The following is a 72,089-nucleotide window of genomic DNA, read 5'->3' as shown; positions in this document are numbered from 1 at the left end:
TTCCCAACAGGGAGCATGCTAAAAAAGGATAGCATATTCTTCTGTCAGCTCTGTGCTCCTCAGAGGTTTCTTTCCATACATCTCACAGATTTTTCACACAAAACGGAGAAGAAGAAAAGACAATGAGCATCTGGATTAGATTAATTATGGTAGGCCCAGAAAACGATTTGTCAGGTGTGAACATGTCTGAAGAGATCTTCTTACAAGTTTTTCTATCAAGAACATGCTTTGACCATGGCTTTGAAGAGCATGTCTTTGAACAGATCTTCACTGAGTTGAGCTGACACAAAGTTTAACTCATTCCAACTGCATGTCAGCAGAGAATGCCGCACTTTTCCCTGCATTTCTATGTGTTTTGGTCTATGACTTAATACAAATATATTTATGTAAAATTTATAGAGAATATGGAAATTAAGAATAGAATAGAATAGAATAGAACAGAACAGAACAGAACAGAAATGTTACTCCATCCGAGGTGCAAGCATTTGGACTTGTTAAATTTCATCCCATTAATCATTGCCCAATGCTCCAATCTATCTCAATCCCTCTGCAAGGCCTTTTGTCCCTCAAGAGAGTCAACAGCACCTCCCAGTTTGGTATCATCATCAAACACCCTAATGGTGCATTCAACTTCTGCATCCAAATAATTGATAAAAACATTGAGAAGATATTGTTATTGTTATCATTATAATTGTATATTTCTAATTCAGTAAGTGCGTTGTCTATTAGAAATTGTTTTTTCACTGACTGGCTCTTTCCATTTACCACTGTTTGGTGGCTCTACTGACTCTTAATGATCTTTTCACCTACAGAAGAGCCACTAGCAAAAGGCACTTTGATAGATTTTCCAACCCAGCAAACACCCATGTTTGTCTGTAACTAAGCACAAGTGTGTTTGCTTAACCTTAGACAGTGGTTTGACAATGCACTAAATCTGACTCTGGACTCCTAGGAAGGATTAAAAATACTGCAGCCACGTGATAAAAATTCTATTTACTCACTAGCAATATTTCTTGAACAGCATGAACCCGTAGAGGAAATTTTATGCCAGATAAATTTTTGCCTGTCGGCTACACTACACTTCACAATGGATCAGATATTGTCTGTCTTTCTGTGGCATAAAACTTTCAAATCATCTGGGAAAAGCAAACATACCAATGTCTGATACAGATCACAGTTTTACTGCTGGGCGACTCAGTCACATATGGATCTGGTATGGAGGACTGTGGCTTCAGATGGTACTTTACAACCATTCCCACTAGCAGGCAGTAGTTGTAGAAGGACTCATCATTCCCAAGGAGGCATTCAGTATGGCTGGCACTGTAACAGGGAATCATCCTTCTTGTTCAGCCATCTCCATGGTTGTTAAAATGAAGTAGATGATCTTGCCATTTGGCTATTGATACGAAAATAAATAAGGCTGGCATTTAAATGGCATCTGCAGCATGAAACCCTGTCCTGCCACGTGCCCAACCTACTGCAAATCCTTACCCTGAATCCTTGTAGACAGATGCATCAACTGCACTAAATCTGGTGCTGGAGGGAGCAGTGACATTTCTGGGAGCCACAAGCCTGATTCAGTGCAGTGCTTTGAACTTTGGGATATGTCCTTCTCGGTCCTGCTGTTCCTACTTACATCACAATAAGAAACCAAGTTTTCTGATGTCTTATTCGACTGGCTGAGACGGTAGAAGTAATTTTTTTCTTTCAGCATTTTCCTTTTTCTGTTTACAAGCTTATGCAACAGTCAATCATTTCCCTTTCACCTCCTTACACTGTCACCTAAGACACAAGTTCAGTGTGAGTATAAGACAAATTGACTTTATAAATTTATTTTTATTACACAAATGACTTGAAGGCTCAGGAAATGTAAAACTTGCTGTGTAAATGCTGTAGGTATACATAGTATCACAGTCACTGTCTCTAAAAACTTATAAACTCAACATAATGAAAAGTGTAATAAAATATTTTTATGTAGGACCATCTCATTGAAACTGTGATTTTTTTTAAAAAAATAGTACTCCAGTTCAGGAAGCAGTGAAATCTGAAGTTAAAGCTAATTAGATTGTTCAAGTAAAATTGAAAACATGAGCAATGAAAATACTCGTATCACATTTTACTTTTTATACAAGTCAAATATGTCTCAGAAATCTCCCAGATGTAATAAAAGGGGATAAAGCCAGAAAGGAACTTTAGGAGCAAAATTCAATTGTTGAGATGAACCCATTTGTTCTCTAGGATTTTCTTTGTTTTTCCTATTTTTTTCGTTAAACCTCACCTCACTATTGCATGAATTTTCATTTTAGCCAATGAACCAAAACAATCAATCAGCTTTACTGTCCTTCTAAAATCTTTGGAGTCTCAGAAAACTCCAGCCAGATAAATTGAGCAACTTGCCCAAGGTCACAGAAGAAACTAGGAAATTATCTGAGTCACAGTCCAATGGCTTAGACATCCTCCCTCAATAGACCTCATTAATAAAAACTGGCTGAATTATATTAATAGAAATTAATTTTGTCCACGCTGGAGTTGAAGATGATAGGAATATAATACAACTGTTACAGATGGTTCTCTATGGCATTTCTAATGCTTAACTATAATATGTATGCGTAAGTCTGTGACACTATGACAAGTGAAAGGTCTCACATAAGCATCGTTACAAGAGAAAAATGAAATATGTAGCTTAATAGGCACTCAAATACAAACTAGTTTTCATGTGTATTTGGACCATGCAGTAGAAGTTTGAGTATTGTTTTATTTGTTTTGCCATGGCAGGGGCATTTATACAGGCTCTCTCTCATGTCTAATAATTGACAAGTTTTTGTTGTCATATTCCATGGTATAACAGATGCAAATCACTTACCATCCTTTTACATAGTTTGAAACTCTTATTTCAAAGCATCAGGGTGTATGTTGCTAGCCTGTGAACTTTGTACGTGTACTAGGCACATGTGGGGTTTTGGACCAGATTCTGTCTAGGTATGTTTTCCACAGAGTTTTATTATACAAGACACAAGGATAAAAGATTTTTAAAACAAGAGATGCTGGTGGTGGCAATGCAGATTTTGCACTATTGCTAAATAAACTGTCCCTTTTTAATGATTGCTGTTTGAGAAATGTTAGAGCAGTAGCTTTGAATGTTACCAGGTAACATTGGAGAGCTGTAATTAACATATTCATACTCTGCTCAAGAGTCTCAGCTTTTGTCCTTTGTTTGTGTCTTCCACATACAGACTGTTTTCTTTTTAATAATCCATTCCCATTGGTTTCAGGGCTTGGTTTGACAAGGTTTTCCCACCTCAGCTCTGTACTGAGGAGAGTCTACAAAGTATACTTTTTCAAACCATCAACTGAAGTGAGGTATTGTCTATTCCCTCTTCAGTTTCTATGCTCCTTTATCTGTCAGACAATGACTTTTCTACTCAGCAAATATCCATTTTGTACCAATAATAAGCAAATTAACACAGCAACAAAGGCTGGTCGGCTTTAGTTTAGACCTTCTTGATTTCTCTTATGGATTTCATTTACCTGGATTATTACCTGTATAATCACTATTAGCTGATGACAACCCTTATAAGAGTTATTACTTTTGTCAATCAGTATATTATGAGCATTCATTTGAGACAAGAGCTACCTACCAAAGCAAACGTGAATTTGCATGTAAACAACTTGCCTAATTTCTACTGATAGAGATTGTCTGGAAATACTGATTCATTAGACTTGAGATTACAGAACTGAGGCCTGTTTTCATCCAAAATGTTGTAATTCCACACATTTCCCATACTTCTCCCCACCATTAATGCAAAATCCCAGAAGAGCTAATAACTTGCTGGCCATAGATTTTGCGTAATATGTGTCTATAACTGGCATAATGCGTCTTTAAATACTGCACAATGAGTCGTTTTCTAAACTTTCCACAAAGTCAAACTGAGTTTTCTTAAAAGTATTTAAGAAAACCAGCATAGAACACCCCGAAATCTAAACCAAGCAAAAATAAAGGATCAACTACAGTAGTCAACTGCACATGACTAAAGTAACAGGGCTACTAAAGGTGTCCAAAATCAAGTTAAATCAGATCCTCCAAGATTACCACTCTACAACCTTTAGATGAAAGCTTGCATTTCCAAACAGTTTCCTACTCTAACGATGTGATGTGCGTCATAACCACAACTCAAACAAAATATGCAGGCTACAGTTAACCACTACTAGTCATTACTAATCACAAATTTAAGTATCCAAACTTTCCAGAGTGACAGAAGAAAAAGAGGATGCTGAAAATAAGTTAATCTTTTCATAATTCTCCAAGCCCCGTAACTAAACTTCTTCAGTAGTACCCACAAACTGTAAATCTATAACCATTGACACCTTTAATACCCTGAATAATTCCCAAAACATTAAGACTCTCACATGGACGACAATATAATAATGCCTTAGGATTTTTCCAGTTAATTTAACACAACACAAGATTTATTACCAAAACACTCAAAACTTTGAGAAAATTCTTATTTGCTACTACCCATTTCAAATACTTGTAAATTCAAATCCCTCTGCCCATATATATCCATTATCATAGCTGTTTGCTTATATATGCTGTGAGTCACTGCTGTACACCGAGTTTGTGACACATAGATAAATGGTATCAGAAACAGAAAATCTGCTCAAGTTTTCTTTAAATGTATGACAATATGAGGCCTAATCCTGAAGCTCTTATTTAGTTGCATAAAAAAGAAAGTAATTATTTTCAGTTTATGCACTCTGTAGCAGTGATTCTGCCCCAAAAACATGGTTCTCATGTCATTATTTCAGCCCTAAAGTAATTCATGTTCTGCAGTAACATAACAATTTCTCATTTCTATCTCTGCAGCCAAGTTTCTTCGGTAAGAATGGAGATTTTGAGACAGGCTTGCTTATAGTGATGAAATAATTTCCCGTACGTCTTCTGTCTCAGGCGTGAGTTACTCATTTCTTCCCATAGCAAGACTTTAGCCTATTACATTAGTACATTCTAGCCTGCAGCTCAGCTATAACAGAATAGCAAGCAAAGTGCGTTCACTTTAACTCAGTGCATGATCCTGAACTCACCCTTGCCACAAGCTCTGAGTGAGTAAGGAGTGCTCAGTCCTGTGAGCAGGCATAAAATATGGGATTCAACATGGTTTTCAAAATTAATTATTTTTTTTAATTTAAAAAGGTTCTCCTAGAAGTTCTTCTAAAAATGAAAGGGTTTCTTTTAGAAAAAAAGTGCTTTTTTCCTTTTGTTCCAACTCTACCTAATCATTTAATTCCGATATTTATTTCGCCATCAACTCCCTGTTTGGAATGATTTAGCTATTAACAACAATAAAAACTAGATGTCCCTGTTTTCATATAAATATGTATCCAATGTGCAGGTAGCATGGAAGAAACTTTCTTGGCAACTGCCATGTCAATTTCTTCCTCCCAAAGTAATTCATTATTGGAGTCATTACCTGAAAGGCCTTCTTTACCTTGCCCTACATCAGAGCAGGGCTCTATTTCCTCTTGGAAATCAGTGATTTGGTTAACTTTTATCTTAAACATGCTAAATTGTGATAACAATTAGGTTGATTTCCTTCCCTCTGCAAGTACTATACAAAAAACCATCAATCAAGGTGTATCTAATTATGAAACTAAGTTAAGAGGTGTTTGAACAAGATGGCTAAGATTCTCAAGGGACCAGAGAATTGAATTGGTACTTCAGACATATCAAATTAGTTAATGATTTGGGGACCTTTATTCTGCAAGAGCATGTAAATTAAAAAAGAATAATGAAATTCATTAAAGCTTGGTAACGTGGAGAAAGGAGGACATTTGGGCCTCACTGCACGTAGTTTTTACAACCTGCTTTATCTTAGTAGAATGACAAGCAGCTTGGTGAGGGGAGCACTTTTTTTCAGAATCCACATTACAGATGACCACAGTTTGCATTGTTTATCTAATTATCAAATGGAACTCATCCCCCGAACTATTTCAAGCACTTACAAAGTAGAATCATAGAACGGTTAGAGTTGAAAGGGACCTTAAAGATCATCTAGTTCCAACCCCCCTGCCCTGGGCAGGGACACCTCCCACCAGACCAGGTTGCTCCAAGCCCCATCAACCTGGCCTTGAACGCCTCCAGGGATGGGGCCGCCACAGCTTCTCTGGGCAACCTCTTCCAGTGCCTCACCACCCTCACAGCAAAGAATTTTTTCCTAATATCTAATCTAAATCTCCCCTCTTTCAGTTTGAAACCATTACCCCTCATCCTATCGCTCCACTCCCTGATAAAGAGTCCCTCTTTGCCTTTCCTGTACACCCCCTTTAGTACTATAGCTCAGACTTGCTCTAGACCCTTTATTGGGTGCGTGGACTTAGTCCTTGCACATCCAACATGCAGGCAGCTTGCGGGGGCCTTTCCCAGCCAACAAGTCAACGCTTTTTGGAGGAACAAGAAACAAGCGTGCTGAAAGACACCCTGTTACTGTGAATACAGAGAGACTGTCAGGATACACGAGTAGTGTAGGAACCTGCCCTTACAGCAGCTGTAGGACACTACACCTGAGGAGAAGTTTATTTAAGTCAGATGGTTAGAAACAATGCTTATGCTAATCTTGCATTCATCACTTCTATATTATGATTCTGTTTTCTAAAGGGAGCTTACTGCTTATTCTTGTGCGTTCATTTTCTGGCAATGAGTGCTTATGGTCTGTAAAGTCTATCCTGAATCAATAAATGGAGAGCAGCTGGACCTTTGCATTAAGGAGCGAATAGCGTGACCACTACAGTGTTGAACAGGGTTGGAAATGTCTACGTACATTCTGCTTCAAGTGACAGGCAGTTTGGTAGAACATTCTAGCTCACACCCTGCACTGAGTCCTTTTAAAACATCAAATTATCTTCCAATTTCTAACTAAGCTTCACTTTGGGAATCTACCATACTTTTGTGAAGTACCTGATCAGCACCTATTTTATCAATATTGAAGTGTATTATTATAAAGATGGATAAAAGAAAGAATGCCCTATTGCTGCATTTGAGAAATTTATCTTTTTTTTTTTACAAAAAAAAGGAAGTTGGAAATACAGTGCTGAGATTTCAGTAGGCACACAGATGATGCATTTAGACAAGGAAAAAGCAACCAGGTAAATTCCTTGCATAGTCATACATGCTTTAATATAGTTCCTCAGTAACACTGTTCGTATCAGTTTATATCGTTCCTCTGAGTAAAGGTTTTTATAATCTACTGGCCTAAACCTGAAGGTTTAGGAGGTTTTTGAGAAGGTTGTGTTGTTACCCTGAAAAGACGAGACAAATTTTGCAGAATTCAATGGTGTAGTATAACTCAAATTTTGCTTCCATTTATGTATCTGCCATCTTTTTATTCCTGTCCACGCTGCTGATCACCTACAAGATTTTGGGGATCATTCACTTCAGTCAGAATCATTTGCAATACACAGTTGCCTAGGGTTACCAGCTAACATAACAAGATATATTTCCAAATTATTTTTCTTGTGAAAATTAAAAGCAATTATTTAAGTGCCTATTAGGAACACATTTCACCCAGGTATTTCATATACAGGGATTTAGAGCATAAGCAGGAAACCACTCACACAACTAAACATTCACTGTAGAGACTGCCTGAAAAATAATGATTAGAGAACCAGCAAAAAATAACCATAATAATTGAACCCATTAAAAACATGAGAAAATTCAGTCAGTCTACAAAATTAACTTGCACACAGGGTTTTTTATGATTGATGAAGTATTTATTGGAAGTGGCTTGAATGGTTTTAGCCAATGAAAGTAGTTTTGGGTTCGTGGCAGCTTCAGTTTTAAACATCTGCTATTTTGTTAATTAAATATATTTAAGAAAATTATTACAAAAGCCCATTTCTGGTACCTTTGGAACTCACCCAGTAAATGACTGCTGAGTAAACAAGCTGTTAATCTATAATATATGAAAAGTAGATTTCAGTCCCTAAGCATGCTGCAGCACTGTTCTGTAGTCCACTACCTTGCCTTACCTAGGGAAACCAAGATACTTCGGACTTGAAAATTACTTTTCAAACCACAAACGGGCAGTCAAACCTGGTGCAAGGATGGTAAAGATTAGCCTAATATCACCAAGGGATCAGTAAGAAAATTAATTTATATCATTCCACTAGGAGTGCATGTCATATTCCACTATATTATTTGTTATTAATTTATGAAAATGCTTTTAACTCCCTTGGTACACAAAGACTATGACTTGACCTAGTCTGTTTCCTTACACTGTGCTTTCCTAGTTGTTTCCTCATCTTTAATGTCATCTTCTAATTTCATGGGCTTTTTTTTTTTTTTATTTTTAAGATGACATGATAATAAGTAGCTTACTGAAGATGAATGTTCCTAGCACTAAGCTGCATTAAGACATTATGCGTCAAAATTCTGCCATATTTCTTGCTATTTATCTAGTTGTGCAAAATTCTTGAAAGAGGGGTTCTTTTTTTCTAAGACATTCCAACAGTATTGCATTCACAGAAGTATCAAGTAAGTCACAGCACAATTATTTTTGAGAAACACTGTTTTGCAATCTAGACTGCCATTGACTGAAACCTTTTTGTGTTGCTCCACAGTTTGCGGAATCAAATTGAAGCATTCCTACTGATTTCAGGGGGTTTGGAACACACCTTTGTTAAATGAAATTTTATTTCTTCAGGGTTCCAATGGACATGTTTCCTCATCTTCAAAATCCAGTTTGCAGAAAGCGATGCCTCAAGCCTTTGTTAGTGCAGATATGCCCTGAACAGACATTCTGAAAGGAAGAAAGACTCACAAAGGCACATAATCCTATAACAGAACCGCTGAAGCCAGTGTGAGTTATTCCATTTTCTTTCAGTAAAGAACTTGAGAACAGAGACACGTATTCTCACTGGCATTAGTCAGACGCCTCAAATAAAAATTTCAGTAAGATGAAACTTTGTCTTTTCCCCACTTTTTGATATTTTGTCCTTTCTTTCTATGTAGTCAAATCATACCCAGGAAAAAAAATGAATTATATTACAGTAACTGGTCTGATAACAGTCTAACGGGGTAAAGATACCTCACGTTTGTTTTTATCGTAACTGATCTCTTTAGACTAAAGGGGTATCACGCCTGTATCTTTGAGATAATTTGCTTTGAGCCTTAGAGGAATTTTGAAAAGAATGTTAGAGTATATGAGTAGAAACTAACATTCCTACTAAGTTTTATTAAAAATCCTGTTCTTTCATGGTTTTGTAAACTTCTGTCTAAAATGCATTCTGACAAAATGGTTTAATAATGCTGTATTGCAGATCTTTCCTAGACCCAATTTATTAATAATTTTTTTTAGGGTGAAGCAAATCATTGGACTTGCTGTACCTATGGAGATGTACTAAATATTCACTAGCATTTAAAGCAGTTTCATAAAATGTATCTTTATAATAAGCATAATTCTTTTTCATTCACACGTTGATAGTCATCAAGACTCCAAAGTGAATTTGTATGGTAAAGGTCTTACTAGTTGAAATACCTACAAAGTTTTAGATATCTATACATAAAATAAATACCTATTTTAACAAGACTTCATGTCCTGGCACTGGTGCTGCTGAGGCACCCGACTCCAATTTGAGGAAGGGAGCGCTGCCAAAGGACAGCCCTGCTGTGAAATTTAAGAATGCAACTTGTCATGGGGTGCAGCTTCTGGCAAAGCCTACAAATATGAGTTCTAGCCAATATTTCACACGGTGAAAGATAAAAACAAATAATGCATTTTTAAGGGATATTGCCAAGGCTGGCAAAAGTAACGTGTGGTGCCAGAAAGGCCTAATTCCCATTAATTCTATTTTACTCTAACATGCTAGGCACTTCATAGGGTAGAGGCTTCCTTAAACTTCACGGCTAGTGTAAAGTGAGTGTATTGCAAATTAAAAGGAGGGCACTGGTGTTTCTCTACGAGAAAAAGATGGATTTTTTTAGTTCTTTTTTTCTTTAAATACAGTACTGCCATGCAATACAATTTCTTCCTAACAGTAAATTTCGGAGACAGCTGAGCAAGTCTTTCAGTCACTGCCTGAAAAGCAATGACAATATGGCCCTGAATCTAGGCATGCTGCTGTTTCTGGAGAAGAAATGGAAATAGGAAGAAGAAAGGAAGTTGCAGTTAACAAGCACCATAACAAAAGCTGGCTGCGTACCTTAGCAACCGGAGTGGCCCTAGAAGATGCTTTTTAGAATTAGAAGTGATTTGTCTATGCACTGATTCACATATGAAAAGTTCTGGGTAAAAAGCATATACATAATTTAAAAGCTTATGTCTTTTATTCACAAAGCATCCAAGTCAACCATCCTGGCTTGTATTAGAAATAGTGTGACCAGCAGAAGTAGGGAGGTGACTGTCCCCCTGTACTCAGCACTGGTGAGGGCACACCTTGAGTATTGTGTCCAGTTCTGGGCACCTTAATATAAGAGAGATATCGAGATGCTGGAGGGAGTGCAGAGGAGGGCAACAAAGCTGGTGAAGGGCCTGGAGAATAAATCTTATGAGGAGCGACTGAAGGAGCTGGGACTGTTTACTTTGAGGAAAAGGAGGCTGAGGGGAGACCTCATCACTCTCTACAACTACTTGAAAGGACATTGGAGAGAGGTTGGTGCTGTCTCTTCTCACAGGTAATTAGCGATAGAACAAGAGGGAATGGCTTCAAGCTGCAGCCGGGTAGGTTTAGGCTGGACATTAGGAAAAAATTCTTCACAGAAAGAGTGGTTAGACACTGGAATAGGCTGCCCAGGGAGGTGGTGGAGTCACCATCCCTGAATGTGTTTAAGACTCGTTTAGATGTGGTGTTAAGGGATATGGTGTAAGGGAGAACTTTGTAGAGTGGAGTTGATGGTTGGACTCGATGATCCCAAGGGTCTTTTCCAACCTAAATGATTCTGATTCTGTGATTCTATGATCTAGAAAAGACAACCTCATGATTTTTATTTGTTCTTTTTTATGAACTTACTGTTTTTAAACAGTAAGAGAACAGACCTAGTTTATGTACTGGTTCGTCATGATAACACTTCAATGAAGTGTTCAGAGGTGAAAAAGAATCTGCGTTTTGAGTTCAATAAAAAGATACATTATTTGATGAGTAAGATTAAAATCAGTAGAGCTGTTGAAAATAGTTTGACAAAGAAAATCCTTCCTCAGTTTGTTTTGAAAAGTGCATTTTTTTTTTCATTACAAATCCAAAAGGGGCAGAATGAAATGGGAAACTGCAATTCCAGAAAAAGAAATCAATTTTCATATGCAAACATAAGCAGTAAAAGATCCCATTTTGCTTCATTTTCTTGGATACTTATCACTCAAAGGTTTTTTGTTTGTTTTTCCTTTTCAGTACAGCCTTCTGCACGCTTGAAAAGCAAAAAGTTTTATACTGGGACATTTGACAGATGTGAAGGATTTCTTGCTTCCTATGCTGTGTATAAAGAATATTGTATCAAAATTTGTTTTGCCAAGGGCAAATGTTACCTCTGGAAAGAATTCAGTTTTCATGAGGAAGAAAGTAGTATTTCAGGAACTATCTACAGAATTTCCATTATTTGAAGGTACATTACGCAGATCTCCAAGGCTACATGCTCTCCAAGGCACATTACTGCATATGTGCAAGGTTTCCATTTTCCTGACAGGAACAATTACAAATGCCATGCAAGAATAATTTCATACAAAAGCACCAGAAATTCTCTTTGGTAGCAGTTAGAAATGCTTATGCTGATACTACAGTTGCAAAACAAAAATACTGACTAGGAAACAGATAAGTATTAATAGCTATCTTAAAACCTAATTATATGATTTTATAACAGGGCACTAAATAGGTAATATTTGACATGATAATAGTTACCTTCAAGGTTTTAGCATACCTTTTAAACTAAATTGTTCAGATACTAGAACTCTCCATCCTGTGTCTGTAACACTAGCAGGAACTGCCAAGCGTCCTGTTAAGACGGGCACACATCATACTAGCACGCCTTATTAAAAAACAGAAGCATGTGGAAAAGAGAAGCTTGCTTTGATCCTCCGACAGCTGCAAAGCCGAAGAGTCAATGCAGGTTCACTATATAGGATTGGATTCCTGCTTTTTTTGCTGAGTCGGTATTTGGTTTGTAATTCTTAATGAAGTGATAGTGCATGCAGAATGCTCAAGTGCTGTCTTTTATAGGAATATTCAAAATATATATAGTCTAAAATATACTTTGAGGTACAGCACTATGAATAAAACACACTGTTTTCAACAGCCATTTTGTTTCAACCAGAGTCTATGCTAACGCCATGGATTCATTTTTAATTTTGCTCTGAACAGCTCCAGGATATTTTGGCACTTTTTTCACCTTTTTTTTTCCCCTCAGCTTCTGTGTCTGTGGAGTGAGGCATAACCAGGCAGAACACTTCTTAACACTCCCACCACCTATTTGTTTCACTGGACTTTAGTCTATTTTCTGTCATGTTCTGCTGGATTTTGTATTCTTTAAGGTTAACCTCTCAATATTATGTCCTCCCTCCCCCCTTCTTGGTGCAAAAATTTTCCCCCAAACAGTACTGGTTTTTAGAAGCAGCACAATATACCAGCAACAAAGTCAACAGGAAGCCTCCGTGGGTTCAGAATGGAGTTTGTGATTCATACAGGGGAGAGAAACTTGACACCACTATAGCTGGAAAGTGAGAGATCCCATTTCAACTCTAACTTCTGCTTGACTCTGGAGAGGGCCTTGAAGCTACACAGCCTACATGAACCCCTTAGCTAATGGCTACTGCGGGCTATGGTAGAGCATGCAAATTCTTTCCAAATGCAAAACAACACTGAGTTTTCTAAACAGAGCTATTCTTTCCTGTGCACTGTGCTGAGCAGGTGCCTTCAACTTCATCAGCTTAAAATTAGGCAGGTCTTTAACTACCTGAGAAGGTAACTGCATGCTGCTTCCATGTTTCAAGCTTATGTATGCTTAGGCATTTTAGGAGAACTACTACAACCACTGCTTTCTTGTAGTAAAAATATTTCATAACGCTGGACATGGTCTCCCTCCCAGCCACAATAACAACAGTCTCCCTATGCCGAGTGACAAGGGGCGATCGAAGCTACCATGACTTTTTGGGCAGAAGTAGAAGTAAACCCTCCTGGATATGGGTTTTTTCCTTTTTTTGTCATTACCTACCTCTTCTCTAGCCACTCTTCCCCCTTACTCATCTCCAGGCAAGTGCATAGGGTGTTTATATTTTCAAAGTGTTCTTCGGTTTTGGGCTCTCTATTCTTTTGTGAAGCAGCTTATGTGTGAAGTCTCCCACACATTGGCTATAAAAGCTTCTGAAATATAATGCAGTATTCCTCAAACATTGTATTAAAATCATAGCACTATTCAGAAGGACATAATAGTAACACTGCTATCTCAGGATAATAAACCTGTGTCAATTTTATTTTCTTAAGAAATCAACATTCTGCAATAAAGCGTTTAGTAGATTGTGAGTCAGCCACTGTGAAGTTAAAGCCAGCAGCTGTCTTGAGCTGCAGCATTTCCTAGCTACTTAAAGTCTCCCCTGGAGCCATTTTTAAGCCTCAAAATATTTTCTTCTTGTGCCATTTTACACATCAATATGTATTAGTTTCCACACTTAAATATAGCAATATAACCTTTATACACATTTAAATGTATAAAATATTAAGAAACCCATTTCAAAAGGTAATGCACCCCAAATCTAATGTAAACGGAACTTATGTAAATACAGAATCATGAAAACAGAATTATGGAGGTAGGAAGACACATGTCAAGCGCTTCTGTCCAACCTCCTGCTCAAAGCAGGTCCATTTGCCACAGGTTCTCAGGGCTGTGCCTGGTTAAGTTTTGGATATCTCCAAGGATAGAGGTTCCACAGCCTGAGAAACTTGTGCCAATGTTTGAGCGCATCGTGGCAATTTTTTTCCACATTCTTGCATTACTGGAGTTTCCTGTGTTCTGACTTATGTCCAGTGCCTTTCATCCTACTGCTGTGCAGAGACAGAGTGAGATTCATAGCCTTTTAAACTCTTTTTCGGTGTACCCCTTTGATTGGACTCCACCTCCACCCATCTGGACAGAATCATGCAACTTAATCATTTTGGAACTGTGTTTCTGACCAATAGCCCCAATTATCTGTGTTGAGAACAGGCCTAGTTTAATTTGACACCCATAAATCCATTTATTGCAGGGATTTTTGAAGGGCAAGCTAATTGAAATAATTCAAACATCACCTTCAAAGCTTTATTCTTCCATCTACAGTTGAAAAGCACACAGAAAAAAAGGGTAAAAAAAAAATCACTAAAGATTAATAAATATATTCTTGACCTAACCTTTAATCCCTCTTCACACAGCTGGCCAGTTAGCTGCCTATTTACATTGGAGGAAGCAGGCTGGTCTGTTGCTGTTTATACAAGTCTTGAATTTCTGTCAATACCCTGTGCCAGTGCACAGGCAGCCGTTTCCCAATGAACTCCCTCTTGTTTCAAGTTTTGGAAACTAATAGTTTAGTATCTTCCTTATTTTTCCCAAGAATAATCTTGGCATGAATAAACCTTTCTAGCCCAGACTGAACCAAATAGATAGCTCCATTTCAAATAGTAAGCCTTTTGAGCCTTTTCTTCTCAGGAGCATTACGGAAGCCATTATTTAGGTTCTTTCTGCACTTTCTCCAATACTATTCATTCAAGCAGGATACTGTCACAGAGAGTTTGAACTGTATGTACAGGAACAATTACCTCCTGCTATCTCCACCAAAAAAAAAGAAAAAAAAACCCCAACAACCAAAAAACAGCTGATTTGGTTTCATAGTTTGGTTACAGAGCTTTGACATCTAAATGGAATTTTTTTATACTAATTAAGTAGTTGGAATAAATTACATTTCAGATAAAGGCAACCTGTTGTAATTACGTGTAGCCAAAAGAGACATTCCAATGCTAGACAAAAGCTTCTAAAGCTTGCCTCACTTATGAATTTGGGATTATCATATACTTTTAGGCCTTGAGTATAGCAAGTAATCTGCTGATGTTCATCAGATACTGATAGAGCATTGCTTTTGAACACTTCACAAGTTGCAACAATCTGATCTGTGAATCTTCCATGAAAGGAAGAAAAAGGCCAGCAGCAAAAGTCCATTTATTAAATGCCAATAGGTGTTCCCATCGTGCTGTACCTGAGATAGTGTTTCAGAATATTCTGCTGTTTCCACTCATGCCCTGAAGGACTGTTTTGATGACCCTGTCAAGGATATTAATCACGTATAGAGGAAGGATCTACTGCAGCTGCAGTAGATAATTCCTCTTCTTCCTTTATTTTGAGTGTTTTATCAAAATGTATCACATCAGCTCAGCGTTGAAAACACAGCAAGCCTCAATGGAGAAGTACCATGTTATTAAATGCAATATATTTCTTCCAAACCTGCAATTTTTCATTGATAAATGAGTTATCTTATGCTTTAACTAGCCACTCCTTGAACATTGATAAGCATTTTGAAGAGGACTCTCGTAGGTCAATGTATTTTAGGCACAAAACTTTTCTTCAGCGTGTATGTTCAAGAACCCATTGTGAACTGCAGCTTGAGTTTGTTGCAGCCCTCCGCATTTAGAAATGCAGTATGCCTTCTCTGACTGCAAGATGATATCATACATTTCTGGAACGGGATGGTCATTTATGCCTTGGCTATCTTGTATTAATCCACAGGTGTATGGAGATTTTCTTTAATAAAATAAACCCTCTCTGTTCCAGCAAGGCAGAAAAACAGTCCATGAAATTTTATTTAATGTTCTGTTCTTTAAAAATAAGAGCCTAAAGTTTCCTAAGCCTTTCAGAACCATCCCAGCTCACCATTTGTAATGCTTTGGAACTTTCACATATCCTCCCAAATTTGATATCTTTAACCTTGAGTTTTCCAAGTAGAGGATTAAGACTTACTTCTAATGAAAAGTCAGCTCCTGTTCAGATAAATACTAGCTCATTTTTATTCCTTAAATGAGGAAAAGATTGCAGAAAATATAAGATACTGTTTTTAGTCATGTTTTTCTACTTTAGCCATCTACATGACTCTCACAGTCATGTAGCTAATAAAGCTAAATTAGCTTTATTATTTTAAATTAGTTAAAAAAGCTAATAAAGTCTAAAATCAGCAAAAAGGTACACTCCGATACCTGCTATTTAGAAAAGGTTGGAACTTCTCTCTTAGAATGGGTTTAAGTAACATTTCAGCTTCAATATTAACTTTCTAGAAGTTATATGAGCATTTTTTTTTCACTACTGTGAGCCAATGTTTGATGTCTGCCCTGCTTTCGGATATTAAAAAATCATCTTGCTTAACTGTATCTTCCTTCCCATCTTAAATCACAGCTGCTCATTTCCTGAAACTTGCTCCTTGGTCCTACAGGACCAGACAGAACTCCCATGCTAACCAGAGTTACTCTTTTCCTGGAAGGTTTGCAGACCATGGTAAGATACCACACAAATGTCTCATCTATTTCTAGCTCTCTCTACCAGTCAAACTCCACTCACAAGTGATACAAAAACTGGAATCTAATCATACTGCAGTAATAGATCTTAACATTAGGGACAACTCTTTCTTGAACGTGCTAATCAATTGCAAGACCATTCAGTATTCACTTAAATATCATCCTTCTGAAAGGAACAGGAGAAGTCTCAAGCAAAAAGGAGTTCACAGTTTGCACTGGAGTCACATTTTGAAAAAAAGCAATGATTTCATCTTTTTAGATAAAATCTTTGACTTGAGAGTTCAAAGGTAGAAAACACTATAAAAGTACTAGTTAACAAGATGGTACAAGCCAGACCAATCTGACTAAGATTTTACTTGCTCAGCATGTCCAAAGACCTTATCTAGAAACAGGGTCTCAAGTAGATATTTAATTTATGGACAGAGTTATGCTGACCCCCAACTGTAACATCCAAGCAGCAGCCGCATGTTTCAGCTGCATCTTGCCTCAGGCCTAACAGCTCTCTTCATACATACATGGCTTACAAAGCTAGCTGGCTTGTCAGACCCACATCCACCAAACATCACAGTACATATCTACCTAGAAGCACAAATTTACATTATATATAGGTTTTAAAGTAACATTTAGAATCCTTTTGACTCGGTGTTTCACAGTACAAGAAATATCACACCTTTTTTGGTGTCCTTTCTGTGAAAGAAAGCAGCCCTGTTTTCCATAAGCACGTCAGACTGCATTAGGAAGCATGTTTATTTAATCTGTAGTGAACCTTAATTGGTGTTCTGCATAGCCGTGACATACCATACTGCGATGTTAGACAATTACACCATGAAGTATTTTTTAAATTAACATCCTGTCTGTTGCAGATAAGCATGTACATAATCATGGGCGGAAAAAAAGAAAAACAAACAAAAACCCAAACCATCAAACAAAAAACAATGCTGAAAGTTATACAGAGGTGCAGTTAAGAGCTACAGCTAAGAGTTTAAAGTTAATTTTCAATGTTATAATTTTATTATAGGACATTTTTGATCAGGATTAGGAGGCATAAGACATGCTGTCTGTTTCCCTGCAAGAAATGCCACAAAAGAGGGCAGGGAGTCCCGAACAAACCCCATATTATGTCACTTCATCATATTTAGATTACTAAAGTTCTCAGTCCACTAGGATATCTGGCATGGTATGACATAAAAACCTCAGTTCTACAAGGTGACTTCAGGAAGCATCATCCAGATGTCAGCAAAGGTAACCCTTACAGCTTCAGGAAAACAGGAACAGAAAACCTGTGAAGGCCCCTGGAAAAAAATGGAGCTTGAGACCTGTTATGGACTAGTAGTGAAACAGCTGTAAATAAGTCATAGCACAGTGACAAGGGAGTGAACTTTTCCATATATTGGACACAGCTATGCAGCCTTTTCAAAGTCCTTAACCAGTTATTAAAGTGGTTGTGCAGTTTTTGAACAGAACTTGTCACTGCAGCATGGAATTTCCTGAACTGCCTTGCTTTTCACCAGGGAAATACAGTGGTGACTTAGAATAAAGATCAAGGTGGGAAAGCTGAAAATTTTTCCCACCTTTCCTTCCCTCCTTCCTTTCTGACCTAAAGACCTTCTCCACAATACACAAAATCATAGAAACATCTGGTATGTATTGACAACAACTGCTGGCTTCATAGCACAAATATTTGTAAGAAAGGTAGTCAGAGACATCTGCTATGCCATGCTCTCCACTCAAATGATCTGCCAGCCTCAGGTCTTCTATCCAGAGCTACTGTTTTTAACTCTCTAGAAATATGTGGACCTCTCCTTCATGCAAGCGTTGCACATCTGCTAGCAAACAAAAGAAGGGTTCTGCAGAAGCAGTGATTTAAATACTTGTACTTTGGAAAAATAGGAGAAAAGGGCACAAGCAGGTTTCCAAAACAAAGTCCTCACAGGCCTCTTAAGGAGGCTGAAGTGGCAGAGGGAGGGGATTTTATACTATCTGGCATCGATTAACCCTTACAAGTACATATTTGTGTTACAATCTCACAATTCCTTCTTAAAACCTCAAAGAACATTTTTCTAACTGTGATTTTCCACTTTGCAACCTTTCTTCTTCAGAAGCGAAACTATAACATTCCCTTTGTCTTCCATCTTCATCTCCACTTATAAGACAAGCATCTTCTATAACAGGAGTGGCACCACTTCAGTGGTGGCAAACTGGCGTTAGCAAGAAGAGAATCAGATCCTTAACCACTGAGGAGTGCAGATGTGATAAACTTCTGTCCTGGTTCCGGTGGGGAGAGGGTTAATTTTCCCTGGTATTCCATGCCATGTGAGCCACGCCCACCCTGAGCTGCCGGGGGAGGGGACAGGAAGTTGCTGCTTAAAAGCGGGCTGGGGCGTCCCGGGGCCGGCCGGTCGGCGAGCGGCGGGGAGCGGTGGTTCCGTAATCGCGTTTGTATATTCCCCTACCCGTGTTGTTGTTGTTGTTGTTTGCCTGTTCCCTTTGCTGTCCTGTTAAACTGCCTTTGTCCCAACCCAAGAGTCTTGCCTTTTCTTACGATCCTTCCTCTATTAGGAAGGCACGTGCGAGCGGCACGTGGTTCTTTGTTGCCGTCTGAGGCTAAACCACGACAGTCCTTTTTGGCGCCCAACGTGGGGCACGAAGGGTTGAGATAACAACAGAATCCAACTAGAACGTGGAAAAAACGGTTTTGGTTTTTTTTTTTTTCTTCTATGCATTTATTTTATTAGGTAAATAGTCACTGGTCATCATGTTGCTTGGTTTGTTCTCATGGCTGTGTTACATAAATTCCTATATGGCTTATGTACTCCCTGCGATGCTGTTTACCATGTCTGGAAGAGGGATGAGGATTATCATTCTGCTGTCCTGTGCGATATCTGTTTATGATATGATAACATCACTGTTCAGACGGCTATTTTGGGGTGTTTATGTGGTTTTGTTGTCCTGTCCGTACATTGGACACTGTCTCTCAGAATTTGTTAATAGTTTCCCCAGCCCTTTTGCCTCCCTTTTCTCCTTCGGGTCAGGTATGACAGCTTTTGAGAATCTTGAATATCCTTGGGATACTCAAACCAGCGTGCTCCTAGTGTTATGTCTCCTGAATACGTTCCAGGTCTTGTTTAGGGTTAAGCAACTATTTAAGACTACCACCCGGAGATCTGCTCCGAGGCTGGATAGTCAGGGGTGGCATGGCATGTGGGAGAGCATGGGCAGGTACCTAGAGAACTACTCACCTCCAATGGTCTGGGACTTCACCCCTGAACAATTACAGGACCCTGATAAAGTGGTAGAATATTTGAAGGGAAAATGCTGTGGCTATTCTAGAGAGGCACAACTCACCGCGCTGTGCTGGGCCCTGGCCAGTATCTACCAGGCACTGCTCAGAATTATGCAGCACCCTCAAGGGGAAGAGATGGAAACCAGACTGGCGGCCCCTGCGGCTGCTGCAGCCCCTGCGGCGGCCCCTGCGGCGGACACTGCGGCTACTGCAGCCCCTGCGGCGGACACTGCGGCTACTGCAGCCCCTGCGGCGGACACTGCGGCTACTGCAGCCCCTGCGGCGGACACTGCGGCTACTGCAGCCCCTGCGGCGGACACTGCGGCTACTGCAACCCCTGCGGCAGACACTGCGGCTACTGCAACCCCCGTGGTAGCCACTGCCACTGAACCAGGAAACCAACCCGTGCCGGTATCAGTTGCCCCCATACAGAAGAAGAAGTACACAAAGAAATCAGTTCGCTTAGTAAGAGATGATGATGAACCAGGGCCATCACGAGAGCAGGAGGAAGAGGCAGAACCAGAGATAATTACTCGATCCCTATCCTTGAGTGAGCTGCGGGATATGCGAAAAGATTTCAGCCGACTTTCAGGCGAGCACATTGTCACCTGGCTGCTCCGGTGCTGGGATAATGGGGCCAGTAGCCTGGAATTAGAGGGTAGGGAGGCCAGGCAGCTGGGATCCCTGTCTAGGGAAGGCGGCATTGACAAGGCGATTGGGAAAAAGACCCAAGCCCTCAGCCTCTGGAAACGACTCCTGTCAGGCGTGAGGGAGAGGTACCCCTTCAGTGAGGATGTTGTATGTCAGCCAAGCAAGTGGACTACCATGGAAAGAGGTATCCAGTACCTGAGAGAATTAGCCGTGCGGGAGATGATTTATTATGACTTGGACAATGCCGACTTACCCACAGACCCTGATGAGGTGCGATGCACAAGGCCCATGTGGCGGAAGTTTGTACGGAGCGCACCATCGTCATATGCCAACTCCCTGGCAGTAATGGAATGGAAAGGTGAAGAGGGACCAACAGTGGATGAGGTAGCTGGCCGGCTCCGGCGATATGAAGAAAGTCTCTCTTCCCCCCTTGTCTCAGCTGTGGAGAAATTGTCGCGGAAGGTCCAGCAACTTGAAGAGAATATGTTCTACTCCCCACCTGCACGGGCCAGCATCTCAGCTATTAGAAGCAGGCATTTCCCCACTCAAGAGAGAGAGTACAGAGGGTACACACCACGAGGCACCCTGTGGTTCTACCTGCAGGACCACGGAGAGGACATGAGGAAGTGGGATGGACGACCTACTTCGATCCTGCGGACACGGGTACAGGAGTTGCAAGGAAGGACAACCACAAAAGGGGATCCCTCCAGGAAAAGTGCCGCCCCAGTTTCCAGTGGGCCGTTCCCCAGACAAAGCAGAAGGCCTGATCTTGCTTCTGATCCTCTTGAAGGAACTTCCAAGTCATTTATGCAAGAAGTGAGTAATGGATACTATGATGAGTATTAGGGGGGCCCTGCCTCCGGCCAGGTGGAGGAAAGGGACAACCGGGTTTATTGGACGGTGTGGATTCGATGGCCTGGCACATCAGACCCACAGGAGTATAAGGCTCTAGTGGACACGGGTGCGCAGTGTACTTTAATACCATCAAGCTATAGAGGGGCAGAACCCATTTGTATTTCTGGGGTGACAGGGGGATCCCAAGAGCTGACTGTACTGGAGGCAGAAGTGAGCCTAACTGGGAATGAGTGGCAAAAGCATCCCATTGTGACTGGCCCAGAGGCTCCATGCATCCTTGGTATAGATTACCTCAGGAGAGGGTATTTTAAGGACCCAAAAGGGTACCGCTGGGCCTTTGGCATAGCTGCTTTGGAGACAGAGGAAGTTAAACAGTTGTCTGCCTTGCCTGGTCTCTCGGAGGATTCTTCTGTTGTGGGGTTATTGAGGGTCAAAGAACAACAGGTGCCGATTGCTACCACAACGGTGCATCGGCGACAGTATCGCACTAACCGAGACTCTCTGATTCCCATCCATGAGCTGATTCGTCAACTAGAGGTTCAAGGAGTGATCAGCAAGACTCGCTCCCCCTTTAACAGTCCCATATGGCCGGTGCAAAAATCTAATGGAGAGTGGAGGCTAACTGTAGACTATCGTGGTCTGAATGAAGTCACGCCACCGCTGAGTGCTGCCGTGCCGGACATGCTAGAACTGCAGTACGAACTGGAGTCCAAGGCAGCCAAATGGTATGCCACGATTGATATAGCGAATGCATTCTTTTCAATCCCTTTGGCAGCAGAGTGCAGGCCACAGTTTGCTTTCACTTGGAGGGGCGTCCAATACACCTGGAATCGAATGCCCCAGGGGTGGAAACACAGTCCCACCATTTGCCATGGACTGATCCAGACTGCACTGGAACAGGGTGAAGCTCCAGAACATCTGCAGTACATTGATGACATCATTGTATGGGGAAACACAGCAGAAGAAGTTTTTGAGAAAGGGAGTAAAATAGTCCAAATCCTTCTGAACGCTGGTTTTGCTATAAAGCGAAGTAAGGTCAAGGGACCTGCGCAGGAGATCCAGTTTTTAGGAATAAAATGGCAAGATGGACGCCGTCAGATTCCAATGGATGTGATCAACAAAATAGCAGCTATGTCTCCACCAACTAGTAAAAAGGAAACACAGGCTTTCTTAGGTATTGTGGGTTTTTGGAGAATGCATATCCCAGATTACAGTCAAATTGTAAGCCCTCTGTATCAAGTAACTCGGAAGAAGAATGATTTTAAATGGGGTCCTGAGCAACGACAAGCTTTTGAACAAATCAAACAGGAAATAGTCCATGCAGTGGCCCTGGGGCCAGTCCGGGCAGGACAAGATGTTAAAAATGTGCTCTATACCGCAGCCGGGGAGAACGGCCCTACCTGGAGCCTCTGGCAGAAAGCACCAGGGGAGACTCGAGGTCGACCCCTAGGGTTTTGGAGTCGTGGATACAGAGGATCCGAAGCCCGCTACACTCCAACAGAAAAAGAGATATTGGCAGCATATGAAGGGGTTCGAGCTGCTTCGGAAGTAGTTGGTACAGAAGCACAGCTCCTCTTAGCACCTCGACTGCCGGTGCTGGGTTGGATGTTCAAAGAAAGGGTCCCCACCACACATCATGCAACCGATGCTACATGGAGTAAGTGGATTGCACTGATCACGCAGCGAACTCGAATGGGAAACCCCAGTCGCCCAGGAATTCTGGAAGTGATCATGGACTGGCCAGAAGGCAAGGATTTCGGAATGTCACCAGAGGAGGAGGTGACGCGTGCAGAAGAGGCCCCACCATATAACAAACTGCCAGAAAATGAGAAGAAATATGCCCTGTTCACTGATGGGTCCTGCCGTATTGTGGGAAAGCATCGAAAGTGGAAGGCTGCTGTGTGGAGTCCTACACGACGGGTTGCAGAAGCCAGTGAGGGACAGGGTGAATCGAGCCAGTTTGCAGAGGTGAAGGCTATTCAGCTGGCTTTGGACATTGCTGAGCGAGAAAAATGGCCAGTACTTTATCTCTACACTGACTCATGGATGGTGGCAAATGCTCTGTGGGGGTGGTTACAGCAGTGGAAGCAGGGCAACTGGCAGCGCAGAGGCAAACCCATCTGGGCTGCTGACCTATGGCAAGATATTGCTGCCCGGATAGAGAATCTGGTTGTGAAAGTACGCCATGTAGATGCCCACGTACCGAAGAATCGGGCCACGGAGGAACATCAGAACAACCAGCAGGTGGATCGGGCCGCCAGGATTGAAGTGGCTCAGGTGGATCTGGACTGGCAACGTAAGGGTGAACTATTCATAGCTCGGTGGGCCCATGACTCCTCAGGCCATCAAGGGAGAGATGCGACATATAGATGGGCTCGTGACCGAGGGGTGGACTTGACCATGGACGCTATTGCACAGGTCATCCATGAATGTGAGACATGCGCTGCGATCAAACAAGCCAAGCGTTTGAAGCCTCTTTGGTATGGAGGGCGATGGCTGAAATACAAATATGGGGAGGCCTGGCAGATTGATTATATCACACTGCCACAAACCCGTCAAGGCAAGCGCTATGTGCTCACAATGGTGGAAGCAACCACTGGATGGCTGGAAACATACCCTGTGCCCCATGCCACTGCCCGGAACACTATCCTGGGCCTTGAAAAGCAAGTCCTGTGGCGACATGGTACCCCAGAGAGAATTGAGTCGGACAACGGGACTCATTTCCGAAACAGCCTCATAGACACCTGGGCCAAAGAGCATGGTATCGAGTGGGTGTATCACATCCCCTATCACGCACCAGCCTCTGGGAAGATAGAACGATACAATGGACTGTTAAAAACTACACTGAGAGCAATGGGTGGTGGGACTTTCAAACACTGGGATACACATTTAGCAAAAGCTACCTGGCTAGTTAACACCAGGGGATCTAACAATCGGGCTGGCCCTGCCCAATCAAAACTTCCACGTACCGTAGAAGGGGATAAAGTCCCCGTAGTGCACATGAAGAATATGCTAGGGAAGACAGTCTGGGTTAGTCCTGCCTCAGGCAAAGGCAAACCCATCCGTGGGATTGCTTTTGCCCAAGGACCTGGGTGCACTTGGTGGGTGATGCGGCAGGATGGGGAAGTCCGATGTGTACCTTATGGGGATCTGATTTTGGGCGAGAATAGCCAATGAATCAGATTGTGTGCTGTTAATTGCTAAGTAACACTGTCACTGTATGTCCTCATTGCTATAATTACTATCAGTTGTACTACAAGTAAGGCACAAGGATGATGGGATAAGAACTGATCTCAGCAGCTGGCGCCCAGCAGTTTCCTCAAGATCTACATCTTCAGCCCACGGACCGCGTGCATGAGCCACACCAGGTGCACCAGTCACAAGCTCCGAAAAATACAGCATGCAACAGACCAGCACCACCCAGCATCTCACCTGCCCTGAGAGACTGTTCTAACAGATGGAGCCCAAAGCCGTGGATTAAAAGAACTCAACGGACACTTTGGAGGGATGACCCATAAACTAAGGGCATTATATGTGTGTATATATATATATATATAACAGGGGAAAGTGGTGGCAATTCATTGGAACCTGCTGGGCGTGGCATAGATGGTATGGAATAAGGGGTGGATAATGTCCTGGTTCCGGTGGGGAGAGGGTTAATTTTCCCTGGTATTCCATGCCATGTGAGCCACGCCCACCCTGAGCTGCCGGGGGAGGGGACAGGAAGTTGCTGCTTAAAAGCGGGCTGGGGCGTCCCGGGGCCGGCCGGTCGGCGAGCGGCGGGGAGCGGTGGTTCCGTAATCGCGTTTGTATATTCCCCTACCCGTGTTGTTGTTGTTGTTGTTTGCCTGTTCCCTTTGCTGTCCTGTTAAACTGCCTTTGTCCCAACCCAAGAGTCTTGCCTTTTCTTACGATCCTTCCTCTATTAGGAAGGCACGTGCGAGCGGCACGTGGTTCTTTGTTGCCGTCTGAGGCTAAACCACGACAACTTCCTAGGCACGTGAACTCTTCTGAAAACGTTCCCCTAAATTCTATCAAAGCTTCTATACAGCAGCGTTGAGACTAATGCCTCAAATGTATACAACTATATTTCCCTTCAGGAAAACCCTTTTTAAAAAAATAAGCCTCTGCAGCCCTCCCAGTGCAAACACCTCACCAAATACACCCAATGCAAAACATTTAATTTCAGGCTTAGGTTACTGGAGGTAAGAAAGCAAAACCATTTTAAGTTGTGGAAGTCACACTGGAGGAACTCTTTTCCCACCTTAGATGAATCACCCATGCAATTACCACTGTTCAAATTGTTTTGTAGGTTTACACTAAATAGATTTTCAAGTCTGTTTTCCCTAATCCCTTCCCTCCCGCATCCATAATAACCAGTGCAGGATTTCGAAATAATCATAACATTCTCACCTCCCTCAAACATGAAATATTGCTGGTATGCGGTCTTCAGTTAAACTTGATGTTTTTCTGAGAAAGTGCTTGGTCCCTTGCATGGAGGCATTCAGACACAAGCAGAAAAAGAAACACAGAGAGAGTACTACTGCAAGGCTTTCTCAAGCTGTTAGGAATAAGATAACACTGGCTAATTTTAGCTTTTGGGGTCAGATTCATTTGTGCTGTCTGGTTTCCTTCTTTGTTTCGTTGCTTTGTGCCAGATGGGCAGGGAGCAGACTGAACATACTGGATTTACAACTGCCGTGCATCATCAGGGTAGCTCCAAGCAGTGGGAGCTTGTGATTCACCGATGCCTGAGACAATCCCTGGCTCACATTTTCCCCTCCTTCACGCTGTTGCCCAGTATGAGTTTACACACACCCCCAGCTCTCCCCTTCAGTTAACAAACTCAGCTGAAGTGTATTCAACTGCATCCAGGACATAAGAATAAGAAAAAACAGGAGGCACTTGAAGGATGTAGATAGGATGGAAAAACACCCAAAGAGAAAATATCTTATATTTCCACTCCAATTTGTCAGTATTTCCCACATGGAGAAATATACATCCTGCCATATCTGTTCCATTGTCATGGAAAGACCAAAGACCTTTGAATGCTTTCTTTGCCACTGAAGTCATCAGGATAAATTTTGATGTGTCATGGAGAACACCCTCTCCAACCCACTGTTAAGGTCAGGCGCTTGTCCTTGGCCTTACCTTAGACACATTGAAGGTATTTTTGTGTCCAGCCATCTGTTTTGCTGATTCTGACCCACAGATTTGACTTCGCAACTCTACCTCAGTCTTATCCCATCAGTGTGGGCTTCCTTAAAGACCACCAGGTGGTTCTTTGCCCTGGTCACTGCAGCAGACCTGCTTGCTCGCCTCACTCAGGTGCTGCAGGACTGTGTCCCTTATAGACAAGTGCACAGCCAGCCTGGCTGGCATCCTTGGCTCTTTTTTCCTCACATAGCTGCCAGCTCTTGCAGTTCACAAAATCAAGTGGCTGCATCCTTACATTATGGATGTCAAGGTCTTCACTTTAAAAGTGGGGAAAAGGTGCTGAGAGACACCAAGAGCCACCAAAGAGCTTATTCCCTGTTGAAGTCCCCAGTAGTAGCTATGCTGGTAAAAGTTTCCCATCAGAAGCATCTCTAAAATTTATTTTCTGATTCTAGTTAAGCCAGTAGAAGAAGAAAGCTCTGCTTCTGGGAAAATAGCATCTATGTGGGAACGTTTATTGACATGCCAACATCACTGTAACAGGATAGCCTCATTAAAATAATTTTCTCCACATGGTAACATCATGAAATCTGTGACAGTGTTTTGCATATGACAGGCTGATGCAGATTTTGCAGACTTTTTTATAAAAAAAAAAAAAAAGAAAAATATAATCTTTGCAGCAAATATACTTATTGGAAGCAATTGATAAAGGCACGGAAAGAAAGCAAAACCAGAAAACTCCCCAAGGAGACACTTGACAAGAATCCAGCTACTGCCCAAAGGAATAACAGGGGATTAGAGAGGAAAGTACTTTTACGTGAGTTAAGGAAACATAGATGTAATACACATAGCAAGGACTAGAAAAGTATGCTCTTAAACTTAGAGTTTACAGATTTTCTTTTTTTATTTCACAGTTGCTGTCTTCCTCTCATATCTTCCGGTGTTAGGGTCACAAACAATTTTTTAAAAGCAGATAAGATAGTAAGGAGAAAGACACCTGAGGAATACAGCTTTCTCTTCCGTGTACTCAAAAAGCGATCACAAGCTCCCTCCAACTGCAAGTATCAGTCATGGCCCCAGACAAGCAAACAATATCTCCCACCTCCTATGCATCCTGACTGCACTCATTCCAACCATGTTCTTGTCTCCGTTATTTTTATCTGTCACATGTTCTTGGAGCTTGGCAAGTATGTCCCACGCCGGATACAGCACAAAAATTGTTAGGGATACATATTGTCCGCATGATTTCAGCACTTAAAAGCCCACTTGCTGGTGTGTTCAGTAACATGTGCCTATGAAGAAGGTAGCAAGCCAGGCTTTGTTTCTGCTTAGGTGCCTTTGCCTGGCCCATGCTGCAATAAAAGTCCCTCAGCAAGTCAGTGGGGCAGGCATGAGCACTTACAGGTGAAGATAAGTTATCACTGAAAGCATTTAAAAACAAACAAAAATATTTTGGCCTTGTGTCTGATTTTTGTGTTTCCCATGAGGGTTGTTTGCCAACTCAGCATATTCCAGAAACAATTCTGCATTGTTTGCCCACACCATTGAGGTAGATGCTGTAGTACACACAGACATGTTCCAACTTGCTTCCAACTACACAAGGCACAGGCACAGAGCAGTGCCACCACAGCTGCCAGCAGCTCCATGCAATCTAGTGACTTTTTTATTTATTCAGACCCTTTAATATGCTTTGTGTGTGTGGAACAGCACAGCTGCAGACCAAGCTTTAGCTCAGGCAGGGGTACACCAGCTTCTGCCAGCAAGCTAAGCATGAAGAAGAAATATTCACAATTTTCTCCCACCACAGGAAAAAAAATAAAATTAAATACTGTGCCAGTCTTCATTTCACATAGGCCTTATTCCAAAGTGACTTGGAGACCACAGTGTTTTCCTGCAGGTAATATCAACTTATGTTGCCTGTGCAACAAGGAGTATCAAAGACTATATCTACTTTTGTTGCCATTTTTTCTATGTATTTAAAAACATATAAATCTGTATATAAGCCTTAAATCCACTAGTATTGCTAGGATCCAGCATAAGCAAAGTTCTTCATCCCAATCTAACCATTGTTATTAGATATATACTTTGCTGAACAGCTGCCGGCGGCTCAATTAATATAAATTGGCTTAGCAGCACTAAAGCCATATACTGAAGGATTGACTCCTGGATATAAAGGTGAGTGCAAACACGTATCTACAGGTAAGAAGGTTGGTTTAATAGAGCCTAGGCTGTATCTGAGAGTTTCATAAACATAGCAAACACTTCACTAAAATATAAAGTCAATATACATTGCTTTTCTAAGGCAGGTGCTTAAATGAAGCTCTACGCTATTTCTCAAAGTCAGTGGTCCATCTCACTTACAGTTTAACTTCCTAGGAAGCAGATGGCAAACACCAAGATTGCAGAAAAACTCATGAAGTTTGTCACCTACTTCACTTGAGGACACCAACACATAAGACCTCAAAACCCTTTAGAAAAAAAAACCACAAACCCCAAGACTCTGTTTCTTCACCTCGTGAAAGTTCCATCTGAGTCCGTCTGTATTGACAGAGAATATTGCCTTTCCTTCAGCAGACCTGTGGTGTAAGCGAATGAACCTCAGTTGGGGAAGATGGCTAACCTGGAGCTCTTTTCTTCATAGCCTGCCAGTGTCTGCCAGGTGGTTGATTAGGCATTGGCACACAGCTGAGACTTATAAACTGTCTAAGCTGTACTGTCAGGTGTTACCTGAACTCTTGTGCTGCAGCTCCTCTGTAATATCACTGGAAGAACTCATATCTGGGGCTGGATTAAACCTACGGTTGTTAAAGGGATGTCTTTTGCTGTGAAAGGGATTAAGTCAATTACACTAACTGCCGGCTGTTGCAATTAGAAGACTTCAGAAGCTAGTGATAGTCCAAAACATAGCTATGAATTATGTCCTTTTCCTTGACACATTAAAGATACCAGCCCCTTCCCAGGGGTGTGTATTAGATATCATTGATTAATTCCTGCACAAAAATGACAGCAGGACAAGGCCTATAAACGTCAGTACATACCACAAAACAAACTTAAGAGAATGAATAAAAACCCAGAGCAGCTAATTATTATTCCACTCACCAACAAAAAAGAACAAAATAAACAGGAAGATAGGAAGGACATGTTTTATCCATCAAAGTTTAACTGCACCATTACTTTGGCCCTTTATGGGCCAAGATAATAATCTTTTTAGGTGCTTATGTTGGGCAGAATCAATCGTTAATTTATAATATGTGCTTTGTAACCTGGTTCTCTTTTCCTAACTATCAGTTACCTAAATTACTTCACAATGTTAAATCCATAAATATTATATGCTGTCTCTTCAGGGTTACAGTGATGTTTTTAGCTATTAATCAAGCTGCCTCATTTCTTGATTTTAGTTGTCTGGCTCCAGCTTGATTATTTGTTTGTTTGGCATTAGGACATAGGTATTAGAAATCAGCAAGTAACATTGATGCCAGCAGTAATGCCTGGCTAATCCTAAACGTGCATATCGAAACACAATAGCCTTTTATTTTTGACATGAGAGAAAGCACCTACTGATATAATTTTGAAAACCAAGTAAATATAATTAACTATGGAGATGGCAATTACAAAGAAAAAGCAAAAGGATCACAGCTCAGTAATATATCAGCAGTCTGCAGGTGTATCTATCCCCCACAAACTGGGAAAGGACCTTCATTCAGGGATTTAAATTACAGAGGTAGCAAAAGGTCTGCAATTACTGCATGTACAAAATGGGAGTTCTCATACAGCAGGTGGAAACATGTGACAGGCTGAGGGACTTGGGTCTCTTCAGTCTGGGAAAAAGACGACTGAGGGGGGGATCTTATCAACGCTTATCAATGCATAAAGGGTGGGTGTCAGGAGGATGGGGCCAGGCTCTTTTCAGTGGTGCCCAGGGACAGGACGAGGGGTAACAGGCACAAACTTGACCATAGGAAGTTCCATCTCAACGTGAGGAGGAACGTCTTTCCTGTGAGGGTGGCAGAGCCCTGGCACAGGCTGCCCAGAGAGGTGGTGGAGTCTCTGTCTCTGGAGACATTCCAAACCCGCCTGGACGCGTTCCTGTGCCATCTGCTCTGGGTGACCCTGCTCTGGCAGGGGGTTGGACATGATCTCCAGAGGTCCCTTCCAACCCCTACCATTCTGTGAGATCTCAAATGGCTGATGGGTTTTTCCTGTGTACAGGACATCTTGACTGCTCAGCACTTGCAAGTCCACCCAGGAGAAGGTTGTGATGACATTTCTGCCAAGATGCATGTGACCTTATCGGGCAAGAATTTGGCTGCCATCATATCAAGCAATCTGCAGGGGTCTGCTTTTCCAGTCCTCTGACAGCAGCATCCCAAATCTGTAGGAGCCAGGGGCACTCCTCTGTTACTCTTTATTACATCTTCAGTCATAAGAATGACTGTACTAAACCCCAAAATTTGGTCCAGATCTCTGTGCTGTTTCTGATATGGTAAATGTTTAGGTTTAGCAAGTATCCTTTCCCAACCTCTGGCGATTTCTGTCGCAAGAGCTTGCTAAGCAAGGCTATGGTCTCTTGTATTCAGCTGCCTTTGCTGCCTTTTCCTTCAGTTAATTTGCTCAATTACATTTTTAACCCACACAAATTTTTGGCCAGCCTAAACAACTTGTTTCAAGAATGTATATTGTTCAAACATGTTTTATGGAAAAATACAGCTTTTTCAGGGGGTGGGGTGTTTGTTTCTTTTCATTGGGCCTGAGACATTCCCATTAATACTTATAGTTCTTGTATCATGGGAGACAGATAATGAATAATAGCTCCATATTAATTTTCTCTATTCCACTCATGATTTATAAATCTCGATCTCACCCCATTCCCCAAGCCTGAAATTACATTCCTTGCCTTTGATAATCCTTACGGCTGTTCTGCGTTCCTAGCTCTCTTACATCTTTTTTGAGGCAGGGGATCAGAACACCAAATACTACTCAAGATGCAGGGACGTTATAGTTATATACAGTGCTGTAATTACATCTTTTGGGATTTTTTCCCCACTTTCCTTTCCTAAAAATTCCTAACATGATTTGATTTTGACTGTAATGGAGCAATGATGTAAAGATTTTCGTAAACATATATATTATAACTTCTGAAGTACTAGTATTTTGGAGTTCAGTATTGAAGTCTGGACTGTTTTTCCTGTATACCTCATGAAATATTCATCACTGTTCAATTTCATCTACTATTTTATTATCTGTTAAGTTACTGTTCTAAGATCCTTCTGCAACTCTTAACGCAGCTTTCCTCTTTTTTGCCTGAATAATTGAATATTACCAGCAAACCCTACTACCTCACTGGTCAGTCTCCTAGCAAACACCTAAATAACACCCGGCATGGATGCCTGAGGGAGGCTATTTATGATCTTCCTCCACTTAGAAAGCTGGCCATAGAAATCAATTATTTGTTTCATACTTCTTTAACCAACTGATAATAACCCATATCAGGGCTTTTGGCTCTTACCACCAGCAGCTTTGTTTCAGAGATTGTGAGGAGGGACCCGAGCAGATTAAAAGATCAGACAGCAGTGTTGGATTAGATCAATCAATAGTCCATCTGGTAAAGTGGCCTATCTTCAGCAACAATCAACAGCAGATGCCAAGGGAAGCATGCACACAAGGCAGCAACGCTTTCACAGAATATTTACCTCCAGTCTCCAGCGGTTTGTAGATCAGTAGCTTCTTTAGTTGATAAGATCAGCCAGGTCACCTTCTCCACACATGCAGTGATTCCTTCACAGAAGTGCAGCATGTCTCTCAAGTACAAACATAGATCTATAAAAGCCATTTGGACTACACTTCAATATTTTAGATTTACCCATAAAGTCACTAATTCTTTTCTTTATTATAGACAGAAACGTGAATTCTAATAGACAGTCACAGGCTCACAGAGTTAATTTGAAGAATTAACTCTTACAGAGTTAGATTTGAAGGGAATGAAACCAGTCTCTTTAGAGGTAAGCCTGGGGATGGTGCACCAATGCCTGTGGGACAGGATACCAGGGAGTTCCTTTGGTCTGCTGACTCAGTGAAGGCAGGGGATGGATATTCATGCAGCAGCAGAGAGACAAAAATCATTGATGAGTTAAAAACTATGGCTGCACCTGGGAATGGACAGGTAGGAATTAAGGCTTCTCCCAGCAAAAAGGTGGCAGGACCAGCAGTCCAACTGAAGTGCTTCTACACTAATGCACGCGGCACGGGCAACAAACAGGAGGAACTGGAAGCCATTGTGCAGCAGGAAGTCTATGATATAGTTGCCATCATTTATTGCATCTTTAAGCTTGGCCCCAGGGAGGCAGCAGACTTCCCCAAGAAGTAGGTCTGGTCTGCATATTGGGCCTTCCACTCCCTTTAGGATGGAGTCACCTACAACAATGACCCATCTTTTTTCTTAACTGAAGATGTTTTGATGTGAGGTGTAGTCTGACTTAACCTCAGCGACACCTCTGTGGACACTGAATTCTCTTCCCTGTCATGATGGGGTTCCCCTTGCAAAGCCTCATAATTATTTTTTAAGGGTACCTGGGAAGATGGGGGAGTCACTGGGGAGACACACCTGCTTCACTGGGCAGGAACACATTCCCACAGTCCCCTATCCTCTAAGTTACCTTGTTTGGCTAGGCAGGGAGAGGACAGGGAATCGTTTGTATCATGTGGCCTTTCTGCTTGCTGGGCCCAGTTCAGGGGAGGTAGGCTGCGATTCCAGCAGTCTGTCTCCCTCTCGCACTCCCTGATGGTTCTTAATCTACTTACCTCCTCCTGCAGCTCCATCACCAGGCTGAGGAGTTCCTCTACCAGCCCACACCTCCTACAGCCATGCTCACTGCCACCATCTGATACTGGCATAAGGGTAGGGCACAGCCTGACACCTGGGTGGCAGCATGCTCCCACAAGAGCTCCGTCTGGGAACCTGCCTCAGTCCCACTGGGTGCAGAGCTTGGGGAGGCCAATGCTCTCCGCCGGGTGGATACCAGGGCTACCTGGTCAAGCTGGTACAGCCCTTCCGCGCAAACTGACGCCCCGCTCTGTTTGCCTGCTCTGGCCGCAGCACTCCTTGGGGCCGCCTTTTCTGGGAGTTGGGGGGGCTCCATTACTGCTGGCCGCGGCCCCTCAGCAGACCTCCTGAGAGATGGCGAGCTGCCTATGCTCTCATGGCCTTTCCCCGGGTCCGGAAAAGTCCCTGTTTTGTCTTGGAGCCGTTCCTCAGCGAGCGACCGTTGGTGGCGGTTACGCCCCATTTAAATCAGGCGCCGTTACCGCTGGCCCCGCCCCGTCCCCTCAGCAACCCTCGCGCGAGCTGCCGCCTCTCGCGTGCTGCTCGCGCTCTCTCGGCCTTTCCCCGATTCCAGAAAGCTCCGGAAAAGGCCCTTTTTTGCCTTTTTTTGCCGGGAAGCCCCTCTCCCTTGCGGAGACACCCGCACCGGAGCTGTCCCTCGGCGAGCGACCGTTGGTGGCGGTTATGCCCGGTTTAAGTCCGGCGCCGTTACCGCTGGCCCTGCCCCTGCAGCACCCTCGCGCGAGCTGCCGGCTGTCGCGCACTGCTCGCGCTCTCCCGGCCTTTCCCCGGCTCCGGAAAAGTCCCTTTTTTTGCCTTTTTTTCGCCGTGAACCCTCGCTCCCTCGCGGACGTTCCTGCACCGGAGCCGTCCCTCAGCGGGCAACCGTTGGTGGCGGTTACGCCCCGTTTAAACCGGGCGCCGTTACCGCTGGCCCCGCCCTCGTCCCCTCGCGCGAGCTGCCGGCTCTCGCGTGCTGCCCGCGCTCTCCCAGCCTTTTCCCGGCTTCTTCTGGAAAGCTGTGGAAAAGCCCGTTTTTTGCCTTTTTTTGGCCGTGAATGCTCCTTCGGCGAGTGATGATACTCCCCAGATACTTCTCTCTCTATTAAGACATTAAAAATACCTTTTAAATGGGCATGAAATAGCGAATTGCTGAGTTTTCATTTTACTTAGTTTCAGTAGAGCTGTGGAAGTAATGTAGGGATTGTTTGCGTGAACAACTGAAAGGCTGTGGAAATAACAAAGGTATCGTGAGAACCAATTAAACCTTCTGTAAGGTTGTTATGCTGAAAGGATGCGTTGTTACCCGCAGGTTTTTTTGCAAATTTACAGAAAACTGAGGAATGATACTGAAATGGCTTAGTACCACCTGCTGAGTAACATCAATGGCGAATGAGAGTGTTGAAATGGGCGTCCTAGGCGTTTCCAGAAATTAATTGATATTTTTAAAAGGGATGTATATTTAGTTTTTTTCTAACAGGATAAACCTAACGAAGTTGAGCGCTTCAAATTAGAACCGAGTTGGTATTTTTACAGGACTGAAAAAGCTACAAGCAAAAAACTTGCCAAGGCGGACACAAGTCTGGTGTCTGAAACTTACCACCCTCTCTTCTCTTCTCTCTTAGCTCTTCAGCGCCTCAGAAGGCACCGGGCCACTGGTCAGTATCTTACAGCCTTGTCTTGGGGGGGTGAGAAGATATTCTTGCGGAGTGCGTCCCACAGAGTGCGTCCCTTCCTCTTGCCTGCAACCAAGGGCCTGGATCTGGGGCAGCCGCCGGAGTTTCCTGCACTGATGCTGCTTCTGCCCCTACCAGTTCATCCCGGGCAGCAGTAACGGAAGGCAGGATCCCGTACAACAAAAAATGCCAATGCTATGTTTCCACTTTTCTTCCTGTTTCTTTATTTGTTAATTCAGCGGCATTAATCTCTCTAATCTTTCTCCCATCTCAGTCAACAGTGACTTGCATGCCAGAGAGAAGCACACCTGCTCTTTGATAGGTATGACAGCAGATACGTGACATGAGGCAATCTCTCAATTACTTGTAAAATGCTTCCTGTTCTGTCTGCTACCGATATATAGACTACATTTTCCTCTAAATCACATCCTTTCTGATGTCTGTGCATACTTGTTCTTTTTTCTTTTTTTGGCAACATATTTTTTTTTCTGGTTATATCGACAGCTTCTAGAGAATACACAAAAATACATCAAATAACATGTATGCGCAGTTAGTGAATGGAGTAACCACAGGACTCGGGGGAGGTATTCTCCTTTGTTGTTATCATTTTTAGATAAGGCTATTTTCTGTAATGGAGCTACAGCTACAAAAATACAATGACCATAAAGACACAGAGAGTATAAGTCAAAAGCACGTTCTCTCATTTTCACCACCCATCTATAGACAGTGCAACACTTTTCCTCTCCATTCCCCATCCTCAAGAATTTTAATATTACTCGGTGAAGAATCTCCAAAGACCACCTGAAATATTTATCTTAACAGTTAGGTCAGTTCTACCAATATGTTATGACTTACTGTAAATGAAAAAGGTATCCCTTTGAGGATCTGATATATTGAAGCATTACCTTTCAGGCTTATTGTAGCCGAACACAATTCAATAGTTTTCTCTGACTGACTGGTCTTAATCCAGCAGAATGAAAACGCATCTTATTATAAAGATATTAGCCCTCTGTTGAGCACATGATGCACTGTTCAGGGGATTTTTTCTGGGTAAAAACTGCTGAACAGAGTTAGTTCTTACCTGTCACAGTAACTCTGTAATGTCAAAACAAGTAGTCAAAGCACGAGAAAGAGCAGTTCAAGCTGTTTGCCTGCAGTAGGAAGCAACTTTAGGATGATGAGGCATTGAGACGAAGAGTTATTCTTGTTTTTCGCTGATTTATCTCCCCCTATTTTAGTGAGTAAATCGAGGGACAGGTATATTTAGCAAGACTTCCAGCTGGCCCATCATACAGCAAAAGGATGAAGGCCCTATATGCGTAGCTGTTTCTTCTGGCATGCAGCTGAAGGCATCATCAGAGCAGGTTGAGCCTCAGCGTGCAGCTGAAAGGGAGGACTTTTGTCTACTCAGATTGCACTAGGGCAAGAGATAGCTAAAGTTACTGTCTTCAAAGAACACGATTAATTATTTAACGCTGAAATCCCCACCAAGTCGTCATCTTGGTTAAGTCCTGACGTGGCAGGTCTTGAAAAGTGTTGTTTCCACAATATATGGGGTTAACACAAGGACTTCTATTCTTTTCTGTTTCTTTATCTTGCCTGTTTGTGGTGTTGACAGTGGTTTCTCATTTTGGGGAATCCATACCAAAAGCATCCTCCACTGATACTGGGGATTTTCACTCCGTGACAAATTTTAGAGGCCGTCTGTATTTATATTGGACATCTCCTTTCCCCAATAATGTTACATATTCATCTTGTACAGGTGCTCTGCTGAGATCTGAGATCCAACAATATCTGGTTGTTAAACAAACTCACGTTAGAGCTTTGCAGTGCACTCCGGGAATGGTTAGTCTGACTCCAGCCCCAGAAATGTCCACGGATTAAGGTCAGGAAGAGGCATACAATTATTTGATGGCTGACAATGACGTTTCTTGTTTTCAGGCTTCCAAGTTCGTAAGTTTTCCTCTGTTCAGCGTGCCACACTACCCACTGGGCAGGTGGCATGTCTCTGAGATGCTCACTGTAGAGCCAAACAGTGAAGCTGAATCGTGGCAGAGTTTAAAGGTGAAAGGAAACCTTGGTTTGATGTGGCTTTAGCGAAACCTCCTAGGGTACACGGCAAAAGTATAAAAACAACAAGGTAGGAAACGATTGCCCCAGCATGGAGAGCACAGTGTTTTCAGGCTGGATTGCTGCAACTATTTAAGATACCAGGTATCTAAATCTGCTGTGACAAACAACCTTGACCTTCTAACCACACTTACAAGGGGCAGCCAAAACATGCAATAACCAGAGACAGCTGACTACAGCAATTATTTCTGAACTGCTGGGCATATAGCTATTGCAGTACACATTTTGCCACACAGAAATAATACATCGGGTTAAAATTAAAAATGTTTCGCACGTGTTGCGCTTTGCTGCCCCACAGCTTCAGACAGATACATGAGTAAAATAAAGCCAGCGTCTTTTATGTATTTTGTTTATTCCTGAAGCAGGAAGGACGTGTCATAGCAATCTCTCATAGTCTGACTTATTTTACCAAATGACTACGTAGATTTGGGTAGGCTCGTGGCTAGGCTCTCTAGAGCCACAGCTGAGAGCTCTGCATTTGTATTTGGGCTATTCTGTAGACAGTTTCTGATGTATGTTAAACGTACCTGAATTTATTAAAAGGCCAGACAGTGTAATACTAATGAAAATTTGCAAGATTTATAAGCAGGTGGTTGATAGCAAACATCCAAGATGCCAACATTTCAGAGTAAAGAATATAAAGAAAAAATCCCATACCAATGCTCAGGTGAAGACAACTGATCTTGGATACACATCTCGAAAATTAAAAAATTATTAATGTAATTATTAACAAGTTATTAACATAAAAAGTGATACGTCAATGAAAAAAAGTCCAAATAAAAAGAAAAGAGCACTTGGAATTCTCTTAGTTATAGAAAAACAGAGCATGGAAACCGATAGCGTATGACAAAATGGACAGTCGCTGTTCTGCCATCTGGGTGAAAAGTCCTCCCATATCCTGAATCCGGCCACATCAGGTCATCAAATGTCCTGCTGCTGCATTGAGGAACTCTCCTCTCTAGAAAGCGAAGACATTGCTCTTACTTTTCTCAGAATTCCTTCTAGACAACTATAGGAAAAGTGTAACACACTTTTCAAACTCCTTACTTGACAATTCTTAAAGTACTGTCAAAAAGGGACACTTCTCCATTTCTAACATGATTTAAAATGGGTGACCAGTAATGAAAGAACACACACATGCCCATATGCACATCTTTCAAATTGACAAATCTGTGTTAAAACCACTGCTATTAGCAACCATTGATCAACAGAGTATTTCTTCCGTCGAAGGGCGCAATAGGCTTGACAAAGTATCCTTAGGCTGGCGCATTTTGTCATGCTTCATATTAAACTGCAACGAGACATAATGATACCTTACGTGTAAAGTAATGTTTGTATGGTGCCTTCCTTAGGTCAGGGGATGTCCTTGAAAAATTGATTTATCTATTTAAAGAAACCTCAGTAGCTCACAAGTCTGTCCTGTTGAGATAAGATATCATCACTGGATGGAGTCTAACCTATACATTATACAGTGCTATGACACATGCACTGAACACAAATACAGGCCTAATTCTGCTCTTCTGTGCAGTTCCCAGGCTAAATGCAGTTTAACTCTCCAGCTTGTAAAGGACAGTAATAACTTTAATATATCAACATATTACTCAGAGGACTGAACAGACAGACATTCCTGGACTTTATAAATATTGCAGGTTTTGAAAGGCACATAAGTTTACGGTAAAAACCTACAAAAGTTTGATATATTAGTTGTGTGTGCACCAGAATTTTAAGATTGCTGAAAGCCATATTTTCAAGAACTCGACAGCTTCCCTGAGCAGTGCAACACTCCTGTAAAAATTTTCCAATATGCAGACGTTCCTATGGTGACCTAAAAGGGCTAGATTCAACTTAAGTAATTTGCAGAACTGGTTTTTATCTTGCACAGAGGCTGTGAGCACTTAATGAAGGTGCTTCTATATCTCAGGCTGCACAACTTTTCTGGGGATTTTCTGGAGTTTAATAAGGGCTGAGGTCGCCTGCTGCCTTTCGCTCACAAAGGTCTCTCACTTCTAGCTGACGCTGATTTTCCTGAGACTTACAGAAATTCAGTATTGTACGGTCTGTATGCTGCTGTTGGGTTTGTCTGAAGTTGATGCTCTCTCCCAGTAATGTACTGGGAACTGTGTGCTCTTGTGGCCACAGACAGCATGATCACAAGTCTTGCTTTCTTGGGTTAAAAATCCCCTCTTATTGGTGTTGTAAAGAACGTTCCTTGCCAAATGTCCTCCCTGTGGGCACCCCCAGAAGCATTCAGAGTCTTTCCCCTTTCAAAACACTCTTTCAGAGTAACCAACCTTTCTTACTGACACCAGTCCTTTAAAAATAAATCAATACATGACACTTCTTGAAATGGGAAGTCTCGGTTCTTTCTAGTTGAGCAAGAAAGTTGTTCGGTGATTTCAAATTACTTAACAACAATAATTTCAGACTCTCATTTCTCTTATTCAAGATGAGCAAACAGAGACTTAAAATAACTTGTCATAGCATCTCAGTCTGATAAGAAGAGAGAGATATCAACTGAATATACAAGAGATAGCCCTGTGACCCAGCTCACCTGAGTGTGGTGTGAAATAGAATTCTTTACCAGTTGTTTCAAGGAAGACAAAAACGTTAAGCAAGAAAGTATGCATCTTATTTACTGGAATTGCACTTTCTTTTAAATGTTGTAAACTTTGGAATATAACAAAACTGTATTTCACTTGAGTGGAAAGCCCTCCTGCAGTAGAAGCAGCAAAGTAGGTATGTGAATCAGCCCTGTATTTAAATATTGCAACTGTAATTAAACAAAGGAGAATCTGGGAAGAGGAAACATCTGCACTATAGAGAGCATTTTGCACTCTTGAGTACCTTCAATGGAAATTTACTTTTTCTTGATAACGCAGGAGTAACCAGAGCTATAAAAGCATAATTTAACACTACAGTAAAAATAAAATGTAACACATTTATTCTATATCATATTTATTATGAATGTTTCTGCTCAGCAGGATAGTTAAAAATTAACATACTGTAAGTCACTGAGTAGAAGTTTAGAAGGCAAGAGGTGAATCTGTCATTTGCCAATAGATCTAAATTTTAGAGGAAACCAGGTATGCTACTGTGATATGTCTTTTATCTAGCAGAAACAGAAAGAATTGTGGAAGCGCCAAATAACTCCAGCTCCTGCTCTTGAAGGCTATACAAACTGAGTTTCTCAATGCATATGTTGCACTTCTGTCTGACAGTCATAAATAAAACTGTCCTAGGAACTAAGCCATCCAAAGGAGTTACTGATGTAGTCTTTGCTGCCTAGCCTGAAGAGGACTGAGGGTGTTGAACATGATCCTAGAGCCCCTTGGGTCAGTGGTGTCAGGACTTCATCCATAAACCCTATGGAGATGGAAAGAAATACAAAAACATCAAGGTCTACAACTTGGGCTGTTGATGATGCGGACGGATGGCAAAGAAGCACAAACAAGAAATTTATTCTGCTTCTCCACCTCTGTATGCCAGTGCTTAGTTGCTAGTGTTGTCTCAGGAATTTGGAGGGGATTATGTAAACCTTTTTCAGTCAGAAAAACTGTTAATCCAACTGCTGGCTTTCATCCTAGTTTACCAACTTCTCAATTCTCTACTTCTGTCAAACTGGGCCTTCAGAGAAAGGTTTTCAGTCTCTCACATCCATATCTAAGATGGCAACTTCTTTTGTCTCTTCACTGTAGGTTGTTTCTGTAGAGAAAAAGAGAGTCTAATTTTCTCTTTTTTTTTTTGTTGCTGTTGTTTCACCTTCTGGAAAATGGAAAACAGATTAATACCCTCAGTAATGCTGCAGCTGCTGAAGAATCTGCATATTCCTTGGATATTTTCAAGAAGCCTGAATTAAGGTCACTAGAGTTCATAAAGATTTCTTCTACACTTCCAATGGTGCTCCTGCAAGGCGGTATTTTCCCTTTTGTTAATGCTTCAGTGCTGCAGATAGAAACCCTTATGAAATGAAGACTCGTGACTCTAAACAGGCGCAATGGTCATGGATCCTGCATGCACCGTGGCTCCAGCAGCTGGGGCAAGGTGGTACAGCTGGAGCTAGCTCCAACCCTGATTCCCAGAGCCGCTCCCAGCCCCAGCACTAGCTCCAGAAGCTCCAGGCTCTGCTAGGGAGGCAGCATTTTAGACAAAGGGCTGGCTGAACAGCCTGTAGTGCTCCCTGCAACAATCCCTTGGTGTGCCAGGGGAAGTCCCTGCTAATTAGTGGCATCCAGACCATGGCTCCTTGGTACCTGCTGAGGCCAACACAGACGAATTCTGTCCCAGAATTACATTAAACATCATAATCAGTAGTATACTATCTGTGATCCTCATAGCTATGGCAAAGAAATAAATAATATCTCCAGCTCATTTTTACCACCCAATGCTGTTCATTTCACTAGAAATGCAAGCTTATGCCAGTTAGATGTTTGCTCATAGCAGAACATCAAAGGAAATGGGGTAGTATTTTTATGAGAAAGATTTTGATTTCCCATAAGAAAGAACAAAGTTATCTTAAATCACCTTCTACAATTGTCTTTTCAGGAGTGTGCTGGAGAAAGTATCAGTCACTTAAAAGCTGTATTGCTCAGAGCATTTAGTTTCTCCTAGTTTCTTCTAAACTCTGGGAAGAAAAAATACCTTAAATTACCTCCTATCTTTCTGTAGTTCCAGGCATATCTTTTGTGCTTTTTCCATCTCTGCTTTTATTCATGAGTTGTCACTAAAGTAAGAAAGCAAGAAGAAAACAAAGCAAAACAAAACAACAGATAGCTCAGAGAGCTTGACAGTAGGTTTTGCCCTAAGGCCACCAGTTCAAACCCATCATAAATCAGCAGTAGCTCAAGTATCTGATATCTAATGGTTGTCTGACGACCTTAGTAAAGTGTTCAGCATGTTGGTTTCACAGCAGATCTAGGCTGTCACAGCAAGGAAGTCTATGCAGGGAATGTGGAATACGCTCTTGCTGGGTAGGTGACCCTTCAGGTCAGGAATGAGGAATGTGTTATGGGGTGCAGGTTAGAAAACTTGCTATTCCTCGGCAAATACAGAAGAAACCACTGCCTAACGTTAGTACTGAAATGCCTTGATCGGTTAGGCTCATCCTAAAAGAGAATAAATGTGTAGAGATTTAGGTCAGAAATGAAAATATAAAAAACCCCAAAACACGCAAGTTAGACTCCTAAATGTTTTTTTTAATCACAGTGAAGCACTATTGCTCTAAATGCCAGTTGAAATATGCTGTGAGTGGGAAAGAATCAAACTGTTAATGGAAGCTGGATAAAAGGTTTTAAATTAAAGCTTCTAACTACTCTTACAAAACAATACAAGACATAACAGGCTAAGAAACATCCAGGGAAAATTAAGGAATTAAAAACAAGATAGCCCGGTCCTTTCCTTCCTTCCTTAAGTTGCCTGCTCCATTACTTAAGGGAAAAAAAAAATATTTTTTTACTGAAACAGCCTCTATGCTTCAATATAATCTTGTTGAAAAGCAGCTTTATCCTTCTTGTAAAAAATCCCTCAGAGGAATCGTTAAAGTTACTGCCATTGGCATAGACATTATTTCTATGGGAGTAAAGTCTGGTTTCCATCCACACTGTGATGGGAGCAGTGCCTTCCTCTACATCTGCACACACAGCCCTTGTACATGGCAGGGGGGGTTGGAACTAGATGATGTTCAAGGTCCTTTCTAACCGGAACCATTCTGTGATTCTGTTCCATGGCAGGATGAGGCAAAGCCTTGCCTGTCCTGTGCTCCTTCTGCCTGGGAGACTTTCTAGCTCTGGTGGAAAAATGTCTCTAATGCTTGCACTGGATATGCTGCAGGTCAGCAGAGCTTCCCAGGCTTCTAAATGAGATACTCCATCTCCAACAAAATTAGATGCTTGACAGAATTATTATTATATGAACTTTTCTGGCCAGGGTTATCTGGAGTGCAGATTAAACTGTCATAAAGGTGATTTCTGATCTTGAAATGTATGACAAGATACGGAGCACAGTTAAGCTAGTAAGTTGATTACCAGGGCAACATTTGTGGTGTTGTTACAAAGAGGGTATTTTTATTATAGCTTTTGATTTAAATAATCTGAGCATTTACAGTCATTAAAGAAAAACTATGTCCCCTCATTAAATCAATAGTTTTAAATGTCTTTTGCTGTCAAACTCTGTTACGGTGTACTGATAAAAGTGTATCTGATTATTAATTAACCACAGATGAACCCAGGGAGACCTGCAGCTCATTTCTAATGGCTGCTTCAGAGGGCAGTAGTAATCAAACACACAAGTTATGAATCAATTAAATAACACCGTCCCCATCATGAGTAGTCCTGTGGCGTTAGTGACATGCGAACGCCTCCACAGCTCTGAGGTGAAGCATGGACATAGCAATCCTTTTCTCCTGGCCATGACAATTTATGCCTCTTCTTCTAGGAACTCAGCATGAATCAACACCATGGCAGTTTCCATACTTCTCTCACGGAGGGAAGTTTTTAGTGTGTACGTCTTTTGTGTAATGAAGGGCTAATCTTTCATTCTTTGATGCATAGCACGTGCTCACAGAAATACCGCCACTGTGCTAGAACAGTGTAACTGATCCCCTTAGTCTCTTTTCCCAGTACTCCTGTTGTTAAAGCTTCAGTGCAAACTCAAACCTTATCAAATGCCAGCAAACTCACCCGGCTGCATGATTGCTTACTTCTTTGAAGTGTGTTTGGCATTTAATATGAACTTAGGAGACACTGAAACAAATCATTCCTGGTGAAAAAAAAAAAAACCAAAGAGAAATCAAGTTCATTTCCTAGTTCATCTTCCGATCCATTTCTAGATGATCCCTCATTCCCATCCATTGATGACTCAGTCTTTAATCATGTCAGCTAGCCTTAATGTTGTTTAACTTTTCTTCATGTACCTGTTTTGGGAAACCATGCTCTTTACCATACTCATCTCTGAAGGGGTCCTAGAAAAAGGCTGAGAGCGTTCACCTTCTAGCAGAGTAAGACCAGTTAAGTTGGAACCAAGAAGGGAAACTGGCAGTACGTTTGCTGCCCCCACATTCAGGAACCTTATTACATGTGATGAATAGTAGCTCTAGATAAATAAGCCTGCACTCCTTTTTCCAGAATAATTGGCTCTATCTTTTGTCTACCAGCTATACGCCCTACTTTTAATTCGCTCTTATTATTCACTTTTTGATGTAACAGTTCAATGAGGGCTTAAATTCCTTTCCCCCTGCAGCCCTTTTATCGTGCTCCTAATTACCCAGCCTAATTGCTCTGAACCAGTGTGACCCTGTGCATTTTGAAATTATTTTCTTTAATCACAATTCTTTACTGAAGAAAGTGTCACTGAAATACGTCTTACTAAAACAGAAAACACCACTGAAATACATCTCCCAACATCGTGAAGACACGAGCACATAATATGGAAGTTTAACGTACTTTACCTTCACTCTAAACCAGAACCTTACCTTTGCTCTTTAACGAACTTTACCTTCGCTCTAAACTCTATACACTAGTATAACTACAAAAAGGAGGGGGAAGGGTGTATGTAGAATATTCTCCAAATCTTGCTGTCAGTGTTTTTACACTTTGAAGTGTAAATGCCATCCTCTGCGGGGGAGCAATGTCTTCATTGCGCTGAGGCATGTCTTTGAGTATGTATTAGAACTGATGGATGTTAATTGGTTGTGAAGAAAACATTCGACGTTTCCAAAATGGGTCCTGTGGATGAAAATCAACAACTGCTTATTTTATGTACTTTATAAGAGCATAAGATATGGTTTGGGTTTTTTATCTATGAAATATTTTCATAATTCTGCAACCAGACTTCAGCAGTGAGAAATTCACAAATGGGGATAAGAGAGATGCAACTGTAATTTAAGTTGACATTATAGAAACTTCCCCATAAGACACAGGTTACTGAGAAAAAAGAATTTTTAAAAAATAATCTTTGAATTGAGTGTATCACATTCAGTACAGTTCTACAAAGAGATTCCTTGTTCAAAATTTCCATAGCCATTAGATTTGTGTCCTGGAAATTTGATAATACAAAGGTGTTTATATTTACGTTTTAAAATATAAACACTTCTAACCAAACAAAGATCTCGTTTATTTAAGTTTGGGAACCACTTGAGGTATTGTCTTTTTAAATAATCCAACATACTGTATGAGATGATTCCAATGCAAATCCCCAAAAGGGAACAATCATTTATTTGTTTAATGATACGAGAAACTGAAACTCTGAAGACCAGTGCATCTTTATGTACATGTATTGGCTCATTTATTGCCTTTCAAGGCTTAGCTTCAACTTTTCCATTAACCACCAGCACAACAGATAAAATAATTTCTATTGTCTAGGATATTTTTTCTGTCAGTGGTGTGTATCACAGCTGCTATATGAAAGATGAATGTTACCCCTCATTGACACTCTACAATTTAATTAATTTCTCAGCAGTATACTAATTAGGCAAAAGTAACCTAGAACTCTGATACTTGTAAATGAGATCAGAAATTGATACCAACTTTCCTAACTCAGCAAAACAAAGTTATGTATGAGGATATTGCCCGGTTATTATAAGTAACATTTGTTGTCTATCAGGACCGCGAAAGGCAGCTCAGCAAATGACCAGCACTTGCGAAGTTGGCTTGCAAGGACCATTGGTTTCTGTCTTCTCTAATGACCAGATCACATACCATGCACTGGTGAGCTGTTGTTAAATGAGGATAGCCACAGACATGCTGAGAAGGAGGAGTCTGGAGGCTTCAACACTGCCATCCTTGGGAAAGAACAGAAGTAAAAAGGGGAGAATGTTCCATGAAAGACAAATTCAACTCAATCCAAGCCCCTCTGATGAGCAGAGAGACTAAAAGCGTTCACTGTCCATTGTCAGGGGCAATTCTTTCAAACAAATGACTCCAACTTAATTTTTTGAAGAGATGCACTAAAAACAAGAGGCTGGAAGAGATTAAAACTTTTTATTGCCATGGCCATACCCTTTCTGGCAATGCCTGCTGCATCAGGGAGAGAGACGCAGCAAACGGGACCTTGAAAACCAGAATCCAACTCAGAAAGGGACTCCAGCTTGCTTCAGGCAGGGAGCAATGGTGAAGGTGTCATGGGTTTGTGGTCACATCAAGACAAGGAAAGTTCTAGAACTAAAGTTCTTAAATATATGGAATACACACTGCAGTCACGAATTTCTAACACTGTGAGGCTCTGCAAAGGGCAGTTGCCGGTTTCTTTGTTACATAGCTAGATTAACAGAGACTCCACAGGGATAAAATGACACAGCTCCTCTCTTTGCTCAAGGCAATCACCCCTTCAGGAAAAAAAAAAAAAAATCCATCTTTCATGGAAGGATGGCTCTTTTGGTATGTTTCTTCATGAGCAGTTTCCTCTAATTTGGCTATCGGGGCTTAATATGAGTGTCCCAAAGGTTTTCTTTACTGAAGAATCTCACAGCACAAAGCAAACGTGGCTCTGTGGCTGAGGCTGCAATATGTCTTTTTAGTTACTTGCGTGGTGGACTGACTGCACAGCTAACTGAAAAAGATTTTAAGAGTTATTTTCATTGCTTTAAGTAGGATGTAAATATACATGAAGTGGTTAGACAATTGCTTCTTGAGTTCTGAGGGAAATAAGAAAGATTGCCCTCAAGCCAGAGGTTCCTCTCATCAAAAGACTCTTACACGCTCCTAGTGTGTCCTGCTAAAACAATAAACAACACAGACGGGAGCGGCTGAAGACATACCTGTTGTTAAGCTATTATCACAGACCTGCAGAAGAGCGTAGGTTGGAAGGCACCGCTGACAGAGCTCGCAGGACCTGGAAAGCAAAGGCAGTCAAGCAGAAAAGCGCCATCATCACAGCTGTAAGATGAAACAGGAATAATTAGGAAATCATTCTGGTGTAGAATGCTTTCCTAATTGCTCCTGCTGGTTTTGTCAGATTCCCTGGAGCGCTGGAAGTCTCAAGACTGCAAAAAAAAAAAAGCTTAAAAAAAGTTAGCAGGACTCTTTCTGTTGGTGGATGTGCAGTTGCTACACAGGTTATGGCCACCTATTTTCCGCTAATAAGAAACTACTTTAGTGCTATACTTGCCTTTAAAAGAAGCCCATAAGGATATCTGAGAACGATATATATAGCTTAATTTTGATGTCTGGGAACTAGCAGAATAATCGGAACTGCAGAATAATCAGCACTGGCAGAATTTGCAGAACTAGAACTAGTGACATAAGTGCTTTTAACATACTAATAATGCCTCAGTACTTCAATCATAACCTTGTTTGGCTAAGTGATGGACTTTTCAAAAAATAACAGAGAAGGCAGCCCCCATGCCCAAAAGCTTGCAGTCTGAGCCAAAGCATAGGTTGGCACGAGGGCAGACCCATGTGGAAGAATCAGAGTCCTCTATTCTGTTAGGATCCTTTGAGAATAGCAACAAATAATGGATAAAATTAGTCAAAGTAATTTATTTGGATTTTCAAAAGCCTTTTGTCAAGTTCTCTAGAGAGCACTACACTCGGCGGTCTTGCAAGAAGAGGTAAAATAGCAGAAATGAATGATTTACCTTAATTACTGAAAAAAACCCATAACGCTTGGGAGCTGGAAGACTTCCATACTCAGACAGAAATGTATAGACTTAATTTTTTTGACTAGGGGAGAAGCAGTAATGTGGCAAAGTTTGCCAATTATTTGGATAAGTTTAGATGAAAGGAGACACATTCAAGCAATTCAAAGGAATCCAACAAAGCCGGGTGAACTGGAGGGATACTGGCTCATAGGCAGGTACTGATGTTGGAATAAAGAATCTGAGCTATTCAGACACATTCCTGATCCCTCTTCTATAAACACCACACAAAAAGAACCATGGTTTGGGTGAAGGAAAGTCAGGGGAATATTTTTTTTTTCTTCTTAAAGCTGAATATTGAGACAAAAAAGAAAAATCCACAGAAAAAAAGTCATAACAGAGTTAGAATTATCACCTAAACTGAGCTGTCTCAGAGACCTAACTACATCTCAGACTTTCGCTTTCAAAACATGTATGAATTAAGGGTACTGGACAGAACTCTTACGAAAGGAAAAGTTCACATGCAAAATTCAGGTCTGGATGTAGGAGATGGGCACGGCTAATTCTCAGCACCAAGTCATCCTTTCTCTTGGTATTGAAAAGCACCTTTTTATCCTGCCAGGGGTGGTTATATCCAAATTGCCTTTGGGGAGGAGAAACCACTGTGTATTTTCACCGTGGTGGAAAGCTGCTCAGAGTAGGTTACCCAAGTGTCTTTTTTGTCCAGCTTGCTTGCTTGTCCATTTAGCTGAGGTGTCATGCTACACACTACACATTGATGGTCGATATTTTGAAACATAATCACAGCTCTTGCCTGCCTCTAAATATATCATGACAACCTTTCCACTGAAGACTCTTAATGAGTAATTTATCATATCTTCAATATCCTTGTATCTGTCTCAGGGATGCATTTATTACTAATCATACCCTCTCAAGGTTAGTGAAACAGCAATACAAAAAAGCGTCTTTCCTGCAGCAAGGGGTCGGTAATTTATCTGCACAGACCATTCAAGAGTGATGTCTGCGCTCAGAGCAGCACATAATCGATGGCTGCATTAGGGGGAGCACAGAAATTATCACAGTCGTGTTTACCCTGAGTTGGTACTGCACTTTGTTAAATAAAATACATTGCGCCAATTACTTTAAACGAAGGGTAGCAAACCTGAGACTGACAGACAGTATCAAAACACGTAATACATACACGGCTATTAAGCCACAGCCTTCTAATATTTCTGAACAGTCAAATTCCAGTACTTTTCAAGGTTTAGATCTTTGTACTTTTCCATCAAAGTAGGCATCCTTTAGCAGATGGAGGTATTTTCTACATTGGATGCTCAAAAAACTGTTTGCCATTCCTCTGCTGCCATCTGCCCTCAAAAATGTATGTGTGCAGCTGGTTTTGTCCTGCCTTTAGAAATTTGAAAGGCATTAAGCCAAAGACTAAAACCAATAAACAAAAGGTCCTAACAACAGTTAGCTGTGTTCGTTCCCATTTTCTTAAAGATATTTTTGAAAAAAAGATATGATAATATTGAACTAGAAAATAAAAGGATGAGCTGTTACAAGGAAACTCCCGAAATAAAATACAATTGCAGGCATTTAGCTCGTATAATGGCATCTTTTTAAAAGCAGACGCAGCATGTTGGATTCAGTGGGTGTGCAGAGAAATTTTGATCTGATGAATGTTGGCAGTAACAAACAGGAGGTAAAAGGTATGTTAATTTTCTCCATGAATTCATCACCTTCTTCAATTTATAGCCTGTTTGGGTTGAGGTCAGGCTCCATGGGAAGCATTTATAAGAAATACAGTCTCTTTTTTTTTGGTCAAAAGAAGCATAATGAGTGGGACCCTCAATGTATTTCTCTCTCTGTTCTCTACGAAGTACAAAAACTCTAGAAACTCCACACTTTCCCCCAGGATGGAAGCATGCTCCACTCAACATGGAGCATCTTCACTTCTGTACAGCTCTGCCTCCCTACGCTGCAGCTGGTGGTGGGGACGGAAAGGCCACAATTAGTTTGATACAACAGTTCTGACCAGGACATTATTATGCTCTGCTCCTTCTTGTCTAAGGCATAAGATCTTTCTCTTCCCTTCCCCCTTGCCAGAAAGGGGGGTGTGGGGATGAAAAGGAGATTTATTTTTTTTTTCTATTTCTGCTTTCAGATTTTTTCAAAGTATCAATACATTTTTTTCAGGAAGGTGTGACATTTAACTATTCATTTGTCCAAGTAGCAGCCAACTGGAAGCAAGTAAAGTTTTACAGTCTTGAGATAAAACTGAACTCTGACACGGTAGACATGATGCTTAGAGATATAGTTTAGTGGTGGTTTATGTCAGAGTTAGGCTGATGGTTGGACTTGATGATCTGAAAGGTCCCTTCCAACCTGGGCGATTCTATGGTTCTGTGTGCACCCCTCTCCACTCCTTCCTCAGATAATCACAAAGTGGCGAGAGCAAGGTTTGCCACTCACCCATATAAAAGGCTCTTTCCTTCAACTGGAAAGACAGCACTGGGATCTTAAAATCAGACATCACTTGTTCATGTCCTCAAATGGCAGGTTGCACTTTGTGTGATTGCACCGTTTTACGTTATCAGTTTTAATCCTCTCCTTATCACGAGATCTTTTGGAGCCATGTTCTAAACCAACATCAGTGACAGAAATAAAATCAACAGAAATTCCAAAACACGTAAAGCTCAATATATGGTAAATTTTAACAGGAAGAGAAAGCATTCAGGGCCTCTGAAGGGCTGTGGCACTGACTGATATAAAGCACAAGGTGCCACATCTGTCTTTAACATCACGAAAACAGCAGGCCAAATGTATCCTTTGTGATAGTTTTTCTCCTTTCTTGAATTCAGTCACACTGAAATTGAAAAGGAATAATTAACAACGTGTGTTTAATGCCACATTCCTAAAGCACACAAGTCCCTGAAATGGAAAAGAGGTGTTAAGGGAAGTCAGTTATTCACCACTGTCTCTTACTGCATACAGTTTTCTTAGTCTGACTGCAAGAAAATACCTTACGATTTTAGAAGACAGACAGATCCTACTATTCAATATCCAGTGGAAAAACCAATAGTGCATAGATGACCTCATTGTTTTATTTCTTTAATAGTTACTTCCTTGTTCCCTATTCCACAAAATAAGAAAAACAAAATAGCGTTATTATATTGGATTAACTGAGTCATCAAAGAGAAAATACACCTTTTTTTCTGGTTATATCTCTCTTCCACGAGCTCCTAGCATTGCAGCATGTTGCCAAAGAAATAAGAAAGAGGATTAGGTATAATTCAGTTCAAAGCTACTCTGATAAAAATCCAACAAAGGAATCAAACTTATTTCAGATACTGTGTCACTCCTTATCCACCTATTGTTGCCAAGAGCTACGTTGCCAAAAGACTGATGGAAGATAAAAAAACAAATGCACCTTCTGATCCAGAAAATACACGCCAGTGTGCTTGCACCATCTGTCGTGCAGATTCAGAGATGCCCAGCTGAAGATGGGCTGCTGTTGATCCATCTGCAAAACATGCCCCAGACCAATTGCCTGACTTATGGTAAATTTGGAAGGCTGTTCAGTAGAAGATACCTGAAAAACAGCTCGGTGTTCTCCTCCTCTCATCCAGTTTTTCCTTTTTCTCCATTTCTACAAAGAGATCTCCATACCAATGTATTAATTCACAACCTGCTCCCGCGCTGTGTATGCTAGTGCCTTGCTTATCCTTGATGGAGAAATGGGTGAAATGATTAACTGGACCGTTTTGTTCCAACTAGACTTTCATAGCTTCCTCGTGCCATGTATTTTCCTCAGAACTTTGTTTTGTCTTTTTCTAAATGGACAAATGCAGTTTTACCTTTTTTTGACGATGGAAGCTAGGAGGGAAACAGGGAGAAAGAATGCAAAAATCTTCAATGTTTAGGCTTATTAGAGAGACTTTTCAAACACCCCGCTAATGAATTGCTTTAAATCACATAAGTTAAAAAAGCAATTACCTGTAATGATAAATTAGTTCTTCAGGTGGGTTGCAGGTGTCACGTCTGATGCACAGCAGAGAAATGTACAGTACGTGTCAGCTGTTCCGCTTGTACATCGATTACTTTCAAACAAAGCAATCAGAAGTATTCTTGCTTTCCTTGCTCTCCTCTCTATGGCGCTGGTTAAGGGACAAAATACATGAAAATTTGTTACTAGCAAGAATACATTGATTAAACTAAAAAAATAACCCCCAAATTGCCACCTTTTTAGATGTCATTAAATGACACATTTTCACAGAGGTTCACAAGCCTCAAGTGATTGCACTGGGAGAAAACATGAGGGGCTCAAGTAACAGTCTAAGACCAAGTTAAATTAAAAATACAAGCTGTGATCCTATTAGAAGGCTGCTCCAACATCAGATTGACCTTACTGGCTAATAACAACTTTTTTTTTTATCAGAATAAGGTGCCAGATGGGGAAACCAACCAATATTCATCATCATGTGCAACCCCAGAAATGGTGTATCTATAATATGAAAAGCTAACGTACCATATGTGCTCCAAAAATTAACCAAAATAAAATGCAGCTAATTCACTTCATTTTCATTTAACTGGTCTCATCCTCTGGGCTTTAATTTGCAGGCACTGAAGGTGAAACTCAAACTGCTAATCTTAATCATTGTTATGCACATACAAAGATTTATGATTATACAAGTTTTCACAGAAACAAAGATGATAATTTACAAAAATATAGTGATACAATGAGCGTAGCATTAAGAATTATGCACAGGGAAATATTTCAGTTAGAACAAGGAAACAGGTATCATAAGTCCTTGCTTCTGCCATTCATAACCTATTTGAAATGGGGTTTTGGGACAAATACAAACAAATCTTCTGAAGAACTGACAGGTACTTAATCCTGCAGTGAATCTGTGGCTTGCAAAGGTGTAGATACTGGAGTGAAAGTAATTAATATGGAACTGGCCATGAATAGAATCGGAGTGAAAATTAGAGCAATGGGAAGAATAATTAGTTTTTGGAAGCCTCTGTTTAAATTTTAGAGTGCAGGAGCGAAGCATGATCATCTTCAGCATAATCATCTCCTCTAACTGTCCCTTATCTGCCTGCCATCCCTCGGCGTGTGTCACCTTGCCACAGCAGGGCTGGGGGAGCAAAGGCACTCATGCTGCCACCCCCGCTCGCCTCAGCAGCACCCTAATGGCCAATTTAAGGTGGGAGACCTCGGGTTTACAGAATCTCCGAATCACAGACTGGCCGGGGTTGGAAGGGACCTCTGGAGATCATCTCGTCCAAGCCCCTGCCAGAGCAGGGTCACCCAGAGCAGGTGGCACAGGAACGCGTCCAGGCGGGTTTGGAATGTCTCCAGAGACGGAGACTCCACCACCTCTCTGGGCAGCCTGTGCCAGTGCTCTGCTACCCTCAAAGGAAAGAAGTTCCTCCTCACGTTGAGATGGAACTTCCTATGGTCAAGTTTGTGCCCGTTACCCCTTGTCCTGTCCCTGGGCACCACTGAAAAGAGCCTGGCCCCATCCACCTGACACCCACCCTTTCAGTATTGATAAGCGTTGATAAGATCCCCCCTCAGTCATCTTTTTTCCAGACTAAAATGACCCAAATCCCTCAGCCTTTCTTCATAAGAGAGATGTTCCAGTCTCCTTATCATCTTCATAGCCCTTTTTGCACTGAGGCTTGTTCATACGTGCGCATCTTCCTGCTGTGGTCCAGCAGAAGAGCAACGATGATTAAACATCCCAAACACTTGCTAGCCAGCAGGTTTTCCCTATGGAAGCCACTTAGGATCAGATGCTGAACCCACTACTGCTTCAGAGGCAGAGCGGGTTAATCAGAGGAGCTTAACGGGAGAAACCCGGCCCTCCTCTACTTGCCAGCTATTTCGAAAAAGGATTTCAGACATGCCTACATGTCAGCAGGCTGCTTGGGGATTGCATAAAGAGGCTATCAAGCTGACCATCTCAGACAGGCAGGGTGAGGCACTAACTGTTCTCCAATTCCAATGAGCTGTGGTTAATGCAGCATCTGCCTTGTCTGTCTTCTGCCTGCCCATGTATTAACGCACAGCCTTGTGTCGTTCCGTGAGTCTCTCAAGCATATAATAAATAGAGTTCCAGCTCACTGGAACCTCCTGCAGCAGCTGATATTGTAAGTTGTTTTTCTGTGACCGCTCATTTGGAAGTTCCTGGTTTTGGCAGGGCAGCAGAAGCAAACACAGTTGAAAACATAGACTTAGAAAGTCGGCTGGCGTTCAAACAAGCTCCTGCTAAAGCTGCAAGCAGAGCAAAGTGTCTCAGGCACAGTGTGGCACCAGCTGCCCACCTACACCATCCTGGGGTGGGGAGAGGTGCTGGGAGAGAGTCTCAAGCCTGGGTGAAAAGGATGGAGGATGCAGGTGCACACACAGGATGCAGGGTTTTTTTTCTAGTGGTTTGCGATTTTCTGCCACTTGATAACATAAAACAACAAGGGAAAGCGCTTTTGTTTTTTCTTCTCTTCCCTGTAATCAGAGGTTGGCTTTCATTTGTTTCCCATGAAGTCAGAAAGCTTAGAGTGATGAGTTTTCCTTGAAATAAGAAAGTTTATGGTGTTCATTATCCTCACTCTTGAAATAAACTGCTCTTGCCTGAGTCGGTGGAAGCTGTAAATGACACCTTTCCAATAGCCAGGCAATTTCTAAAGTTACTGCCTCCATTTTTTTCTCCATAATCCAAAATAACGTTATCTTACACTGTATCTTCTGGTTAGCAGAGGGACTAATAGCATCTCCTGGCTTTATTTAGCCACATATTTCAATAAGACATGCAGGAAGGTTACTGTGTAAGTGATCTCTTATCCATGGTTTATTGCAGCTGAAATTGGCCACTGGATTCAAAAGATAGAGGAGGAGGAGGAGGAGGAGGAGGAGAAGGAGAAGGAGTGGGATGGTGATACAGGTCTAGCAAACACACAGAGGATTCTCCCATCAGCTTTTTTCCTTAGGGCAACCGAAGCTACAAAGCTGAGAAACACACCCACCATAACTGGAAAAAAAAAGGGTGCTAGCCTGGTTTTTTCTTAGCTCGTTTAAAATTGTAGCACAGACATTGCAATGCATGGATGTGAGATGAAATCTACGGTGTCTACCAACTGCAAAATTAGACAAGTGTCAGCTCCTCAATAGGAATGGGTAGCGTTACAGCCTCCTCTGAATGTACATTTTAAGATAAAAGAAAGAGCCTCAGTAAGTTCTCATGGGGAAAAACACTCATGGATGCCACGCCCCATGGCCACTTCAGAGGTTTCTTCCCAGCATACTGTTGTCTGCCATGAGGCTGGTTCAGACTCTCGCTGTGAACTGTGTAGAAAGCTCAGCCCTAGGAATCGGGACCCTGAAACCAGCTCCTGCCACACCTGAGTTTTTGGTATCTAAATCCTTCATTTTAGCCCAGAGTTCAGGCTAAAAAAGGCTGCCTCATTCAATAAGCTGTCACCACGTAGCTTAGGGGGAAAAGAGATGGATACCTTCTCATGCTGCTCTCAAAGCTATTAAATACTGGGAAGATCAGTTTAGCACATATCCATTTTGGAAAGTTGTAACAGACCTGCTTGTGAGGTTATTACTCTCCGTAAAGCTAACTCTTACAATCACTGCCGGTGCTGCTTCTCTTTCTTTATAGTAAGTTAAACAAATCTTCTCACTAGGTGGTTAAACAAATACGAATGGCAATACGATTCCCCGCTCCACTATAATCTACCATCTTGTTTGCAGCAGCCTACGAGAGTTAAAGTAAAAATCCATAAGAGTAAATTCAGCACAAACAAAGGAAAGCTAAAAATCCATAAAAGTGAGTGTGACACCCAGAAGCCAGGTGCGGTTGGCAGACGGGAACAGCCCTACTCTGTCACATTAACAACCCGAGTCAGTCACTCCAAATCCCTGCTCAGGTGGGTAATTGCCTCTTTTCACTCACTCCTCCTCTCCTCCGGACACGGCCACCAAGCACAACAGCAAACAGAGACTTGCTGACAATCCTCAACATTTTTCCTAATGCAACTAATGGGGATTGTTCCTTCTGCAAAGAGTAATGCTGGAGAAAATATACTGCGCTGGTTTAAAATGACATATAGTATTTATTCAAATGTTTATCCTGCTGACTTCACCTCTGGCTCAGTACACAGCACTACATGACTCAGGGATGGTTTCCAGAGCCGTTTATTTTAGGATCCAGCACCCACAATAACTGTGTGCACGTTAAGAGCTGCTGCTTCCCCGAGGAGTGGGAAAACCTTCCCGTGGCTGTGGATTCTTGCCTGCGATCACAGCAAAATTCATCTGGGATCCATTTGACAAATATCCTCATATCAACAATCTTTGCATTGCAAAGACAATGTACATACAGGTATATCAAAGATCAAAGCTTCTAAAGCAGCAGCATGGATTTGAGACTTTGCTATATTTCCTTACCTCGGGCCATTTAACGAGGGCTTCTCATTAAAGGATATGGTTGGGGGCTCCTTGTGCACGGTTTAAAGGAAAGTGAACATCACTGAAGCCATTGCAGAGTCTGTTATCTCCTCCCCAGCCAGGGCTATCATCACCTAAAAGCTTTTCAAGCTAAAATAAAAGTGCAAGATTGCTGTGAAAAAGGCAGCTTGAAAATAGATCCTAGCTGAAAGGAAATTCTCTCCTGGGAAACCTTCATCTACTGATCTCAAGCAAATCCAGAGGGTCTGCTTTCAATGACTGGTGAGATCTTAAAGGCATTGTAGGTGTTAACGATCCCAGTGTCCCGTGAACATGCTTGATGTTGCAAAATGAACCTGGACCAGCCTCTGACTACCATCTTTTCAATAGGAGAAAAGATGACAAGTGGGGACAGTCCCTCACTAAAAATAAATGCCAGCTGCAGGTACCCAAGTGGGAAAGTGTCTTTTAACACCCTTCCCTCCTCCTCCCACCAGTCTGACAGCACAAAGTTTCAGGGCTTCCCAGCCCAGAATTCCTATTTACTACCCCAAAACTCCATTGAGTCTAATGTTCTTTCCTAATCTTTCCACCTTGGAGCTGCTTTTAGGGAGCTGCATTTCTTCCCTCACTCATCCACTCAACACTTCATTTGTTCTTTCAGTGTTGTTCTTCCCATCCTGGTCCATTTTTCCCTTGGCTCATGCCCCTTCCTACCTAAGTCAACTAACCTCCTCCTCTAAACCTCATCTTGAAAGCTCCTTTGCTTGCTGCCATCCCGACTGCCCCAAAGCAGCTGCTGCTTCACGTCCCGTGTCGCTGCTGGCCACCAGCTCCTGTCACCACTGGCCACTGCAAACATCAGACAGATGTGTCTGCTGCCTGGATCTCCTCTGAAAAGCTTCAGGTGTGTCTTGAAGGCTGAAAAAGAGACACCAACTGCATTTTTAAAAGCCTGCATGGGTGGAAGACTCTGAAAACAGGTGCTTGGTAGCCCTTTCCAAATATCTACCAGCAGCATTCACAGCAGGGAAGGTTTCCGTGTTGGTATTGCAGAAGGTAAAGCAACACCACAAACCCTCATACTCACAATAACACAGAGGTAACAAGCCAGACAGCTCCATACCTTTTTGCCCAGTTGCTCCTCTTCCTCGTTCTTCAGCCCTACCACATGCTGAACAGCATTGATCTGAGCCGCACTGATGGACAATGGGAGCTTTTCAAGGAGAACACATCAGGGCAAAAGCCACCAAACTCTGAAAGAGCACAGCACTTTGAATGAGAAAACCACTTCTCAAGCAATTTATTTCCCAATCCCTTCAAAATTACCTCATTTCACGTGTGTTTGACACCTCCTTTTCCTCTGCAGAAGGTGCAAAAGGTGTCAGGGATAAAAAAAAGGAAAGAAACAATTTGTTCTAACTTCAGCCCCGTAAGTGTCACTTAAAGTGTGGAATATAATTGAAAAGGACCGTGCTAGAAATGTAGACGCATGATTCATGGCTCAGCGGCAGGTTTACATGCCATTGCTGCCACGCATACGGTGCTCTTCTGCTGCTTCAGGTCACGGGTGGCTTCTGCACACGGATTTGTACAGCGGGATTTTTTAGTACTCTCTTTACAAACATGACTCTGGGAAATATGGAAGCAAACCCCCTGACATTCAGTGCTTCCTACTCGTGTATTTTTTGCGGGTGGGGTGCGGGGAAAGTGTGTGGATTAATTACTAACGAAACACACAAAGAATTTTACTTACCCACACAGAGGACTGATTTAGCCCATCAGTACTTGATCTGTGGAAAGACATTTGTATTTTCATTTCCTATATAAATCACCATGGAAAAGTTAATGATTCTCTGTTGGTCCAAAAAGGATGTTTTGCATTTCTTCCTGTCCTGGTTTGAGGTAAAACAGAACCAACTTTCTGTCCAGTAATTTTACTTCTTAGGTAAGCCTCTTCTAACTCTCTGAAATTAAGGCTGCCATAAAATTCAATCACAATCTGTTCTGGGCTGAACAAACCATTTTATTCCCACCATTTTTAAACTTGTGGCACCCTGTGAGAGTAAACCCAGCAGTATTATGTTTTCTGTCAATACATATGAAATCGATAACACAACAACACTGGGCACAATACCATCGGCTTTACAACAGACATGCCAAGCTCAGGCTCCAACTAAGCCGAGGTTCATTAATTAGCCCCGCAGTCAATGCAAGGTCACATCCAGAAATTACAGAACAAAGAGTAAAATCCCTTGAGAAAGGGTCAAGCAAAACACCTCTGGCAGCTGATGCCCGGGCAGAAGATGCAGGCACATGAGTGAGAAGGAAATAAAAGAGTTATAAAGAGCAGGGTAGGGCTGGCACAGGTGGTTCGGGAGGACGAATACATCCAGCAGAAATTTATCCAGCCCGTTGTCATTAGCAATATGCAGCTGACCGTTAGGCAGGGTCTCTAGTGTGATTAGCCTTCCTGTCTAGAAAGGCTTAACTAGGAAAGCTATTTAGAAAATGTTTTCCCTTCTCCCAAAATTCTTAACTTATTAACATGAAAAGAAAAAGTGATTTCTGAACAAAAGTCAAAATTTCCTGCAGGAAAGAGATTGTTCCCACAGGATAAACCTTTTAATTAAAAACCGTGTTTCCCTCTAAGGAAAACCATCTGGTTTGACAAATTTCTTACCAGCCTTTAAAGGTCTCTGACTGTCACATGGCTGCTGTGAGATGGCTGCAAGAGGAGAGGGATGGGAATTTGAAAGGTGATCTCTTCCCTCTTCACTAGTTAGAAGGGGAAAATTGATAATGGGAGTTATTGTGTTGTCCCTTTTCTCCCCCTCATCAGTTTGCTTTCATTGTGTGTACACACAGACTGACCCCCTGATGAAAGGGCCTCAGAAGTCTTTGGGCAGCGAGTGACCCAGCACAGCAGCCCACAAGCTTTTTAATAAGCTCAGGAGATTAAAACTTGCTGTGCCAGCATCTCGTTGGCCATCTCTCCCCACTGGCCGGGGGCAGATGATCAGTATTGGTGCCTCAGTAGCAGCATCGCCGCAAGTCCCAGGAGCCCTGGCTGTGCCACATGGCCAGCCAAGGCGTTGGGTCCTCTTCCAAAGCCACCACAACCCTCCACGGCCTCTGAGGTCTTCAATGGAGCAGGAGGAAGATTAGCTGCAGGCTTTTCTCCCTTTTTCTTTTCCTTTTTTTAAATTCATATTGCTTGCTTTAGTTTATTAAAAAAAAAAAAAAAATCTTTCTGGAGTGATTTAAAAGTATTTACAGTAACTTCTCACAAAGTTGGGGGCCACATTTCATTTAGGTTTGAGACATAGAAAGAGGTTGTTTACTCTTTCATTTGAATCAAATATGCGTTGTTTCTATAGCAACTCCAACACTTCATAGCTCTAACTGTTACACAGACAGAAAGCATTTAACCCTTTGAAGTGCAGGGATCTGAATCTTTCCGAATCAATACCAAAATAATTACCCTTCATCATATTGTCAGACTGCATCTAATCTAGGATGGTGCAGGCTTTTCATTTTGTGAAAAATATCCTGCCCAAGTATGTGTCTTATTAACTCATGTGAGCAAGGGAAGCAAGGAGTCATTACTATGCTTGAATTTATGACCAGGGTGATGCATCAGTGGGAAAAAACAACGTTTCAGCATTGAGAGCTTGCAATGCTAAACCCCATAATCTAAGAATTTAACTTAAAATGTGTGAGGTCCACCGCAATAGATACAAAACCCATCAGGACAACTTTATTCTTTGAATAATTTGATATAACACAAATCCCAGGTTGGAGACTGCAATACGTGGCAGTCCTGAACTCAGACTTTATTCATCCCTCTACCAAGCATTCATACAATGATAACATCTTCATAAAACAACCTTCTTATTTTTCTTACCTCCAGCCACACAACCCCTTTCCTTCAAAGCTGGACCTGAAGCAGCTTATGGCACACTCCACTTCCCTCTGGTTATATCCCCAAGTGGGTAATACATAGATTTTCATAACAGATAATACATGTAGATAACACTTGAAAAGATACCTAAATATTCTTAGGTTTTAGGATGGTTGTGTTCTGGATTTAAATGCTGTGACTAAACAAATGTCTCAAATATGCAGTATCATACCATACCTGGTGATGAAAAATTCAAGGACAATCAATCTGAGATTTATGATGCTGTTTTCATAGTCAGAATTACCTGTTCTAGAAATCAGCCTCATTACTAGCCTTGATTTAAAACTGAGGGTCTGATGAGGAGGGGAATTTGCAATGTTTCTGTATTTACTGCTTTATGACTTCAAGAGCAAGGGCTTCCATCTCTTTCAGACTTCATTACATTGCACAAATTGGCAATACCTTTTGTGAAGCATTGCTAGAAAAATAGTGTTTCAGTAAGAAGAACCCAAGTTGGAAAAAAATAAAAAAAAATAATTTAAAAAGAACAAAAGCAATTAATGAGTTAAAGCATCCTATTTTTAAATATAATAGCAAGAGTGAGTCATGAAGAGTTCTCTTACTTCTGAGCTAAGCTAAATGTGTGTGTGGATATACTTGCAAACAGTTTCTCCCATAAGAGAGGTGTGTTTTGCAGCATATTTTTTACAGAATAGATTTTTTAAAATGTTTTAAAATGTCATGTGTGCTGGACTTTTTTATTGTGTCCAGCTCTAGAACTCAGAAGAGTTGGTGATGTTACCAACAATCCAATTCAATGCATGGCTACGACATCAGAAAAGAAAACACCAGTAAAAAAATCTATGTGGATTACAAATGCTACGGCCACATCTTCTGCTCTGTTCACCATACACTTGCAGCTAGCACTGCAAGTTGCAGACCTACGTAGTTGGTACCTAGGTAGGTTCTTAGCAGTACAAACTCATAGTGGTCCTCAGCACAGATTGACCAGGGACTGATATTGCAGGCTAAAGACCACACAGTTAATCACCAGTCCTGCTGCTGATGCCGTCCTCTTGACAATATGCTCCTATTGACTAGTCCCCAGGATTCATTGCTTTAAAGCTATACTGTGTCCACCTGGGACACCCCAATTATCCGTTTTTCAGCCATATGCCTGTACCCCTATGCCCACCGTACTCAAGTCCAGAAGATCATGTTGCTGCCTTCCCCCATCAACAGCTACCTTTAGGAGATCGATCAAATCACAGCCTGAATAGGAAGAACAGAACAACGTATTTTCCTGAAAGAAAACAACAACATTGTGATAAAAGAACATTAATTTTGCTTCAGCCGCTCCCATCTCTTTAGTCACCACTTGCAGTTTCCAAGGTAAGCTGTTGTGAGGGAGAAAATGCTGCAGAAACCACCAAGAAAACTGTACTTGTAGATTGCCTTATAACACGGGTTATGAAAGGGCTGAAGAAGCTTATGGATCTTTTCTATGAGGTTCGCAGAGGTTTCCATGTGAGGTGTTTTTTTTTTTAATATAGGTCTATGAGAAGCCATAATATTGATTGACCTAGTTTTCCTTGTATAAGACAAGCCATATATTATCCCTAAATAATTTCAGAAAAATTTCAGTGACCACACTACTAAGGAAAACATCTTTCTCAAAGCAGGACAGTTTCAAACGTTGTTTTGGGGAACGGATTTTCCTTCTTCAAAATCATTGTAAAAACCTTCATTGATGGCGCCAAGAAAGAAAAAAGCAGTCGTGATAGTGTGCACAATAGGAGCTTTGTGACCTAACCTTTTGGCTAAATTGCCCCATTTCTTGCTCTTCAAGCTCCGAATTGGATAGATTTCAAATATACATGCACATATTCTATATGGTAACTGTGTTTTTAAACAGTTCATATTTCAGAGATAAAGGAACAAAGAGGATGAGAACTGGCATGCAATAAACAAAAAGGAAAGAAAAAACCTCCATGTCGTAACAGCCTGAATATATGTACAGCATGAATATACCACCAGAGCACAGTTTTGCTGATTAACTGGCGGACCATTATGACAGCACCAGTTGGCAGATTTCCCCGAGACTTTATTTTCCAGTGTGCAAACTGAGAAAGTGTTGAAACGTATAAATTACACTCAGTGGTCCTAGCAGAAGGGCTCAGCGCATCAGTGACTGACCCTGCAGACTGAGATGCCGAGTTCACGGCCAGGCAGCACCGTGAATGTGAGGATTCAATCAAAGTGCAGAACGGAACGATTCTGGAGTTTGATTGCAGCAGGCAGGGGTCATGATGAGAAACAGTGGTTGTTCACCCAGGAGAAATTTAAGAGCATCCTGTCCCCACAACGTACCTGAAGCCATCTTATTAGCATTCACAGGGAAATCTTGCAGGGGAAAGGGGAGAAAATGAAAGTTAAATGAATGTATAAATAGCTGCAAAGCCCACCAATGTGTGCATTTTTATGGAGTAAAGGTGAAACCGCATGTGGATGTGCATATGCAGAGGCACTCATGCACTTTCATTGCCAGCAATGAAATCAGCACAATTCAAAGTGACAGAGATATAAATAAAGAGTATATTACTACCAGGGATCCTTAAAAAAAAAAAGCAGCAAGCAACACATACACAAGGTATAAAGTGGCAAAATTAACACAAGTGACAGGTAAAATTGGTTGCATCACTCAAAATATTCTTTAGTGTTATGATCTATAAGGATAACAGAAATATAAAATGAAGCTGGCAAGTTAGCAGTCATATTAAAGGCAAAGTGGCTGAACAGGGGACATGTCCTTAAGTGATTTTCTGTAGCGGATGTTCAACTGAAGCAAAGTATATGCAAATATTAGACATGTTGGTTCTCTAACGTGATCCTTTTAGGGTAGACTTGATTGTAAGATTTATTTCTGTCAAGTTTAAAACATAGATGATCCTGTACAATGCGCAGAGTTTTTACATTCTACCTCTGAGTCCATGAGAAAATAACATTTCAGTTTTAAAAAGTTGATTTTAAAAGTCAAGTCATACCAAATGGTAGTGAGGAGGATTTAAAAAAAAAAATATGGGCAATGTAAATGAGCGTTGCTGCACTACATCAGCCTTTTCATTGAAACAAGACTTATTGAGCTTAACTGCCTATACACTAATTAAAGCATCCCTCATCCTGTTTGTCCTGTTCAGCATTACACTGCAAGCTTAGAATGGGTTTCACAAAGCTAAGGCAGTGATAAGTGTTAACAGTATTATATTATTTCTCAGGTACAATGAAGATATTTCTTTGGCTACAGCCAAGAACCTCCAGGGAGGAAAAAAAAAAAAATGCATAAGAGTGGGAACATACCCTCATAGCATCGCTGCTTCACCAGTTGTGCTCTGAAGTCTGACTGTAAAGCTTCTGACTACGGCTCACACAATGGAAAGACATCCATACATTTATCTAGAAGCTGCCTTTATGCACTGTGCCTGCCTAGAGATCTGTACTTGGAGAGATATGTAAGCAGCTAAGTGAATTATTGGAAGGCCACATAGAAGAACAGGGAATGAAGCTGATTCAATGACTGGCCCTGGGGAAAAAATGACAGGATCACTTGGGGCAAGAACAGTATTCATGGTATGTTGCTTTATATAAGTAAGAGCTTCCAGAAAGAGGCACGGGTGACTCATGAGATCTATACGAATGGCCCCATTGCTGTCAATGGAAAGGCAACAGCCAGTGGAAACTTCAGTAACAAGGATGCTCAAAGGCAGCATAGAGAAACTCAGAAGGAAAACAAAGAGCTTGGAAACTTTCCTTCTACACTCTGCAAACTTGTACTTTCAGTACAAATTTCAATATTTTCAGGGTCTGCAATGGAGCATCCCCTGCACCCTGCAGAGGATCTGAGCTGCTGGAGGCGGCAAAGGCCAGAGGACATCCCTCCTCACTCAGCTGCTGACCTTCTGCTGTTTTCAGAGACATTGCTTCATTTTCACCTACCCCATTCCTCCTCTCTGTACAATGAGGAAACAAGATTCAGTCTCTGTATGATCTACTGAGAACAGCACTATATAAGCACTAGACGTTTACTATTAATTAGGAAACTATAAAGAAGAGTCACATTTAAAAAAAAAAGTTGTCTCTTAGCAACGCAGCTTCTCCAGCTCCAAATAAAGAATTAGAATATGATGAAGTCACATTATTTTCTGCAGTAATTTTGCAGTTTGGCTTAATTAAAGTTTATGCTCTAGATGCATTCCCAAACAAGTAACTGGTAGTTACAGGGATAAATAATTTCTGACCATTTATGTAAAAGTCCTGTATTGACATTTCAATAGTGCTGTGTATGAGGCACAATTTAGTTCAGATGATTGCCACTAGGATTGGAGCATTTTCACCACCAGGCCATTAGTGAAGTCTAGATCAGCTCTTCAGTGTCTCTAAACGAGCTGTTTTAAAGGACAGACCCTCAGAGACCAGAGTTTGATGCTGTAGAGAGATTCAAGACTGGATACATCTATAGAAACATTTCCCTTAAGACTCTGCAAACCCAAACTCCTTTCGGGGCCTGACGGTAGTAAATGCCAAGGAGTTCCTGAGATCCCCCTGGTCTTTCACGCTTCACAGTTGCCATGTTATAAGATTTCACTTGTGAGTTTGCACAAAGACACAGGCAAGATAGACCTGGAGCTGCTGAGTATTCTGCAAAATCCATTAGAAGCAGTGCTCCAATATAGTTACACAAACATAACTCAAGCTCAATGCCTTCAAAATAAAATTGCTGAGTTCAGCTGCCTGAAGACCATTCTCAAGCCCCACTGCCATAATTTTTACATAGGTATCCATCGAGCTGCAATACATGGGCTTTGACAAGGAATGAGCCCCAAAGGCTGGCTGAAACTCCCCAAAATTGACTGTCATTGATGTGACACTTCTCTGGGTCCATCAACAGAAGGACCACTCATCTTGGTGGTATAAACAGGGATAACTTCAAGCCAGCATGTTTATACCAATTGGCACAGGCAAAGTTGAGCACAGTGCAGTGATGCCCAGCTTCAGAGGGTATCTGAGCCTGTGGCAGTCCAGTCGTGCATTCATGACACAAGTCATGAATAAGAGGACTTCGCCCAGTCCAGCAGTGAGTTACCAGCAGTTAGATGAAAGCAGAGAGCCGACCATGAGCCCTTCAAGTCCCCTATGCGCGCAGCCATCATCTACACCCAGCCATGCTCTGCCAGCCATCAGTGATTCACAGGTCAAGGGCACCTCAGGCTGCTGGCATTGGCTTAATACAAAAATAAGTGGTCTGTGCAGACCTGTTGCAAGGCAAAACCCCCAGCTTTGTATAACAGAGCCAGAAACAGCCATGTTATTATTCCCATAAAAGAAAATGAGGCAAAGGAATAACCACAGTTCTGTTGCTTGTGGCATATGAAATACATTTTAAAATCCTCCCAGCTCATAGTAAAGGCTCATCATTGCTTAAAATGGTAGAAGATACAGCCTTTGAAACTTTTAAATATTTAATTTGCATCTTTTTAAATCCAAGGCAAAGTTTGGATTGCAAGGTGCAATGAGGAAGGGTAATATTTTTATTCTGGTAAACACAAGTGAAGCCTGTTTCTAATGAGTAGCAATCAAGAGACACTGCAGGGACACAGAACATAAAATAAAATAGCAAGAGAATCCAATATGCTGCTATTCCTGGCAGTTCTAAAAATTAATTCAAAACTGCATCCATTACAAGAGTAATGGAAATGTAGAGCTCCATGTCTATAAATATTAGGACCATGGCTGATAGCTTCATTTCCTCCCCTACCTCAGTTAAATATGGCAGCTTACAGATAAATTACACAATGTGGCCACAGTTTGTAAACAAAACAATCAATGTCACAAATGGTTGTGCCTAATAAATAGATATACCACTGCATCAGTTAGAATTATGCGTCATGCAATAGCTGTTCATTCCCAAATAGGTATATCTCTTATTAAGTATTTGATTATTAATTTCTCCATTCCCAGTGCAAAATACAAGAGAAAGAAGCCTTCTGCTGTAACATCTTTTGCAAATCATACCCAAAATCTTAATAAAGTAGCTCCCAATCTGTTTCAGATCTAATTCTCTCAGACAGTTGTACGTTGTCAGCCTGACCCAGATGCTTAAAATGCATTAATGTTTATGCTTTAAACTGGAAAAAACAATCACTGAGTATGATAATCCGAGAATCAGCCTGTGCCCCATTGCACCTCAGTGGATTTGACTGCCTGATTTTTCTCATCCTTGTGTAACCCCAGCATCCCTGGTTCATTTAATTCCTTAAGCTTTAATTAAAAAGCAGCCATGAAAGCCAGCAAGACAAAGCAGCTGAAAATTCCTTTATAGCTTGCAGAACAGCTAATATTGCTTTGAGAAGAGACAGCAAATACCACATTCGAATACAAAGGTGGCCTACTGAAAGTTAATCTCTCTTCTGTTGTATCCTGCTGAGGAATACTTTACAGAGCTGGTCTTTTATTTATATTCTTGCATCAGGGGAAGAGAAAACCATAAAACTTGTTCTATTGTTTTATCTGGTTTCTTCCTCCAGTCTTCGAATGGTGAGTCTGGCATCTGCTTAGCTTACTCCAAGAGAATAACAACAAAAGATTATTAAGAACGCATGTTTTTAAAACACAAAGTCCTTGCCTCAGTGGGGGGCCACAGGGAGATTTTGGCATAAACCAGGAGATGCTGGTTTGGTGCTGCAAGAGGTGGAAGTGGAAGAACTGTGTCAGAACCAAGTTTCAATGGCCAAGGGCGGTCAATGTCAGGAGGGCCCAGCTCGCTATCATTATGTGGGTGTATCAAGAGTGATGTGGCTCTTTGTGACTTGGTCACAAAATGCTCTCCCACTACTGGGATAACAAGGGAGTCCCCAGGGGCCCAGACTCTGTCAAGAGTTAAGTTTTCCTGCCACCACATCAGCTTCCAAAGTGATGTAGACTCAATCTGCACTGTCAACACCAGAGATTGCACAGAGGTCATTATATTGTCTGCAGCAGAGAAGATGAGCTAACAACCACCATCAGCAAACCCACTGATACAGATAAAGACACCGTAATCTGGGCTGCAAAGGACACTGGTGCAATGGGCTCCTTTGTCAAGCCACCCCAAGACTCACTGTGCAACCATGAGCTACCACCAACGCAAGGCGGCCACAGAGCTATGACACCAAGAAGGTGATTTTGCTGAGAATATTCGACTTCCCCATCTCTCTGCAGCTTATTGTACTCATCTGTCCCTGCCTGAACAAAGTCTTTAGTGCCAGGCAGGACCCAACCACAGCACCAGCTCCATCAGTAACTACCAGACCAAGGAATTTCACATGCCCATCACAAAACAGCCGCATATTGAGGTGCGACCATCCCACCTGAGACAAAGGCAAGCGTCAGCACTTACACTGTATGCTCCAGCTATTGCACGGCTTTATTTAAAGCTCCAGGAGCTGCAAGAGCAGCTTTGATCACATTCCGAGTGGTTTTCATTGTTACAGCTGAAGCTGTGATCTCTGACGCTGGGCGAGGAAGGCTTTTCCCCATTTCAGGAGCCTTTTGCTGGTTTTAGATTTTGTCTTCTCACCTAATCAGATAGAAATTTTTTTATCATAGAATGGTTTGGGTTGGAAGGGACCTTAAAGATCATTTAGTTCCAGCCCCCTGCCATGGGCAGGGACACATCCCACTAGACCAGGCTATAAATTCACTTCCCAACTAACTTTAGGCCAAGAGAAAGGTTTTGCTGGAGTGTGACTCTTTCCCATACTTTTTGCACGTGTACTACAATTAGCTTGCAGTTCACAACAAAGTCCTAAGTGAATCACAAAAGTTTACATTAATCTTTTCAAGTAATCCTGAAATAGAAACAAAAAAAAGTCAATCAAGATGCTCAACAAAAACAGACTTTACCACAAAATGTCTATTTTGACAAACTGGCATATTTGGATGCAAACGGATAATAAAAATAATTCTAACCAAATTCAGTAATTTTTATAAAACTATTTGTGATATTACTCAGTGTGATCCCACATTTCCAAAATAAAGCTGTACTTGCCAAACCATTCTATAAGTCTACAATTCTGACCTTTGACCTTCATTCAGTGTACATGTTAGTCTTTCCCAAAAACTGTGACCATGCCTTAAATTCTCCCTTTTCTGCCTGGATTTTAGCTGTAATGTGCTGACACTGAAGTAAAGTATGCTTCTGCATTTCATTTTTATATAGTTGCCTTCTTTAGTTCAGCAGTTTTATGGCTTTCAATTTGACTTTTTAAGTACGTGTTTATAGCGTTTCACCTTTCTCTCAAATGGATAAGTCTGTAAGAACTTTGCTGTTTGATTAAGTTATCATGCATGAAGAACCAGAAAAATTTAAGACAATTGTTCATTTAAACGGCTGTTAATTACATCCTCCTGACATAGTTATTGTACTATAAGCACACTTTGGATAAAACTGCTGTACTATCTAATTGAACTCAAAAATATTTCTGACATTTTAATGAACACACCAATTAGTTTTATTTTACAAGACTTTCAAATGAACCACAGAGGATTAGAAAATGACATTCAAGGTCTGCATATAATTAAATCGCATAACACAGAAGGGGGGAAACATAGTGTCATGCTAAAGAAAAAAATATGTAGGAACACATTAACATTCAAGATGTGTTAGAGTAAATATGGTCTTCGTAAAACAGAAGCCATTCTTTTGTCACCAACAAAGTTCACAGAAGTCAACAGAATGACACACTGTCATTGTCACCAGCCACAGACTGTAAGCCTGGGAATTCCAGGGCCATTATCCTATTCCTTGTCAGACACCCCATTTTGATTTCACATTCATGGAAATTTTGCATAATTATTTGTGTAAGTCAAGCAGAACTTCACAGAGCCAGTGGAGCTATGCAGTAATGAACTAGGTGCAAGAAGACAAATAGTTGTCTGGACTTCAAAACAATCACAGTGCACATGAGGCTTTCTACATGAGAGATCAGCTGGATAGGAACAGAAATTGAAGGCATTTAAATCAGTTAAATTAGACTTATAGATTTCACAGTTATCCAGCTGTCTGGATCCATTTGACTAAGCCACTGAAGAACAGGGCCAGATCACACGTGTTTTCCATGGAAATAAAGCATTCAATGGCATGGACCTTTCTCTACAGCAGTAAACTCATGTCAAAGGTAGATGGTCAGAGCAGCCCATTTTCCAGTGATCAATATTCTCTGTAAAATAATTGTAAGAATGATGAAAGTATAAGTACAATAAGATATACTCGAGTGTATGTACACACTTTAGTATGCAGCAAATTGTGCACACGTAATCTTTGGTCTCTTCAGTCAGCAGTTCTTCAAACTCTAAGATTTTAGCTAAGCCTCCAGTCTCTGTAGGTGCTTTGGATGCTGCAGACACTAACACCAAATGCAGCATCCCAGCTGCACTCTGAATAAGAGAGACAGAAAAAGTCCTTGCTTTCCTGATTATAGAAGTCATCCTTTGAATTTATCACAGACTGGTATTTGCTTCATTTATTTGGGAATAACTTGGCATGCTAACATTGAATTCCCTCACTGTATTTGTTTCGCTTTCGCCATGATGGGTAGTGACAAAACATGCATAGTAAAGGGAAAAGGGAAAAAAAAAGGGGCAAAAGGAAATATCAGTAAACTTGGAACAACATTCAATTATAAAAGTGAATACAAAATGCTAATAATTCAATGCTCAGTAGCACCCACCTGATTTTCATTATACTCTAAGTAGAATCTGGTATTTGTTAAAGAGGACAAATGTTCTTAAAAGATATGTTGTTCACAATCATGTCATGATAAAAAAGGTAAATAAAACTAACTAGTTGGTCTTTGTATCAAAACAAAGAAGAAAAGGAAAAGAGAAAAAAATAATCTAGGATGAATTTTCAGCAGATGAAAATAACTCTGGAGGGTGTTGCTGCTTTAACAGATAAAGCCACAGGATCTCAGTTTTTCAAAGTAAATCAATTTACATCAATGGAATTACTCAATATGTACCACAATGTATAAGCAAGTTTGGACAACACTACATCCTGGCTGCTGAGATGGAGGTGGCGAGTGGCAACCCCTGCTAAAGGACAGGAAACCAAATGAAATATTAGAAGAAAACATTGATCCTAAGAGAATGTGAATCAGAGTGCAGGCTTTTGTTCTATTTTTTTCTATCAAAACAGATGACAAATGTTTCCAGCAGCCTTTTTTTGCATATTATAGCAAAAGAAATGAAGGAGGATAAGTGAATTATTGAAATTGTTTATCTGGGGAAAACTGGGATTGGAAAACTGAAAACTCAAACACAAAAATATTGCCAATGAAAAAACCCAAAAACCTCTTTTCACTAAAAGACAGATTTTCCAACTTCTGTTTATAGAAGTTTTTATTCTTGGAGATATTGTTTGCTTGTTTTGGACAGTACATCTTCACTCCCATGCCCCAAAATACAGAAGAAAGGGGAAAAGTCATTGCTATAATTTTAGCTAATGTATCTGGATAGTTAGTAATGCCTCTCCAATTTTTCAGGTTCTAGGACAGTGTCATACCCCTAGAAAAACCTTAAAACCCTCACACTCATCTATTTTAACAAGAATTTAGAAATCAATAGAAATTTGTCCTTGAAGTAGTAGAGAGAATTCAGCATAACCCAGATGAGGTAAAATACATCAATAGTTGAGTAATCTCAGAGAAACACAACTGATCCAATTTGTCCTGAAATTCAGCATCAGCTATCATCTTTAATTTGCCAGATCCCATACAAACATAAAATAAAAGAGTCACTAAAGCAATTTCACATCCTAATTTTGATAATTTTATATCACTGTAGCTATTGAGTTTTGTAGCATTGCTGACAATGTCCTCCAAAAAGTGAAGAACTAAATCCTCTATTTTAAGTTACCTGCATTTATTTCCCTAAATCATTTAGTCATTTCCTATAGATGGAGGCAACTGTGCAAATTTAAAGCCTGATCCTTCTTCAGTGTCCATCAAAATAGCTTCATCATGGGAGAATAAATAAAAGTATAAGAAGCCTTATTGAGCAAGGCTGTCTCACTAAATGCATCTTAACAAAGACTGACAAAAAAGTAATTATTGACATCTAAAACAATTCAGAACCTACTTACTAGATATGACTGAAGCGTGGAATACTGCATATAACCTTCAAGATTCAGTAAATCAAATGTAGGTTTTCACATTGGAAAGCCAAAGCTGCAGCCAGAAACAAGACTGTTTCCAAAAGTGTTTGCGAAAATATGTATTTTCATGTTGTTTAAAAGCAGTTTTTTAAAATACTCATTCTTTGTGCTTGGAGAGATCAATAGAGATTTTAAAGATATTTGGAATTCACTGTGCAGAACAAAGAGGCACTAAAATTAGATAATGTCTTACCTCTATCAGCATATGTATATTTGACTTTATTTAGCTGTGCCTTGGCATATTTTGCCACTTTATATGCAACACAAGATCAGTTGCCTAAAACTTAATGTCCCAAATACATTTGTGTTTATTTCTCATGCCTATGTCAACATCTGCAGTGGAGCCACACTGCTTTTCCACAGCAGAACATTTAGTCCATTACCAACTTATCTAGACAATATGTATTTACCATATAGAGTGTAAAGTCTATGAAATAGTAATATTTCTTATCCCTTGTTATTCATCTATTGCATAGGTGTTTACACCTTCCAAGAAAAATCTGTCTATGACCATATTAGTTTTACTTGGTTATCTTCTAACCCTATATTTGCATCACCAGGGATCTACTAACATGATCTCTGCTGTCAGCATCTTTCTCTTCACACAGCCTCTAAGAGCAATCCCATCCCACAGACAGACTACTGTCTCCATCCTGAGGAGAACCATGGAAGTGACCATGCCATTTCACTACTACAGACCCCTCCCCTGCTTCTGTGACTGTTGGGGCTTGGTCCTTTGCATCTCCTTTCCTAGGTGCAGACCCTGATGGTTTGATGAATCTCCACTTACAGAATCATAGAATCATTCAGGTTAGAAGGGACCTTAAAGATCAT

Source organism: Chroicocephalus ridibundus, chromosome 8 (genome assembly GCF_963924245.1).
Source record: "Chroicocephalus ridibundus chromosome 8, bChrRid1.1, whole genome shotgun sequence".
NCBI classification, from domain to species: Eukaryota; Metazoa; Chordata; class Aves; order Charadriiformes; family Laridae; genus Chroicocephalus; species Chroicocephalus ridibundus.
This window is presented reverse-complemented; position numbering follows the sequence as displayed.